Source organism: Globicephala melas, chromosome 11 (assembly GCF_963455315.2).
Source record: "Globicephala melas chromosome 11, mGloMel1.2, whole genome shotgun sequence".
In the NCBI taxonomy this organism is placed as follows: Eukaryota; Metazoa; Chordata; class Mammalia; order Artiodactyla; family Delphinidae; genus Globicephala; species Globicephala melas.
This window is the reverse complement of record NC_083324.2, coordinates 81,584,817-81,654,806: the sequence shown is the minus strand read 5'-3', so window position 1 is coordinate 81,654,806 and position 69,990 is coordinate 81,584,817. Positions and strand designations below refer to the sequence as shown.

The 69,990-nt window shown below is 41.3% G+C and overlaps 4 protein-coding genes, 12 non-coding genes and 1 pseudogene across 21 annotated transcripts in view; 13 read left to right on the top strand and 4 right to left on the bottom strand.

Annotated features, from left to right (window-relative positions):
* The window catches only part of BTN1A1 (butyrophilin subfamily 1 member A1), a 6,340-nt gene extending 6,284 nt beyond the window's left edge, over nt 1-56 (top strand). For both annotated transcript variants that reach the window (XM_070046799.1, XM_060307807.2), the window contains one exon: nt 1-56. This exon is cut by the window's left edge and continues 1,721 nt beyond it. The gene's annotated coding sequence lies outside the window, so the exon portion shown is untranslated.
* Nucleotides 57-2,782: 2,726 nt separating this feature from the next.
* On the top strand, nt 2,783-2,865 carry TRNAL-CAG (transfer RNA leucine (anticodon CAG)). The gene has a single exon. It is a non-coding gene; the product is annotated as a tRNA-Leu (tRNA).
* Nucleotides 2,866-7,989: 5,124 nt separating this feature from the next.
* Nucleotides 7,990-8,063, bottom strand: TRNAT-AGU (transfer RNA threonine (anticodon AGU)). Its single transcript has one exon. It is a non-coding gene; the product is annotated as a tRNA-Thr (tRNA).
* A 4,608-nt stretch (nt 8,064-12,671) lies between these two features.
* Nucleotides 12,672-12,744, top strand: TRNAR-ACG (transfer RNA arginine (anticodon ACG)). Its single transcript has one exon. It is a non-coding gene; the product is annotated as a tRNA-Arg (tRNA).
* A 628-nt stretch (nt 12,745-13,372) lies between these two features.
* Nucleotides 13,373-13,445, top strand: TRNAV-CAC (transfer RNA valine (anticodon CAC)). Its single transcript has one exon. It is a non-coding gene; the product is annotated as a tRNA-Val (tRNA).
* Nucleotides 13,395-22,898, top strand: HMGN4 (high mobility group nucleosomal binding domain 4). 2 transcript variants are annotated; one of them, XM_060308230.2, is made up of 3 exons: nt 13,395-13,839; nt 19,809-19,901; nt 20,435-22,898. In XM_060308230.2, the coding sequence occupies exon 3, from the start codon at nt 20,513-20,515 to the stop codon at nt 20,783-20,785; it is 273 nt and encodes a 90-aa protein (XP_060164213.1). In that variant the 5' UTR covers nt 13,395-13,839; nt 19,809-19,901; nt 20,435-20,512; the 3' UTR covers nt 20,786-22,898. The 2 variants fall into 2 exon arrangements, with proteins under 2 accessions (XP_060164213.1, XP_060164214.1); XM_060308231.2 differs by lacking the exon at nt 19,809-19,901 and having other exon boundaries at nt 13,396-13,839.
* A 7,553-nt stretch (nt 22,899-30,451) lies between these two features.
* TRNAK-UUU (transfer RNA lysine (anticodon UUU)) lies at nt 30,452-30,524 on the bottom strand. The gene has a single exon. It is a non-coding gene; the product is annotated as a tRNA-Lys (tRNA).
* An 835-nt stretch (nt 30,525-31,359) lies between these two features.
* On the top strand, nt 31,360-31,431 carry TRNAA-CGC (transfer RNA alanine (anticodon CGC)). Its single transcript has one exon. It is a non-coding gene; the product is annotated as a tRNA-Ala (tRNA).
* A 475-nt stretch (nt 31,432-31,906) lies between these two features.
* On the top strand, nt 31,907-31,980 carry TRNAI-AAU (transfer RNA isoleucine (anticodon AAU)). The gene has a single exon. It is a non-coding gene; the product is annotated as a tRNA-Ile (tRNA).
* A 1,129-nt stretch (nt 31,981-33,109) lies between these two features.
* TRNAP-AGG (transfer RNA proline (anticodon AGG)) lies at nt 33,110-33,181 on the top strand. Its single transcript has one exon. It is a non-coding gene; the product is annotated as a tRNA-Pro (tRNA).
* Nucleotides 33,182-34,524: 1,343 nt separating this feature from the next.
* On the top strand, nt 34,525-34,597 carry TRNAK-CUU (transfer RNA lysine (anticodon CUU)). Its single transcript has one exon. It is a non-coding gene; the product is annotated as a tRNA-Lys (tRNA).
* Nucleotides 34,598-40,305: 5,708 nt separating this feature from the next.
* On the top strand, nt 40,306-40,400 carry TRNAY-GUA (transfer RNA tyrosine (anticodon GUA)). Its single transcript has 2 exons — nt 40,306-40,342; nt 40,365-40,400. It is a non-coding gene; the product is annotated as a tRNA-Tyr (tRNA).
* A 1,412-nt stretch (nt 40,401-41,812) lies between these two features.
* Nucleotides 41,813-41,885, bottom strand: TRNAA-AGC (transfer RNA alanine (anticodon AGC)). Its single transcript has one exon. It is a non-coding gene; the product is annotated as a tRNA-Ala (tRNA).
* Nucleotides 41,886-45,213: 3,328 nt separating this feature from the next.
* Nucleotides 45,214-45,301, top strand: TRNAY-GUA (transfer RNA tyrosine (anticodon GUA)). Its single transcript is given in 2 exon segments — nt 45,214-45,250; nt 45,266-45,301. It is a non-coding gene; the product is annotated as a tRNA-Tyr (tRNA).
* A 1,621-nt stretch (nt 45,302-46,922) lies between these two features.
* Nucleotides 46,923-51,348, top strand: ABT1 (activator of basal transcription 1). Its single transcript, XM_030849676.3, has 3 exons — nt 46,923-47,210; nt 47,895-48,100; nt 48,257-51,348. The coding sequence occupies exons 1-3, from the start codon at nt 46,970-46,972 to the stop codon at nt 48,635-48,637; spliced, it is 828 nt and encodes a 275-aa protein (XP_030705536.1). The 5' UTR covers nt 46,923-46,969; the 3' UTR covers nt 48,638-51,348.
* A 9,414-nt stretch (nt 51,349-60,762) lies between these two features.
* ZNF322 (zinc finger protein 322) overlaps nt 60,763-69,990 on the bottom strand; it is a 15,387-nt gene continuing 6,159 nt past the window's right edge. For all 4 annotated transcript variants that reach the window (XM_030849666.3, XM_030849670.3, XM_030849669.3 and 1 more), the window contains one exon: nt 60,763-65,562. In XM_030849666.3, coding sequence (XP_030705526.1) covers nt 64,172-65,380 — 1,209 coding nt within the window. In that variant the 5' untranslated portion in view covers nt 65,381-65,562 and the 3' untranslated portion in view covers nt 60,763-64,171. The remainder of the gene's footprint in view (nt 65,563-69,990) is intronic.
* LOC115848754 (casein kinase II subunit alpha pseudogene) overlaps nt 68,805-69,990 on the top strand; it is a 1,191-nt pseudogene continuing 5 nt past the window's right edge.

Below are 69,990 nucleotides of genomic sequence, written 5' to 3'. Positions count from 1 at the left end.
TCTGTATTTGCATTTCCCTATATAAGTGTGTCTTGTCTTCCCAATAGACTGCATATTTACCCAGGCTCCAACCTTCCATTTCCACTGGGTTTTCCAGTTTCCAGGATAGATGTCGCCCATGGTCTTAACCTAATAAATAAGTCTGTCTGATTGCTGAAAACAGCATCTGCACCTTCCTTTCTTTATCCCAACAAGTGGAACTGAAACAAAAACAGAGGAAAGAAACCTGCGTGGGAATGCAGTGAGCCAAAGCAGTGTGGTTCTGTTTATCCAAGACCCATCCCCAGACCTGATGGCAGTGGGCTCACCAGGGAGGGGGCTATTGTCCCAGGACTGTCCAGCTATTTACAATAAGGCCACAGTGCCAATGGCCACCCGCCCTTAGCCTCTGGAGGAAATGTTTGGGAAATTTTAGTGGTGGTGCCTCATAATTGGAAAAACAAACAAACTTGGGTGATCTTTAAACCACCGTTCCAGAGGAAAGGCCCTTTGGATTCCTACTCTGAAGGCCCTGATAGTTCAGTGAGATGCCCACTTTTCCCTATTTGCCCCAAGCAAGGATCAGGAATAGTCCCCCTCACAGAGGGTCTGACCTTAATGCAAATCAAGCAGTTTACGGGCTTCCCTGGTGGCGCACTGGTTAAGAGTCCGCCTACCTATGCAAAAAACACAGGTTCGTGCCCCGGTCTGGGAATGATCCCACATCCCACCGAGCGGCTGGGCTCGTGAGCCATGGCCGCTGAGCCTGCGCATCTGAGCCTGTGCTCCACAACAGGAAAGGCTATAACAGTGAGAGGCCCACACACCAGAAAGAAAAAGAAGTATTCATTTGTGTTCAAATTGTACTTTTAGAAAGTAAAAAAGTTCAAAAAACAAAGAAACAAGTTCAAGAAACAAAGTCCGAAGTTCTTTAAAAATACTTGAGAACCTCAAGCAGTTGTTTTGCTAGTTTAATGTACAATGTGTATCCTGAAATGTATATGTAAAATCTCACTCCGAATAGATGGGGCTGCCACAGGAACCCCTCTCTGAGAGTAGAAAGAGAACTCGTCATAGGTTTTAATTACTTCTGCGACTTCTCTCCCCTTCCTATTTCCTCATGATCTTCAAGGAAAATGGTTACCAAACACAGTACTGAGCTGGTAGTAGATTCTTAGGAAACATCTGTGTCCACCCCCCTCCCAGGTTTAGCCTCTTCACATGAGGCACTTATCTGATGAGCCCTGAGGCTTTCTTTCCAGCTGGCACCAGCTACCAGTGCCTGGAAGAAATGAACAGTCTTGGTCGTTCTGGCTTTATTTTCAAACCTTCCAAAAGAGAAGAAAGGTGGCCTTGCTGATGCTTTGCCAAAGCCCGTCTTAATCACCTGAAGCAGAATCGGTGATACTGTGATTTTAGAAGCACCAAAAAGGCGTCTCTTCCACCACTGCAAATAATTGTAGTATTTCCAAGGCCTGAGTTTCTTTTTTAACCAGAAACAAAAACCTCTCACCCCACAGCTAAAGATCAGCCCCAAAACGCAAATGCTACTGAAATGATAGTGATAGACTTCATTTCACACACCAAATGCCAACTCTGGTCATCACATGTTTGAAAGGGCCTGCCTCTCTTTAACAGAGATTCTGTGAGATAGTTGAGCTCAGACATTCAAATTAAGAGAAAAATAACTGTACAACTTCTATCATCCCTTATCAACAACAACTGTTCCGCGCCATCTCTCTGCATATCCCAATTTATCTATCTGTCCCTTCTGCCTCCAGACCCACTCAGGTCTCCTCAAAATTCCTTCTCAAAACCTCTGAGTCCACTCCCAACCACATGCACATTTACTCTCATTTTAAAATTTAAAATGGAAATAGCCTTTTTCCTTGAATACATACGGAAGTTCATTTAAAAAAATAAAAATGATCAAAATCTCATCACTCAAATATAACCGATGTCAAAATTTGGGTTTATCCTCTCCTTAAAAAAAAAAAAAAAAAAAAAAAACTGTATCTCCATGGTTTAGTTCCAAAGACCTAAACTAAATTCTCTTTGAGGAGTGTTCCATACCAATTAGAAACTCTTTGTGGTACAGATCTGGTAGCTTTGCTGGACATAAACAGAGATTTAGGAAAGCCATAAGAATTAATGGAAGATAAAGCGATACAGTTGTAGAAAGTGAAAGGCAGAACAGGTCTCAGTTTGAGGCCTCCTTTTGAGAACAGTATAACATCCATACAGAAAAGTCCACAAATCCTCAGTGTACAGCTGGATAACTCGGAACAAGAAGCAAGACACCCGGACACCCTTACACCGGTCCCCAGGGTAACCCCAGCGGGGAGATTTACAGCAGAAAGGACAGGAGGGAGGAATGAGCGAGCGCCCGAGAGGGCTGGGCCTCGGCGAGCAACAAACTGAATAAATAGCCTAAAACCTCCTGGGAGCAGGTGTCAATTTAAGTAAGGCAACTTCAGCAACGTGGGTGCCATTATTTGAACAAGAATTCTGTCGAGAATGGAGAAAAAGTTCCCTTACTCTTGGGTACCCAGGCCCGCGCCGCCACGCCCGCGGCAGCCTGGAATCGAATCCGCTTTCATGCAGAAGACGCCCCCCGGCGGCCCCGGCAACCCGGCACTTATCCTGCGCTTCCACCCACGGTCGGCGTCCGGGTCCGTTCGCAAACCTGTGGTTTCGCTTTTTAACCGAAGAATTTCCACATCCTCAGGGGGAAAAAAAAAAAAGTTAACTAGCGTTGAGGTAGACACGGAAATGAAATCCGAGTGTCACTTGCGAACAGCGAGTCAGGATGGCCGAGCGGTCTAAGGCGCTGCGTTCAGGTCGCAGTCTCCCCTGGAGGCGTGGGTTCGAATCCCACTCCTGACAGTTCGTTTTTCAAACTATTCAACGATTGTATGTGTATCACATTCTTCCATGTTCACCTCGTGGATTCATCCTTTTTTTAAAAAAATAAATTATCCGAAATAAAAAAATTAAAATATTTTAAAAAAAGAATGAAAGCACTCTGTACCCAGAACACAATTTAAGATCTAGTCATTGTAATCTCATCTCCTTTCACTGTCTCTAGTTGTCTGTCCCTCTCTCTCTCCTTCACATTCAAGGAGTCGGATGAATGTTACTCCTCAATTATTTATCACTGATGTCCACAGGGCCCTTCATTTGTTTTATTTATTTATGGATTCCTTTTTAATTGCCTTTCAATTTCATTTTTCGTCTCCCACCCCCATAAGAAATCACTGGAAAGATCATCCTTTTCTTTCTTGCTATATGTTTTTGTAGAACATGTATTTTTGGTTTCGGTACATGCGTTTTTAATTTACATAAATGACACTGTGTCATATATCTCATTCTATTTTTACTTTGTCCCTTTCATGCCACGGTTTTGTGTGTGTGTGCCAGTTTTTCAATCTGTGTTGCTGTGCGTACCTCTAGACCCCATCTAGAACTATTATTTTTAATTATTGCACAGAGGTCTGCAGTGTGTGTCCTCACCCAGGATGACTCCCAGATTAGGTCCAACACCCTCCCACCACAAATAAGGGTGCTATCAATGAACATCTTCCTATGTATTACATTATGAAGCTGTGTAAGATTTTCTGCAGGATTGACTTGCAGGTCATGAGGGTCTGAGAGTTTACAAATTTTGCAGTTCAGAACAGCACCCAGGACCCAGGACCCAGGAAGGGAGATTTAGACACACACGAATTCATGTTTAGTGACATCTCCAGAAACATCCCTCAAATTCAGTTTTCCTGACGTCCAGCCCGCTTATTTTGAGCATTAATACTACAGTTACAAATATTAACCTACAGTGTTTCTATTCTGAACTCAGAACTTGGATAGTGAATATTATTTGTACATAATTTATTGCAAAGCCCCCCAAAATCAAAAACCTCAGGTGACTGGAATTTTCTCCTCTCCATTCCTTTTTTAAAAAAGAAATCTAATCTAATAACAGGTTACAAAGGCAGAAAATAGGGTGAATGTCTTATGATTATTGATATTTAGAATTGTTCTGCCCTCTCTCTCCTCTAAATTCCTCAGAACTCACAGAAAGGTTCATACATACACTAAAAGAAAAGGGAATTGGTATGTCTTAGAAAGATGGTCATTAGCAAGGCTAGAAAAGAACAAACAAATGAAGTTTCCCTTTATTGCCTAGGTGACCACATATTGTCCATTTCTGCCCATTTAGGGTCCCCACGTGGGCCCTGGAAACATGAGAAAGGAGGAAACGGCAAATAGGCACAACTCCTAGGGTAATAGGAGAAACACTCAGAAGTGCCTGGAGGGTCACTAGGTGGGTCCAACGCTATTCAGGCTACCTGGGCTCTGCCACTTACGAGCTATATGACCTTCCAGGCAAATGACTTCGTATCCCTTGCCTTGGTGACTTCCTCTTTAAAATGGAGGAAATAATTGAAACTTACCCCATATGTATGCTGTGAGATTGCATGATTTGGTATATACAAAGAGCTTGGCAAATAATAAAGGCCTGATAAATCCCAGGCATAAATGCCTAACAAATCTTTTTGTTGTTGTAATTGAGCACCCACTGTTTGCCAACGCCTGTGAACAGGACAGGTGCAGCTCCTACCCCAAGGAATAGACATGTCGGCAGCAAAAACAGGTATGGAGCAAGTAGATGAGTGTTGCTACCCAGGAAGAAATGGGAAATAAAGACCCTTTTAGCTGTACATCTCCATAGGAGAATCTCAGCAGCCCAGCTAGAGGTCCCACTTAATCCACAACTTGTAAATTCAGGTTCCATCCATACTGCTTTGGTAATGTATGGTCTTTTCAAAAGAAAACACGAAACACTTGAGACTTATCAACTGTCAAACCAAGTCCAGCTGTGGTTTTCTTGATGCCATAAATCAGCAATTCCCAACCTTTTTGGCACCAGGGACTGGTTTCGTGGAAGACAGTTTTTCCAAGGAGGGGGGCGCGGGATGTTTTCAGGATGATTCGAGTGCATTACCTTTATTATGCACTTTATTTCTATTATTATTACATTGTAATATATAATGAAATAATGATACAACTCACCATAATGCAGAATCAGTGGGAGCCCTGAGCTTGTTTTCACTTGTCAGTCACTGATAGGGTTTTGATATGAGTCTGCAAGCAATTGACTTATTATGGTGTCTGTGCAGTCAGACCTCTCTGCTAATGATGATCTGTATTTGCAGCCGTTCCCCAGCGCTGGCATCACCGCCTCAGCTCCTCCTCAGACCAACAGGCGTTAGATTCTCATAAGGAGTGCCCAACCTAGATCCCTCACTTGTGCAGTTCACAGTAGGGTTCGCGCTCCTATGAGAATCTAATGCCGCTGCTGATCTGACAGGAGGCGGAGCTCAGGCAGTAATGTGAGCGATGGGGAGCGGCTGTAAATACAGATGAAGCTTTACTTGCTCGCCCGCCACTCACCTCTTGCTGTGCAGCCCAGTTCCTAACAGGCCACGACCGGTACTGGTCCGTGGCCCGGGGGTTGGGGACCCCTGCCACAAATTATGAGGATGCCTATGGGCCTATGGTCATCTCCAGGCAAAGAAGAATTTCAAGATCTGTACACCCATTCTCTAGTTGCTTCCGCTTACCTGAACTGAGCGTCCTCTTTCTCACCTCTAGGCACACACTGTTCCCTTTGCTTGGAGCACCTCTTCCACTTCTCTCTCCAGCCCACTCTCTTGCCTCGATCTTGCCTACATCTCCTCCATGCTCAGTTTGGGTGTCACTTCTTCCATGACGTCTTCCCCACCTCCTTCTATCTCCATCCAGTCTGAGTTAAGTATCAAAGCATGGCCTACAGTACCCTCCACTCCCAATGGTGTTATATCCCACTCTACTGTAATTGCTATTGAACTGTTTGACTCATCCTCCCACCAGCCTCTTTAGAACGGAACTCATGAGCCACGTGAGATTAGCATGGTGCCTGCCACGTGATAGGCACTGGGTGGATAAACAAGCATTTGACTGTAAACCATTTCCACTTGTACACATAAATCATTTTCACGATTGATACATGGAGAGTTCAGAAGATTTTTAGGTTTTTGGGAGAGATGATTAGATTCCTCACCTGGAATATTCTATAACTTCAGTAGCCAGCAACACTACCTCACTGGTACGGATCAGGCAATCTATTGAGGGCCACTTGGCTGGAAGCATCCTTGTAAAGGTATTCCTAGAGCCTGATGGAGTAGAAGGGTAAAGGTTAAGGCAGGTTTGGTGACAGGATGAAGGATTGGTCTAGTGTTGACATCTATACTGGGACGCAGCTGGCCTCACCATTTGAGGGAGGTGTGTAATCCGGGCCTGGGAAAAAGACTTTTTTGAGCAGAAGATAGGAGAATGTGAAAAAGAGGGTCTGTCTTTTGATGAAATAAAATTTATATTTTAAGGCAGGGCAAGAAAAATTAAACATAATATTCTCTCTCTGTGTTTGTTTGGACCTCCTCCCTCATGTGCAGTGTGCATTTGCCTTACACGTTAAACAGAGCACTTCAAAGATGGGAGTGACTGCTCCACCATAAAGATCATATTTTCCCCCTTTCTGCTGATGCTAGCGATGTAACTTCTTAAAAGAATAGCGTTCTTTACCAAATTTGTAGGGGGTCATGGTGACTTGCTGCTCCCTTTGTACGTGCTTACATGGACTATGTATAGCCTTGGTGAACTTTATGTAAAATGTCAGCAAACACATCCGTACCTTTTGATGTACTATCCTTTGTCTCGAAAATGTATATGACTGTGCATTCGACTTCGAACAGGTGGAACATTTCTCAGAGCTTTCTGAGAATCTGTTTCCTGGTTATAATCCTCAGTTTAGCTCAAATAAAATCCGCTTTTTTTTTCTTCTCAGCTTGATTATTAATTGAATTTTCATTGGTACTCTCCACTGCTGTGTGATGCCTATAAAGAAAAGTGGGGAATCAAGCTTCATAGTGAGTAGAGAAAGTCTCCATAAAAGAAGAATTGTTTCCTGAACTATTCTTCAAAGTGTTGGGACATTGTGTTTCTGCAGACAGAACAGGAGATCACATTTCAACCCTTGACCATCTACATAAAATAATGTGCTCTGAAGGTAAAAGCCAGGTTGGTGGGACTTTCTGGGCCAGGTGGAGGGGAGCTTGGTCTTGGGAGATGAGTAAGAGGGTAACAGTTACAGTGAACTTCATTTCCCTGGTCTTGAGTTTCTATGTAAAGGGGCCCAGTAATGATTAAAACTCCAGACTTCTCTTCCACCTCTCATGTTTCCTTCCTCTCTCTTACAGAGAGTTTGGAAGAAGGCACCTCAGCCCTTCCTGGACTGCTCCTTCAAGTCAGCCTGCATGCTAATAGCTTCAGGTCTGTGTGTTCTAGTGGGCTATCCACTCCGTGGATATGCAATCAAAAGGATGCTTCTCCCTCACAGCTTCTTTTCTGAAATCACGGGGACAAATATTTTTCTCTTTGATTTTCCTTTCCAAAAAACTCTGACCACAAGACCACCTTTTAAAATACTTATTTACAACTTGCATTGTATAGTTGGATTTTAGTGGCTGCTATGAATTGAGATGCTGCAACCTTCTCAACAACGCATTTATCAGTCATTCCAGAGGCTGATCCTGCTAAAAAAATAATGCCTGTAGATTATGAAAGTGCATCCATTTGGGATTTCCCCAGGAAAAATAATAGAATGACCAGAGATTATGATGTTGCTTATAGTTTAAATCTGGCGACTTTGCCTTCTGCTTTCCCTGGTTCCCTTTTTGCTTGCTGAAAAAACACTACATAAAAATGCAAGAACGTCAAGAAAGATAGAAATTCTTCTGAAAGAAAAACAAATTCATCTTTGTTTCTTCTTTTTCTTTTTTGTAAACGATAAAACTGTCCCCACCCTCAGACTCATATAACACAGTTCCGTGAAACTCCGTAGGGAAAATTTACCCTTAAGATTGATTACATTTTAATCCCCCATACCCTTTTCCAAGGCAGGAAAACCACAAAAGGCCCCGCTGGGATTCGAACCCAGGATCTCCTGTTTACTAGACAGGCGCTTTAACCAGCTAAGCCACGGAGCCAACACGTCCCCGTCGTTGCAAATAGACATAGAAAAGGAATGATCTTAGCTTTTGTTCTGAACATCTGTTTCTTCGTTATTGAGGTTCACGAGCCCCCCAAGATGGTCTCTCAGACACTAAAGATGAACCTCTGCTTCGCCCCCAAAGACCTAAGAGACCGCGCAGCCATAGGAAACCTGAGACCCTCCGCGCGGGGGTGGGGTGAGGGAAACTCTGGCGCGAGCCTGAACCCTCAGGCGGCGCCAGAGGAGTCTTCCCGGAACTGCCAGGAAGGGCAAGAGTTCAGCAGCTGCAGCTTCCTTGGGTGAATTATGACCTGGGGCCCCTGGAGGAGAGGAAATTGGCCACATTTGGACCAGAACACTTCCAACATCAAGAACTGGTCCCTGCAGGAAGTAAGCTATGTGTTCTTTATTTCACGGATTTTAATTAAAATTCCAGCTCTTCCTTACCCCCATTTGTTTCCGTAAAATTGGGTTCCACCGCCTGCTTCTTGCTTAACTAAGTTGCATCTTTAAAAAATTCAAGACTTCATCATTAAAACCTTGTTTGGAAAGAGATAAAGGAGCAGTCTCCTCTCCTCTGAAGCTAGAGGAAGAGAGACGCTTTCTTGTCCGAAAACTTGTCCAAAGGATCTGCTTGACAAGCTGTCAAATTGAAAGCATTCACAAAAATTTCTATATTTTCATGGGGACTTGTGTATTTGTAACTGCTCCAAATTCATCCTCTTCTCTGTGAAATAGATCCGTCCTTAGGCAAAGGGCTTTAGTGGAATTCGGAAGAGTTTACAAGTTGTTGCCATAGCTGTGAAAGTAACTTCCCAAATGAAACCCGTAATTATGATTGGCTGCTTGCTTGAAATCTGTTGCCGTTCTGAAAATGTTGAAATTAACATTTCAGTATTTCTGAGCTGTATCAATATTGAAGGATTTCTCTGTCTCACTTTAAACCAGCCATTGGCACTAACCTCTGCCTACAAACATGATTTGGGGGAGAGGTTAAAAAGCCCATGACTCTGCTAGATTTCTTTTTCATAAAACGATTGAAAGTCTATGAACTCAACACACAGTCTGATTCACTCCATGAAATAAGCACCGATTTCTTTAATAGTATAAGATTAACCATTGTATTATTAATGTGCTTGGAGCCAAGATAATCATAAACAGCAGAGTCACACCTAACGTGACTTTGACCAAACTGTGGTAGACATTCAGAAAGACAACAGAGCCAACAATATTTGGTCTGGGTTTTTCCTTAGACTGGCAGCTGTCAAAATTTGCACAGAAATTCTGGGAAGTCAAAGGAGTTTTTTAACAAGCCAGAGACAAGTCTTGGGAGAAAAATTAAGACTCAGAGCAATCACTTCCAGAAATCTGGGTGTGACCTGCAAAGACCATGGAAAGGCCCCTCACAATGGCTCTGTTCCACACAACTGAAATTGGAGAAGGTGCAGATCGTGGTGTCATAGACTGCTGACAGTGGAAATGGCTGGCAGTGCTACTATTTTCCAAATGCTTGGGAGAGAAACTGGAAGAATAGTGCACTGTGATCCAGAGGAGGAGGAGAGTCCACCGCAGTAATGGCTGGTTTTACATGTCAACTTGGCTAGTCTATAGAGCCCAGTTATTCAATTAAACATTAATCTAGATGTTGCTGTGAAGGTATTTTTGTGTGGTTAACTTCTACAATTAGTTGCCTATAAGTAAAAGAGATTATCCTCAGTAATGTGGGTGGGCCTTATCCAACAAGTTAAAGACTTTAAGAGCAAAATGGAGGTTTTCCTAAGAAAGAAGAAATTCTGTCTCAAGACTGTAGCATCAGCTCCTGCCTGAGATTTTCTAGACTGCCAGCCTACACTACAGATTTCAGACTTCCCAGGCCCCACAATCACGTAAGCCAACTTCTAGAAATACATGTATATTTTCCTACTGGTTCTGTTTTTTCTGGACTCTGTTTCTCTTTCTCTGACTGGAACAACTACTGAAGAAAAGACTGGAAGCTGGAAACTGGAACTCTCAGAAAAGAAGTCCCAGTAGAAAGATATCTAAAAACAAAATGAAAGCATGCCTCAGCTCATGTCAGAGCATGAGCAGAGAAATTTGAAGCAGCCAAAAGAAGCTTTCAAAACCTTCAAGGCAAAACAAAAACAAAAAAAAACCCTTCAAAACAAAGGGAGGTCTTTGCAGACATGAGGAGAGCAGATGTGAGCATGGCCTCCAGCTAGCTGGGTTGAAACCCATTTTAGAGGTGCAAGATGGGACCTGTGACTTCCAGGGATGCCCTGGAATCTGGCCTTCCCATCCTGGGTATGTGATGAGGATAAAATAGAATCAAGAGGTACCTCAGTTTGCTTCTGTTGAGCTGCACCCCACAGGCCTGCAAGCCCTGTACTTGCCCCACCTCAAGACCGGAAGAAAGAGCTCAGAGTCAGCTACAGAGACATCAGTGGTTTAATGGATGGGGGATCTTACACATCTGAAGCCAGGTCCTGGAGTGACACCCCACCGTGTTCGGTACTTGGCAGTAGCCTTCGCTCCCAGGGGAAGAGGGAGGTTACCAGTTATATGGGGAATTGACATCGGGTTGGCTCATCGGTTACCAGGGAAACCAGCTGAGGAGCATACCCCTCACCACCCCTTTGATAAGCTATCTTGGTGGAGATGTTCTGATCTAAAGATTAGAACAATCAGTAGCTGGGGCCCCGGGTGAGTATGTAGGCATTTACTGATTTGGCTCTACAATTAAGAGGGAAGGTCAGTCATGTAAGTAGGGTGTAGGTGAAGCAGGCACTGGTAGAGCAAGGGATGTACAGAGAGCAGAGAACAGCCAGCTTGAGTTGCCTAATCATACAGCTTCATTTCTGAAAATTCAGGCGCAATTGTTCATGTTTCCAAACTCCTCTTTAGAACAGAAATCTCTTTTTCTTCTGATGGGGAGGGGATAGTCTGTAAGCTCGGATGGGAAAATAAATTTTTATTTTGACTAACTTCTTACTGAAATTTTGTATTTTCTTCCGTTATGAATGTAGGCAACAAAGCACAGTATATTTCAGTCCTTTTGACTTTATCACTATTGGCAATCACAAATATTTTCACAGAAAATTACAATAGTTGCAAATTTCTTAAAATATTATTTATGCTCATTACTGCTTTGAAATTATAGTATTTATTAGAACTCCTGCTGGATATTATCATTTGGTGCATTAATAAAGGAGCATAAATATTATAAATTTTTAATAGTTTGATAACATATTTCAATATAATTGTTTTCCCCTTGAAATCTTATGTATTTATCTTTTTAATTTATATTTAAAAGTATTATTCTGTGATGGAGTCCATAACCACCAAAGTTCCTAGGGGTACATAATACCAAATCTGGTCAGAAGGCCCCTATTTACTATCTAGGGAGAAATCCCTAACTAGATCTACCTTAATGTTTATGCAGAAACAGGAACATGTACATTTTTCTTAAGGGATGTTGCAAACTTATGAACTGAAAACAAAGATTTTCTAAACACAATGTGTACATTCTCAATGTCAGGCAGTTTTACTCTGTTTAGTAGCCCTCAACTTAGTTCTTTTTTGGGGGCGTGAAGTAGAAATGAATAGCTTTATTGCTTTGCCAGGCAAAGGGGGCCACAGAGGGCTAATGCTCTCAAAACTGTGTGTCCCCAGCCCTCAACTTATTTACGATGCTCACCAGGCATGGAGATAATGATTCCTTCTCAGAAATATAAACAGGCTGAAAGGCACACATAAGAGATGCTTCCTGAGAAAGCAAACAAATGCTCCTTTTAAAGGTGTCAAATTCTGAAATGTATGTCCTGAGGTAGGAGCAGCATGCGGTGAGGGTGCTTAGCATAGAGCCTTGCTTAAGTAAATATTGGAAATAAAATGTTTTCAACGACCCAAGGAGAGACAAGAAAGAATGTCAGATATATTGTCACCCTACAACGGCTTCCAATTTCCTACACAGTAACAGCCAAAGCCCATACAAGGGTGTACAAGGCCAGAGGTCATCTCCCGGAGGTCTCCTAGCCCTTTCCACTCAGCACTGGCCTCTTCGACATTGCTGGAACATCCCATGCACGCTCCCACCTCCATGCCTTTGCCCTGGAGATTTCCCCAGTTCCAGGTCGCTCTTTTCCCTGATACCCGTATTTATTGCTCATAACCTTTCCTGCTGGGCTTTTCCATTCTCTTTCCCGTTGGTCTTTTTTCCTCTAAGTGCTTATCACCATTATTTTATTTATTTAGTGCTTTATTATCGTCTTCGCTACGTCCATGCAATCTTCTTGAGAGCAAGGATCACCTCTGTTTTCTTCACAGCTGTATTTCCGGTGCCATATTGGTTGAATGAATGAATGCATGAACGAAGAGATGGTACTGGGGCAGAGAATGCCAGGGTCTGTACAGACAGACTGAGAAAGCAGCACAGACGCTAGGGCCCGTGCAGGCGAACTGGCCGCCTGGGGAGGCCACGCGCTGCAGTCTGAGTTAGCCAGGAGGACGGGGCTTTCAGGGCCAGGCGCAGACCCCACAAGGTGGACCAGTTGCCGCCGCCTGGTTTCTGATGAAGGCATGCCCGCCTGCTAGCTGCTCAAGTGCAGGGCCAGTGGCGCAATGGATAACGCGTCTGACTACGGATCAGAAGATTCCAGGTTCGACTCCTGGCTGGCTCGGAGTACACATCACCGTTTTACTTCTTTCCTCTGCCGACCACTGAGGAACCCAACGGAGTTAGAAAATCCATTACAAGGTGAAGTTTGCCTGGAAGTCTCAGGAGTGAGAAGGCCCCGCTTTTGACCACAGCCAGGGTCAACATTCCTTTGCAGAGCAAATTCCGCGTCCGGCCATGCGGTGGCACTAGCCAAAGCCAGACTGAGAAATGTGCGTGGGCCCCGTGTCACGCCCAGCCCCACCAGCTCATTCCTGCTGGAGGATGGGTTTGAGGTAACCTGGTAAGCAATGAGGAAGAAATTAAGATCCAGAAGTTCAGATTGAGAAGTAATAGTGAAGGAATTGAAGTCTCTTTTGTTCTCCCCCATCCGGTCATTTCCAGAATAAATTATTAAGAATTTCGCTTCAGATCTGTACGCTGCAGGGGCTTGGTTTGCGCATCTAATTGGCCTCTTTGATTTGGGAGAGTGGTACAAGACGCACGCGCATATTAACCACGCACATTTGCTGGGACGAAGCGGCGGGGGAGGCGGGGCGGGGGGGAGGAAGTGAGGAAGTGGGAGGGAGGGAGGGAGGGAGGGGCGTGCTCTGTCGGGAGAACTATCAGCAGGGGTGAGCGGTTTCCACCGAGTTTCCGTAGTGTAGTGGTTATCACGTTCGCCTCACACGCGAAAGGTCCCCGGTTCGAAACCGGGCGGAAACAGCGTTGTTGTTCTTTTTCCCCCCCTACCTGTGTGGATTTCCTTTAAAACTCCATTTATTTAAAAACTCTTCACGCCTCCTTTTCTTGTCTCTCTTGCCCCAGGCTGTGGTGCTGAAGCGACGCTGCTCAAGGTGGGTCCGGAGCCCGCGGCCCCGGGGGCGGACACAAGCATCGCGAGGGGGAGAACCGGGCTGTCCCCGGCTCTGCAAGGCGGCCCGACGCCCGCAGCCCCGGAAGCGCATCCTCGCCTTGCCTTCCTGTTCCCGGCAGCGCCCGGCTCCGGGCGTCTCTTCGCTGGCCCACTGTCCGCGCCGGCCCTGCCCCAGCCGAGAGCACCTGCGCGGCAGGCCCGCAGCTGGCAGCCTCGCGCCCCTCACACGGCCGCGAGACTCGGGTGAGTACCTTGGGGGCCTTAGCGTGCGTCTCCGGGAAATGGGGGTAGTCCCGCCGCCCTCCATAGATTTGGGACCCTCCTGCAATCTGGCCCTCGTCGTGATTAGGTGACCTCGGGCCCCCGACATTTCCCCCTTGCTTTCCACTCTCCAGAACAGCTGCAGTGGCTCTCCTGGGCTTCGAGTGTGAATCTCTGGGAAAAGCGGAAGCCGGGAGGTGAAGATCGCAGGCCCTTCTGGGATAAGTCCCCACAGAGACTGAAGAGCAGAAAAAAGGGAGGCGAGGAGGGGATTTGAAAGCTTTGGGCCAGCAGGGCCGTGGCCTGGAAGAGGTCGTGGCGGGTGGGCTGGGCTGCCCTGGCCTGGGTTCTTTCTCGCCTCCCCTCCCCAGCTTACGAGGTGCCCCCTCCCGAGGGGACCCCGAAGGGCCGAGTCTTCCTCCGCTTTGGCCTTCTGCTCTTCATGTCAAAAAAAAAAAAAATCCCAAAGTTAAGAAATGGGGCAACTGTGGATTTTGCATATTGCCTTGAAGCTTGAGAAAGGTCACTGGCAGCACTTGTTTAAAATCAGGACTTGTGCCCTGGTGTCTGGCCTCTTACCGCTGTTTCTGACATGGCCTGCTTCCATGTTAATTGGATCTATCAAATGCTTTTCTGGGAAAGAACTCTTGATATAACACCAAACAGCCTCAGGTATATTCTCAGGATCTTCTTCTTAGATGTATTATTATTATTATTACTGTTTCTAAGAGATAGCCAAGGCCTAGTGTCTCAGATCGCATCGCTCCAGATTCCCTCAAATGACTGACAGGAATGTGATGTTTTTATGGCCATAAGACAAGAATAAACTGTTTACTCTTCCTCCCTCCCTCCCTTCCTTTTTTTTTTTTTTTTTACAGGAAACTTGTATAGGCATCCCTTCCCCAGCCCTATTATTCCTCCATTTTCATACCTTCTCTGAAACACCAATGCTTTTATCATCTTGTAGTTTCCCTTGTTAGCAAGACAATAAGTTTGGCAGGTGCTCAGTGCAAATTTGTCTAATACATTTTCATTTAAAATTCCCTCTATAGGGAGACGCAAGAGGGAGGAGATATGGAGACATATGTATATGTCTAGCTGATTCACTTTGTTATAAAGCAGAAACTAACACACCATTGTAAAGCAATTATACTCCAATAAAGATGTTAAAAATTTTTTAAAAAATAATAAAATTCCCTCTATACCACTCAGAAATACAGGTGAGTTAATGTGGTGCCCTGCGAGGAGCAAGGGTCTTGGGCCTAGGAGGTGATGGGGATTTGTCCTCTCCATCTTTCTATGATGCCAAGGGGCAGGAATACTTAAGCTGGGAAGCTGAGTGTGCCCCACGCCAACCTGTTGCAGATGGGTGACTGTTTGAAGCTTATGGCTCTCTCCTTCTCTTTAAACCAGGTGTGTTCTGGCAAGATGAAGCAGCAGCCCTACCATTTTAGACACTCTGCCCTTTCTCACCTTCTCCCACTATCCCTCCCTTCCTCCCCCAGTCTCCCTCATTTAATGGAAGCTCCGGGCTGCTCACCTTGTCTGATATTTCCTTTGAAAGGTGGAGAACAAATAGGCCCTGGGGAGTGGCTGACGCTGTGTGACCTCTTGCTCCTGTATAGCGCTGCACCTTGAATAGGGTCTTTTATTTGTTTGGTTTTTTTTACTATATCCTCTATTCTCTCCTTCCTAAGCTTGATGTTGTAATCTTCTTCCAAGTCTTCTCTCCAGCCCCAAGGCTAACTATCTTGCCATAAATAAGAGGCAGAGAGAAGAGGGTGGCCTTCTGGCTTTGGGGTGGGATTGAGACTAGACCCCAAGTTAGAACAAACTCCTTGGAACCCAGCTCAGTAACGGTCAAGGGAGCGAAAGGACGTTGCTAAAATGTGCCTCTGCTGGGGATGGCGTGGGAGTGTGTATTGGATGAGGTGGGATTTGGTCCTTGGATACTGGAGAGAGACTCATGATGAAAGAGAAAAAAAAAAACATGGAAAAAATATTCTGAGAGCTGGGCAAAACATCAAAATTAATCTAATCCGAGATGCATCATAGGTCATTGAGATCTTTATACTCTTTCCTTCTGTATTAGTTTGCTAGGACTGCCATAACAAAATGTCACAGACTGAATATCATAAATAACAGAAATTTATATTCTCACAGTCCTGGAGGCTGGAAGTCCAAGATCAAGGTGGTGGCAGGTTTGGTTTTCTTGCTGTATCCTTACATGGTCCTCTCTCTCTTTGTATTGTCTGTGTCCTAATCTCCAGTATGACATTAGTCATATTGGATTAAGACCTACCCATAAGACCTCATTTTACATTAATCACCTCTTTAAAGGCCCCATCTCCCAGTACAGTCACAGTCTGAGGTACTGAGGGTTAGGACTTAAACTTATGAATTTGTGGGGGGGGCGGGCACGGACACAAATTCAGCCCATTTCTGGGAACAGAGATTGGTGTGTTTTGTATATTATTGAAACAGTTTGGGGAATTCCCAGAAGTTAACTTTGCAGAAGATTTTAGCATACCTGCATCTCCTCATCTTACTAATCATTTGCATATTTTTATTGCAGAAGAAATACATCGTTTGCTTTTTATTTCTCTATTAGTCTTTTTTTTTAGGCTATTTCTGTCAGTACATTTAAGTATATAGGTCTTTTTCTAAAATTAAAAAAATTCAAGTCTTCATAGGTAAGAAAAGGACTCTAAGAAATGGATGTTCCCTCTCCCCTTGAGGCTGTTAAGAGGGATACCTTTCCACATCCTAAAACCAGCAAGTTCATTAAATGAAGAGTTAAACTGAGACTTTCACAAGAATTTCAGTCCAGTTCTTTACAATATGAAGACATGTTATTCAAAAATTGCACTAACTTGTTCTGTTGTCTGTTAATATAATTTTGCCCTGGAAAGTGTTATTTTAACAAAAGGGAATTGTTAGATTCCTACAACTTTTAAAATTGTTGCCATGTCTTGGGAAAATAACCTCAGTATCTGTCTTGATAATTTCTTGCCTCATTGATAAATCTCTGTATTCCCAAAAGTTATATTACTTAAAAGATTTATCTGCCACTCCTGAAACTAAAATAATATTGCACATCAACTATATTTCAATTTAAAAAACTATAAAATTTTTAAAGTAAAAAAAAGTCTTTAAAAAAAAGATTTATCTGCCAGTTAATAATTTTTCTTTTTATTCACATGCATGATGGAATATTTGTAATCCTATGACTTATATATTTTATTACCTAACATTATTTTTTCTTTTTTTAATTCTTAAAATGTATTTATTTGTTTTTAGTTAGTAGACTTTATTTTTTTAGAACAGTTTCAGGTTTACAGAAAAATTGAGCAGAAAGTACAGAGTTCTCATATATTTCTCCTCCCTCTACCTCATTTTCTCCATTATTAACTACTTGCATTGGTGTGGTAGTTTTGTTACAATAGATGAGCCAATATTTATACATTATTATTAACAAATTATTATTGTCAACTGATTCTTATTATTATTTACATTAGGGTTCCATGCTCTGTATACAGTTCTATGGGTTTTGTCCAGTGCGTAATGTCATGTATCCACCATTACAGTCAGTAGCATACAGAATAATTTCATTGCCCTAAAAATCTTCCCTGTTCTCCATCTCAAATAATTTCTTTTAAATTAACACCACTGTGTGGTGAGAGCCTCTCCCTCCCTGACCTCCTTGGCCTTCATGAAAATGAAATAACCTTTTATCCCACCAGCCCTTTTTCATTATTTGTGCATCTGTCTCCTATATTTGTAAGGTCAGCCACCTGTTCTCCTGATAAGCTTCCTAAATGTGAGTTTCAAGGAACTAATCTATATTCATATACTCAGATCCAGAATCCAGCTAGTGGCCTCTTTTCCTTGAGTTTATCTTTATTGTCACCTGCTGTGTTTGGGCCTTTGACACGTGCCGATCGTGGTTCCCCTGCTTGGGATAGACTGCAAGGGATCCAACATGAAGACTGAGCCTAGGAAACAGACTGTGAGCATTCCCAGGACAGGACATGGGCTAAGAAACACAATTTTGGAGTGAGATGGAAGGAGAATGGTATGGAGTGTCCATTGTTTAGGGAGGTGTGTCGTAGAACAGAAGCTCTCACTTTGGTTTCCTCTCTCATTCTCTGGTAACAAAAAGACATTTAAGAATATATGCAGAGTATTTAGGGTGACCTTATTTATTGTCCAAGTTGGCACACTTTTGAGAGTAAAAGGGAGCATTATTAATAATATACTAGGGCAACAGGCGCAAAACAAGTCACCCAATATTAGACCAAATGATTTTCATGCCGTAAAAAATCTCTCAATATTGCTTTCTTCATGGTAAGAACAGCTGTCTTTTCCTCCCTGTTCCTTTCTGGGCACACCATTACCATACCCAGAGTTGACCTTTGTGATCTCTGGCATCCTTCTCAATTATTTTCTTTGCACATTTTTTTCTTCATTGTGTTCGATTTTGGATAAAACAACAACAACAACAACACAACACTTTTGTTCTTTAAGAATTGTCCAAACATTTCTTTAGTGGTGCATTTGGGAGAAAGTAAACTAGGCATAAATTCATGTGATGTCTAGGGAAAGATGTCCTTGGGAGCGAGCAGGTTGGGTCTGGCTGGGTCAGCAGAATTGCAGGGTGTCTCTGTGGCAACCGGGACTTTTGGACCCACCAGTAATTTAGAATATTTAGAGGCAAGGCAAGAGCACAGTAAGGGAAGAGAAGGGCCCAGCTAATTCCTTATTAGCTTTTCAGTGAACTGCTGTTCAACGTGAGATTAGAACTGTTTCTCCTCTCAATTTTTAATCTCTGTTCCCAAAGTTCCTTACAAGGTACCAAGGGAAATAATGACTGATTCAAGGCGCACTCCCACTTTGGCTTCTTCCCTCTTCTTTATACTAACTCTCACATCTCCCTCTGTTCCATGAGAAGAAAGGAAAACTGCAAAATTTCCAGAAATTCTAGTCATAGTGGAAAAATGGGGGAAGAATAGATAATGAAAGTAGATAGAAAATAGAAAAATAGATAACGAAATTATCATATAATCAAATTACCAAGTGATAATTTGATGTTTTCGCACCATTTACAGGTGGTTGCCTTTGTTATCCAAAGAACATAAAAATCAAATCTTTAAGTTTGCTCAAAAAAAAAAAAAATCTAAGTTTGCTCAAGGACCATGTTTGCCCATTCTATCTAGATGGTGAGGTCGAGCAAAAACACAAAACAAAACGCTGGAGCAATTTAGAGAAAAGATAATAATTTTTTTTTCTTAAAATAAAACATTGTGGAGTAGGACAGGGCATAGGGTTACAGAATTCCCTAGGAAACATTTTCAGGGGTGGGGCAGAAGGTGTGAGTGGCTAGTTTTGTCCCAGAGCTTTAAAAAAGTCCCACAGTGTTTGAATGCCAGCCATGGACCTGGGTCCTAATTGCCCAAAATCGAACTAAATCACGTCTATTTGTGTGGCCTTGACTCTGTGCTCGGGGCTGCGCACCTTCTTAAAGTGGCTTTTATTCTTGAGCAGACACATAAAATCACTCTCTGTAAAATATAGAGAATAATGGTGTATTACCCCTGTGTTGTTCCCCACCCGCCTCCAGTTTAAGGAAGAGAACTCCCATGCCCTGTCCAACCACCATCCTTTTCTTAACTCCCTGAGGTGACTACTGTCCTGATTTTTAAATTTATCTCTTGCTTTTTTGACTACCTACTTGTAGCCTAAACAAGTCATTTAGTTTTACATTTATAAATGGATCCATACTGTGGATACATACTGTAGATCCATCTTGTAACTCGCTCTTTTTTGCTCAACATTATGTTCTTGAGATTCGTCCATGGTTTTGCATATAGCTGTAATCTATTCATTTCTGCTGCTGCATAGTATTCCCTTGCATAGATATTACCAAAATGTATTTATCTATTCTATTGCAGGACACTGAATGGTTTCCAGGTTTTTGAAATTACAGGGTTGCTAGAAACATTCTTGTAGGGGTCTCCTGTGCACAGCCCCAAGAATTCCTCCAGGTAAACACCTAGAAGTGAAATTGCTTTAAATAATGCCACACACTAATTTACACACATATAAACACACACCCTAGCAGTGTATGTGTTTTAATTGTTCCACATCTGCTGAGCCCTTAATATTGTCAGACAATATAGTTTTCACCAATTTGATGGATGTGAAATGTTATATCCTGTGATTTTTATATTCATTCCCATATTACTAATGAAGTTGACCTTTTTTTTTTTTTTGCTTATTCACCATTCATGCTTTTTCTAAGAAGTACGTATTAACACTTTTGCCCATTGTTTTTAAATTTTCATTTTGTCCTTTTCTCATAGATCTGTAGGAATTCTTTACATATTCTGGACTCTAATCCTTTGTCAGTTATATGTGTTATGAATATCTTTTCCCCAGCTTATAACTTATCTTCTTTTTATGCATCTTTTTGCTATATAAAAATTACTAATTTTAATATAGTCAAATTTGAATTTTAATGTAGTTAAATTTGTCAGACTTTTCCTTTACGGTTTACACTTTTTGTGTCTTGTTAAAGAAATCTTTCTAGGAGCAGTGAGGAAGACAGAAGAACCACTTGGGCTGGTAAAGCCATCTGCCAGGCACTACTGCCACCATGCCCAAGAGAAAGGCAAAAGGAGATGCTAAAGGTGACAAAGCAAAGGTGAAGGATGAGCCACAGAGGAGATCGGCACGGTTGTCTGCTAAACCTGCCCCTCCAAAACCAGAGCCCAGGGCAAAAAAGGCCCCTGCAAAGAAGGGAGAGAAGCTGGCCAAAGGGAGAAAGGGGAAAGCAGAAGGCAACAAAGATGGGAACAACCCTGCAAAAAACCGAGACGCCTCCACAGTCCAGTCACAGAAAGCAGAAGGCACCGGGGATGCCAAGTGAAGTATACATTTTTGATAGCTCTGTACTTCTAGTGACTCTACTGTTTGAAATACTATTTTTTTTAAATCAAATTTTGTAAAAACGTAGATTTTTTTTTTTTAAGTTATGTTGTTAGCACACAAGACGCTTTGTTGTTATCTTTTGTGGAAAGGGCAAAATAACCACTAGTAGAATGTTTCAGAAGCTGGATTGAAATGGGGGAAAACAGAATTTTCTATCGTATTTGAAGATTATTCTTGGTTCCCAGGAGAGATTCTCCGACATTCACACATGACAGCCACTATGGCTCAGAAGCCTTACCGTGTGGGGAAGCAAAACTTCATGTCTTCTCCTTTCCTGATGCCATCAAAAACACATCCTTGACTTCCTGAAACCAAGAGTCATGATGCGGCCTTGGCACCCCTAGAATCAGCTGCGTCAGGTAACAACACTCAGGATTTCTAGTGATGACATCAAGATGGTATTGCTCAAAAGAGCCAGGATTCCTGTTTGTAGTTTGTGGATCATCTAATTAATAGTCCTGGAGTTTTTAATTCCTTTCCTCCATGTCAGAGGTGACCTGTGAAAAGCTCTTATATGCCTCATGTGAAATATTCACCCTTTCTGAAAACCTTTCCTGTTCATTGCAGCAACAGACTTTGCTGACTTTTTGGAGAGGGGAGTTTGAAAGTTGTAAGATGTTACGGATTGTCACCCATGTCCTGCTGGAAGTAACTATTTTTGAAAAGTATCTTATAAAGCTGGATACAAGTTGGCTTCATGGGAGGGGAGGGATCATTTCCTACTCCAAGTCATAAAGATATCCTTTACTGCCTTGTAAAAGTTTTATAGTTTTGCTTTTCACATTTGTCTTTAGTCTTCCCTGAACTGATTTTTGCAAAAATATGAGATAGTAATTCAATATAATATTTTTTCCATATGGTAAGTGGTTGTCCCAACCACTTGGTTGTCCCAACTTTTCTGAAAAGTTCATCCTTTCCCCACTGATCTGTAATAGTGGCTTTTTTCATAAATCAAGTTTCTTTCGCACGGGGCGGGGGTGGGGGGAGCTGGAAGAGGTCTGTTGATGGTTTCGATTCTGACTCACTGGTCAGTTTGTCTAACCTTGTGGCAATACTATACAATCCTGAGTACTACAACTTTAGAAAAAGGTCTTGATATCTCAGGACAAATACCACCTCCACCTTTAACATCACCACCAAACTTTTCTTCGTTCGAGTATCTTGGCTATATTCTTAGCCAACTGCTTTTCCATATAACTTCTAGAATTAGATTGACAAGTTCCAAATCAAACTAACAAAAGGTGGAATTTTTATTGGATTTGTATTAAATTTATAGATTAATTATAATATTGAGTCTTCCAATCCATGAACATGGTATAATTCTCCATTTATTTAGGCTTTCTAAATGTCTTTCAATAAAGTTTTATAATTTTCTCCATAAACGTTTTCTTTTGTTAATATTTCTTAGGGACTGTACACTTTTGGATGCTACTTTATATGGTATGTTTTTAGTTGCTACATTTTCTGTTTTCAGCTAATTTTTATGTTCAACAACCTTGCTAAAACTCATTAATTCTTATGTCTGTGTATTCTTTGGGGCTTTCTACATAGATAACTATATTCTTTTTGTTTTGTTTCTTCACAGTCATTGTACCTTCTTTTCCTTTTTCTAGTTCTAGGCATTGTCTAAGTGCTGGAGGTACAACAGTGAACAAAACAAAGTCTCTGCTTTCACCAAGCTTATACTCTAGTGGGGGAGGGTGCAGAAGATGCACAAATGTATGTGACAGGGTGCTTTAAATAAACAAGTGTAAGTGGGTGCTATTTAGATAGGGTGATTAGAGAAGTCCTCTCTGATGAGATGACATTTGAGCAGAGCTCTTAATGAAGTAAAAGAATAAGCTCTTAATGAAGTAAAGGAATAAGAGACTGACTCTGAGGGGAAAACATTCCAGCAGAGGAAAAAGCAAATGCACAGATGAGGTAAAAATATGTTTGGCAGGGCTTCCCTGGTGGCGCAGTGGTTGAGAGGCCGCCTGCCGATGCAGGGGATACGGGTTCGTGCCCCGGTCTGGGAGGATCCCACGTGCCACGGAGCGGCTGGGCCCATGAGCCGTGGCCGCGGAGCCTGCGCGTCCGGAGCCTGTGCTCCGCAACGGGAGAGGCCGCAACAGTGAGAGGCCTGCGTACCGAAAAAAAAAAAAAAAGTTTGGCATACTGAGGAAGAACAAGGAGGCAGAAGTGGCTGAATTGGCGTGAGGGAGAGTAAGAGTGATAGTTGATATGATTGCAGAGATAGCCAGGGGCCAGAAAATGGAAGATTCTCCACATTGTCACTTTTCTCTGAAAATGATGGGATGCCATTAGAGTTTTGAATAGAGAAACCACACAATCTAAGTTATCAGTGTGTGTGTGTGTGTGTGTGTGTGTGTGTGTGTGTATGGCTGATGCATGGGCAATAGGGTGTAAGGGGGGGAAGAGTTGAAGGAGAAAGACCAGTTAGATGGCTGTCACAACTGAACTGCTGGAAATTCTACTTTGTCCTGTTATGTTTCCATCCTTCCTCTGCTCAACTATTCCCACCCCATTTTAATTGGTAAATTACAAATATTATCTGTGCTTTCTCTTTGCCAAACAACAGAACAGGATCAAAGATAAACATTCCCTGTTGTCAAGAATCCAAAGTCAAATTCAGGAAAGTCAGCACTGTGTGCTTGGTGTTGTGATAATACTGCAGGAGGCCCTGACTCTGATGCCAGAGCATGAAAGGGTATTAGGAAGCACTTTCTGAGGCATAATTGACACCTAAGCAGCAAAATGAAAACAGAAGTTGGTCAAGCAAGGGGTGGGTAAAAGACTTCTAGTAAGAGTAGTAACATTTGCAAAGATGTTAAGAGAATATTGTGCATAGTAGGTGTTCCATAAAGTATTCTTGAATCAAAAAAAGTTTAAATGTGTAACCAAATAAGTTATATTGGGCTTTTTAAAATAATAAGGTATTTCTCATTAAGTGCTTATTTGTTTGCCGAACACTGTTCTGCTCAGTGATTTATAATACATGCATAATTTTATTTCCATGACCCTATGAATTGAATCATATTACTGTTCCTATTTTTATATTTAGTGAAACTGAGACAGAGATTAAATAATTTGCCCTGGGGTCATACAGTGAGAGTAAAATTCAGATTAAGACCCATGTCTAGAACTCCAAGGCCAAGAAGGCTCCTCATTGTTAAAAAGATCATTGGTATAACATCAAAGGTAATCCATCCAAAAATATATATGGTGTTTCTGAGTAAATTAAGGAATTTCCCAAGATACCACTAGGAAACAGTCAAATGTAAGTAATAATATTCTACTAGCTAAACAGTTGTAATTTCCAGTGAAGAAGATTAGTAATGCAAGGAAAATGAATTCCAGGGGAAAAGTGGTCATATGGAATTTAGAATTTTAGTGTATCTCTAGCAACATAAAGCTAGAAGGGATATTATTTCTGTACAAGGATGATAATTTTTTAGACAAATACTTATGAAGTGGACAAGAACAAATTAGGAAATTATAAATTAGCCTTTAATTCTCTCTTGCCCACTCTTCTGATCCATTTGGCATTTACATTCCTATTTGTAAATTCATAAATTAACATTCCTGGTTTATTAATACTCTGAGAATTTGGGTGTCTGACATGAAACAGCCTGAGTGATCCAGAGTTTTCAGTGATCAAATTTCTGACCATCAGAATTGAGGCATTGGTCCCCTGAGAGTTGGAAAGAAGAGGGAGGGAAACATTTTTCGTATCTGCCCTTGTCCCCTCTTCGTTGTAGTCTCAACAGTGGTCACTGTGCTCCTTGGGAAATGTACGTCATACCCTTGCAGACCCTGCGATAGCTTCCACCCGGGGTCATGCAAATAACCTACAAACTGTCAGCAGACGTGGCCAGACGCGCACCCCGACGCCCTGCCCCTGCGGCCGCACGGCGCCGGGACACACTTCCGAGCCCTTCTAGGTCGCCCCGAAGTCCGTGCTGCTAGGAGTCGCCTTGCGCCGGCCCGGCTGGAGGCTGGGACCATGAAGTTCTTTCCCTGGGTTGCTCCTCAGACCCTTCGCAGACCTTGCTCGGGCTTCCGGTCCCGGTCTCCAACCCCGAGTCCCTCTCAGTGAAGTCTGGGCCAAGGTCATTGCCAGCACCCGGCGGTCGCTGCGGGCGCGGGGCTTCTTAACCTTTTCGGTGCCTGGGAGCCCTCTGGTTTCGTGACGAAGCCAATGGAGCCCTTCTCAAATTATATTTTAAAAAGCATTAAAATAGGATAACAAAGAAAACCAATTATACTACAGAAACAGTTATCAATTAAAATAATTTGCGGTATAGTAACACGTGTGCTTCTTCATTAATATATTAAATATTAAACATCAAGACCCGTCTTATAACTACTGTAACTTCGAAACAGTTAAGTATGAGATATTTGTAACATACCTCATATCTCAAATATGGGGTATGAAAATGTAACTTTTCTTAGTGACAAAGCCGCAGGTACTTATCTTCTGACTGTAATTTGTTGCCAACATTCATCCGTGAAGGACATGCTAAATTTCAGTTAGAGGTTAGAGATATTAAAGATGTAATTTCTTTTTCCTATCCAAGTTCACCAGTCCCCAAGTTAAGAAAACCTCCAAAAGTGCTTAACACAGTGCCTGGCACAAAGTCCCCTCTTAACATGTAGATATTAGTAATTTTATTATAACTTTTCTCGCATCTGTTCAAATTTCTTTTAGGTGACCGTGATGAAGTTAATCAAATGAAATCTTGAAGGAGCACAAAGATAAATCGAGTTCAACCCATTAATTCAGTCTTTTTTTTTAAATTATTTTTTATTGAGGTATAACTGACATATAATATTGTATTAGTTTCAGATGTACAACATAATGATTCGATGTTTGTATACATTGTGAAATGATCACTACAATAAATCTAGTTAACATCCATCACCTTACATAGTTACAAAAATTTATTTTTCTTATGACAACTTTTAAGATTTACTTTCTTAGCAACTTTCAAAGATGTAATGCAGCATTATTAACTATATTAACTTCAGTTAATAACATATAACATATATAACTAAATATATGTTATATATGGGTTACATATATATAACATTCTGTTTATATATATATATATATATTCAGTTATTTATATGTGAGTTCTAAAAGAGTGCTGTCTGCACACTCCTGCTGAGGTATAAAGGAAAGGAAAATGTGAATTTGGTGGTTGTAGGGAGTGGGGGGTTGGCAACTCGAAGAGAAAGAGAGGATGACATGTTTTTAAGGATTAATTCCTTGATTTATCCAGCAAATATTTTTAGAGCTTCAATTATGTGCCAAGACTACAAGGCAGGCCCAAGGGCCTTGCCTTCACCAGAGAGCAATGATACTCAGCTCCTGGAGACAGAGAAAAAGCTCTCCCATCTGAAGGAAGTGTAGAAAAAAGCAAAAGTGAACAGCTCCAAAGTTTGACTCCATCGTTTCTAAACCATCCATCCTTGCAAGGAAAGACTCAAAGGCCGCTTTGCCCAAAGGATTTAACTCTAGGCATGACCTTTGATAAGAAGACCTAGAAAGTGCCCATATCCTTCCACAACCCTGCAGCCACAGGTTAAGTTGAGGTAAGATGCAGCATAAGAACAAAGAAGTAGGTTGTGGGGAGAAATAACACCAGAGGCAAAGCAGTTCAGAAAGGTCTTTCTCTTACAAAGGAGTTCAGATTTTATCCTGCTGATCTTGAAAGTTTTAGCCCTGGGGAAAAGCCAGATCAGATTTGCATTTTACAAAAACCTCTGTGTCCTTGGCTTTTGTATGGTTGAATTAGAAGGAGGATATTGGAAGTGGAGGTTTCCCGCCTGTAAAGTATACTGCTTTATTCAGGCCTAAAAAAAGGACTTTCAGGAGGATGAGGCAGAACACATGCCTCCCTTGCTAAAAAAGATAGTTATAAGACAATTGCCATACTCCTCACACGAGATGGCAAGAACTTGAATTTGGGTGGTATGTTGGGAGCCGAAATGGAAAATTTTTCACAAAATTCCCTGCATCCTCCCTCTTAAGTATTTAAAAGGTAGACTTATTTAGGGATTGGATATGAAAGAGTGAGGTAAGGGAGGGAAAGGAGTCTGAGAAGGGACCCTAATTCCTAGCTTTGGCATTTATGTGGACAATTGTAAAACTAACTGAGATAAGGAATATACGAGAGAGAAGAGGAGAGGGGAGAGACTGATGAGTGTAAAGAAATGTGAAAGTTCTGAAATTTACCCAACTTGCGAGCTCAGCTTGTTAAGTTAGCCTGGCACACACAGTTTCATGGATGCTGGTTCAACTCACGAGACTCCTGGGTCAGAGACAATGCACAGTTTATGATTCCAGGAATAACAATAACCAGATTATCAGCATATTTTCTCTGATTCCCCGCCTCCAATTTCCAGAGGGCAACACATGACATCTGTTCATTCAGTGGATTGTGTTACAGGACGGAAACCCTAAACCTGGGGATCCCAATTCTTTAATAATGAGCAGTAAACATGCCTGCCTGTTGCTCTGGAGAGAAACATTATCTCTGTCTTCCAACGGTGTTTGCTATATAAGCATCCTTGAAAACATAACCCAGAACAAAGGACAGTCAGTGCCCCACTAGCAATACATGCAGAAATGTGAGCGATCCATGATGAATTATCTCCTAACAATGAGTTGTTTTCACTAGCTGAGTTTTGTTTTTTAAACAAAGTCTTCCACGACTAGATGAGTTGGGTGGAGGGTACATGAGATTTCAAAAGTGAAAAAGAGTGAGGCCAGTTTACCTTAACAGACCAGAAGCTCCAAAGAACCTCCACAGAACTGTTGATATCTAATTAGTTATTTGTATGCTTTTTCTGTTTTTTTTTTAATATATATATATTTTAATAAACAGTAGAAAAGAAGTGTGGTTGACAGTGTAGCTTGGGAATCTGAAGGTTTATCTAAAGTCACCTGCCTAATAAAAGGGTAAATGACCCATGGAATCTTCTAGTAGCTTTTCCCTCTAGGCACTACCTCAAGGTACCTAGGCTTCTTGAATGGAGGATGCAGGTTTTGATTGGTAAAGCAAATTATTAGAATTAGTTGAGTTTTTTTTAATTTGTTTTTAAATGGAGGTATAGTTGACTTACAATAGTATGTAAGTTTCAGGTGTACAACATAGTGATTCATAATTTTTAAAGATGATACTCCATTTATAGTTATTATAAAACATTGGTTATATTCCCTGTGCTGTACAATATATCCTTGTAGCTCATTTATTTTATACGTAGTAGTTTGCACCTCTTAATCCCCTACCCAGAACTCATTGATTTTAAGTGTTTGAAGATATCCAGGCTAATGGGGACAGGTTTAGAGATCGAGAGAATAGTGTAGGATGGGGATATAATTTATCTGTTAATTTAATCCAGTGCCATTTTAAACTACCTACTATATAAGCTGCTTGACTCCTGGAATTGGAGTAACATTCTTGGCAAGTTTTGTCAGTCAGCCAATCGCATCCAGGTTGCACACAGATAACAATCAGTTGTTGTTGGCGCACAGATAACAGTCAGCTCAGGAAGGCTGGTGTTTCAGCCCACTAAGATCCAAGCTGCAAAATGTAAAAGCTCAAATGATTGTCTTCTCTTTCTATCTCAAACCTCCCCCAAAGGCTGCGAATAGAATCTTTTGACTCTCAGCTAAGTATACATACTGACATATAGGTAAGTCCTTCGTCTTCTCAAGAAGTGTAGCAGCTCAACATTTATGATCTTACTGCTTGGCACACTCTCTGAGACCAGGTCGGAATCATCTGGAATTATTCAATTTTGTGATCACCCCCCCTCACTGCTTATTTTAAAAATGTTGTGAGAAAGAGGAAAGTTTAATTAAAGTTCGAGGAAGTTTCTTTTCTTTTCAAAAAGCTCGGAGCATTGTAAAAAACAAAACGAAACAAACACTTGTGGGGTCACAGCCCCAATGGGCTTCCTTACAGACAGAAAAATCTTTCATCTACAGGTGTGTGGCCTTCTCAAAGTTATAAGGTGACAAACGCTGAAAGAAAAGATTTCTTGTGTGACTCTAACAGCAATAATAACAATGATCACATTGGGTTACTTCTTCTGCAGTATTTTCTTGCTGCAAAATGCTACACTACCTGAGGATTGGCCTCGAGGCTGTCACGTTATGAGGCTCATATGCTGCCTACCATGCCAACAAGGCAAATGACAGGAGTGTTCTGTTATTCTTTCCTAGAGGTTTTAAAACTTGTTTGATAATTTTTAATAGCAAAGTAAAATCTTATTTGTCTGTTATCTGCTGGATCCATTGGGATGAAATTTCTGCTTTGGGGAGTTACCAAACGAGGTCTCAATCAAGGGCTGCTAAGTTATGCTGCTTTAGTAATTCCTAGCAGGGCAGAGATGGTGTTGGTGCCCCTGTGCTCAGGTGACTTGAGGCTTTGGGTCCTCTAGAAGAGTGAACTTGGATTTAGAGGAAAAGGTGGTATAGGCAGGTTACTCAGCATGTAATGGGGAAGAATAATTTACTTTAACCTTTGTATTTTATTGCTTTTGCTACAAGTTAGTCACTAAAGGGATGTTGCCTATAAGCTTAGCTTATACATTATGGCTCATCTCTGAGAACCCTTCCTCCCATGTAATGAGCGTTAAGCTAAAATACCTTTGTTTAGCTCACAGGAAACCTCCTGACCAGGCCCACCTGTGAATGGCTGCAGGAAGGAAGAAATTAACGCATCCTAGAACCAGGACTTTGCTCCCTCCCCTTTTAGTGTAAAAGAAGCCTGAATTCTAACTCAGGGAGATGGTCCTTTGGGACACTAGTCCACCATCTTCTCCTTCTGCTGGCTTTCTGAATAATGTCGCTATTCCTTGCCCCAGCAACTCGTTTCTCAATTTATTGGCCTGTGATTCTGCTAGCGGTCTGAGCTTGGACTCGGCAACAAGCACAGCACCCATTGTTCTGTACTATGTGTTACGTTTCATCTTTATGATCACCCTACAGCCCAGTGTTTCTCAGTGAGGGAGATATAAAATGAATTTAAGCATGGGTATCACCCAGCATTTTTGAGAATAACATGGAATCTGAAATAGAATGCAACGCATGTGGTAAGTGGTAATTCAGGCAACTTTTGTTCCTGTTACACATGTGTGTGTGGGTCCAGATGTAAACTAAACTACAAACTGGTCATGGCCAGTGGAAAGCACTGCCCCTAGGCCACGAATTCTGAGTATGGTGCCACCTCCTCTATCCAGTTTACCTGGGCATCCCCAGAGCTGAGCTCTGAGAGGAGCACACCAGTGTAGAGAAGAGCGAGCAGTTCTGCACATTGGCTGCTTTTCAAGAAAGAGTTTGGCCTTTGATAATTTGTTACCATTGTTAATGAAACTTTTACTCGAGCTCTAGATGAAATGTTTTGTGCTGTGGCTTCCGGCTAAAAGGCCCTTCTATTTTCTGAAAAGGTCCTAGGTTGTGATAACTATGCCATGCTCAGGGTCCCCTCTTTTCTTCTTTAGGGAAATCGGCTTGTGATTTGAGTTTACCTTCCTTTCTGTTACTATTCTTTAGAGATGAATATATAGGAATAGGAAAAGAAAACGACAACGCCCAAACAGGGACTTGAACCCTGGACCCTCAGATTAAAAGTCTGATGCTCTGCCAACTGAGCTATCCGGGCTCACACAAGAAAAAAAAAACGCCTTCCACATCAACTATAGTCAATTTATGCATACATTCAGAAGAACGATTTTAGGCATTTCGCCTGTGATTCCGGTTCAGAGCTGGCTATTCAGAAAATGCTTGGCATAGAAACTCAGCCACAGTGAAGGTCTTTAAGGCCGCGATAAAACCATATTACATTAATTATAATGTCTCCCCAAATTGTATCTTTCTCGCTCACTCTAGTTTAGATATATACTATATGTATATAAACACTGTATCTCTATGTAGCATATAGAGATATATTCTATAGTACCATATAGAATTCAGTGCAGTCAAAAACTGCAGGTTGGCCTTTAGTTCCTAGGCTTCCCAGAGAAACAAGTCAAATATTCTACATTTGGGCCCAAACACTTTCAAAAGGAAGCCAATCCAATGCTGATGCTTTTAAGGGATAATTAAATCACCTTTCGGCCGCTCTTTGGATACCTGAATATAGGTCTAGGGACTGAGGGAGCGATTTGATTTCGTGCTGGGTCTCAGCTGTCTTTGGAGAGGGGAAAAAAAGGAAAAAGAAAAAAGGAAAGAAGCTTTTAAAGGAGAGTCCCACTCTCTTTTTTCTCGTCAGATTTCGTTCCGTCTCTAAGTTAAGTGCTTGACAAGGGTCCAATGACTGGAAGGCTTTCTCCACTCGAAATGCCCATGAACGTTGCCCCATTAACCATTTCAAGATTTTGCTGAATAAGCAAAGGAAAATTTAATTTAAGCATTCAGAAAGTCTTAGAGTTGCAGAGGGGGAAAAAAATTCAGATTCAAAGAATTGGGAAGTGCTACAAAGGCGTTTTCTGCAGGATGGGGATGTAGCTCAGTGGTAGAGCGCATGCTTCGCATGTATGAGGCCCCGGGTTCGATCCCCGGCATCTCCAGGTCCTTTTATCTACATAATTAGAAATTGCCCTTTAAAAACATCAATGCTTACTTTGTATCCTCCTCCAATTTTCTCGGTACTCTTTTAGCCACGGCGTATAGAACTGTATACGTAGAGAAGGAAACAGGATACCTTTGAAGTTTTTTAGGATATCTGTAATGAATGAAATTGAAAACGCAGAAAAGCACACCCAATGGACAGATGTCCGAAGAGGAGCAACTTGGAAACTTGCCCAGGATCCATTAGTGAACGGCTAACTGTGGTAACGGGCCTGAAAACACTCAAAGGGGAGGAGGAGGTATTGTTGCTGAGTCATGGTACTGAAAAGTAGGACAAATGTTGGGAAAAGGACGAAGGCTTGTTTGGTGTAGGCGAATCCAGCAGCTCAGATACACAATACTGTTCCTATTATCAAAACATCAAGAACGAGAAAAGTTTCTTGTAAAGGCTTCCAAAGACGTGGAAAAACGGGTGGCCGGTTAGCTCAGTTGGTTAGAGCGTGGTGCTAATAACGCCAAGGTCGCGGGTTCGATCCCCGTACGGGCCACAGTCTCCTTTTAACCACCACTGTGATTTAACCGTGAAATGGTTTTGATTACTTTCCAGCCAAACTGTCCAACGACTGTCCTACGAGACAACCTGCGGTATCTCCACAAGAGACATTTTGTCACAAGTCCAAACCATCCTAGGGAGTCCAGAGCACACGTCTTTGAGCAAGACAGATTGCTCAAAATTTTGTCCAAGAGAAGCAGAAAAGCAGCAAGACACCTTAGGAGTTATTAAGTTCATTAGAAGGAAAAACTGTCACCAGTTTGTTTAGTGGCCAAACACTGCCCTCGAAATAGTCTGAAAACATACTGAGATGCGGGGCAAGTGTGAAAAGGCAGTGTTCATGATCTCCGATTGCTCAGTTGAGGATTTCTATTCGGTTAGATCATCCCTCACATGAAGGGAGGACTCCCATATTGGGAAAAGTGTTTTCTTGTTACTTTGATTTTTTTAGGTAAGAAAGGACTAAGCCCTTTTCCAGAATCTACTTTGCCGTCTGTCACCAACCAGTTGGTCCACGTTGACCCACACCAGCAGACCCTCTGTTTCGTCCACTTCTCGATGTTACGCCTCTTGAATCAGTCTCATTTTCCATCAAAACCGACTTTCTGAACACTAATTATGTATCCCCTTGTTCCTTGTACAACGAATTTTCTTTATTCATTCACGACCTCAGAACTTTATATCCCGTTGAATGAATTTTCACTATTTTCCGTGGAAAATACTGAGATCAAGCCAAGAGGAGTTAGGGAGCTTGTCAAAAATACAGCTTATTGGGCCTCACCCCCAGGGACTTTGACTCAGTAGATTTGAGGAAGACTACAGGTTTCTTTATTTTAAATAAACGCCACCGTTGTTTCTTACAAAGGGTGGATTAGCGATCTCTGAGAAATAAGGCTTTATACAGACCAATCTTCGAAGGATTCTGTTGCGGGGAAATCCAGGAAACTTCTGAGCCAAGTCGATCTGGTTTTAAAACTAGGAAGGGAGGGTAGCAGGGAGACAGAAACAAAGAGAAACAGAGACGGAAAAAAATGTTATATATCCAAGTAGGAAAGAAAAACGGAGAAGTAAATATTTAGGAGAAGTAAATATTTAATCTGTTTAGAAAAATCATTTTTGCAAGTGGCTCGTTGGTCTAGGGGTATGATTCTCGCTTAGGGTGCGAGAGGTCCCGGGTTCAAATCCCGGACGAGCCCAAGTTTTGCGGCCTACACCCGCTATTGAATTTTTTATTAAACTCACTCAAAAGAAATTGGTACATCTGCTGTTAAATTAAACTGCTATATTTTCATGTAGAAATATGTAGGCTGTATATGCACTTGATTCCAATAAGTAACTAGGTAACTCTTCTAGTTAAGAGAGACAAGTACTTTTCAGTTTTGGCTCTTACTCAGTTTTGCATCAGCTCTAAACTGACTCTTGCAAAGGCCAAGGTTTCTGGTTATTCTAGAAAATCGACTCCACGGTTGTGGTCATATGAAATGTATAGGAAACAACATTGTAAAGCAACTATACTCCAATAAAAGTTAATTTAAAAAAATCCAGGTAATAAACATTATATTTTTAAAATTAAAAAAATAGTATAGGAAGACGATGGTCATATCTCAATTCAATGTCACCCATCATTCATTCATCACATCAAAGAAATGGGTTCAAATGGAAAAATCAAATATTGACCTATAGAGTTGGGGTGCTGGAAACCTTTGTACAAGTTATTTCGGCTTTCCTCGTTGCGTATTCTTTCATCATTCAGGAATAGGGGCTCTGCTTCATTATTGAGAAGGGGCACTTTTTCTCTTTTCCCGGAGCATACTGTTGGTACACTCTTTAAACAGATATTTGTTTAGCATCTATTATAATCAATGAGCTTTTGCAGTCTGTGGTAAACAAAATACACAAAAATCACTGGATCCTATATTCCAGTGGTTGTCAAATATTTTATATTAAAACGCAGTTGCAACACCCCTTCCCGCCTCCCTTTTTTGTGTGTGCAAGCCCTGATTGTGGAGAAGGACAACAAATGAACAAGAACTAGCGGCCTGAAAAGGAGGGAGAAAACCGCAGGGAATTCCTTTAGGACCACATTTACACAGCGTGGCAAGAGGGGCCAGAGTTGACAGGTGATAGAAACAGGAGAGGAATGTCTCAGTGGGTTACGGAGAAGGCCCAGTGCAATGTTTTGGTTCGAGGACCTGACCTTTGGGACTGAGCTTGGAGCCACATTGGCAACCAGGCCTGGAGCTATGGGAATGCCAGAGCTGGGCTCACCCTTAGAGCGTTCAGAGATTCCGACTCTTGGATTCCGGAAGGATCTTGTGGTCTATCAAGACATGTGGGTGAGAATGAGGCGAAGAGGGAAGATGTAGTGAAAGCGAATGGAATGCATGCCAATAATTTCAGACAATGCTTACATTCTTTGCGTTTCACGTCATCTTATATAACAAAAACAGTCAAAATATCTAGAATCCTATTAATCCCTGTCAGTCCAGGAAGAATTTTATAGTCTCTTAATTCACTGAAGAAAGTTCGTGTACGGAGTGCCCGGCTAGCTCAGTCGGTAGAGCATGAGACTCTTAATCTCAGGGTCGTGGGTTCGAGCCCCACGTTGGGCGAGTAATCTCTGTACCTTTTGCTCGCAGCTACATTTCTGCACCTTCCTCTAATCTCCAAAACAAAGTGCCTCACCGTTGTCAAACGAGAAATTTTAGAAAGTATTGAATTGCGGAATCCCGGTGACCAGCTGTGGTTTACAGGCTCTGTTGAACTATTCCGGCCAGCTCTATGACTCCGGCAGCGTTAAGCCTCATCGACCCCTGGCGGCAACGCACTTCTCTGGCTTATTAGAGCTTTTGTTTGGGTAACTAGAGATAACATGGTCTCTGGTAGGGCATTTAGGCTCCTGGGATGATTCTGAAGCACTATCCCCACCGAAAAGGGTTTAGGATGCAGGGATGTTGGAAAACGTAGTATGAAGGTGGAGACGATCCAAACAAAGGAAACAGTTTGATGGGCAGAGGCTCAGAAGCAGCAATGTCCATGGAGAGTTTTGAGAATGGTGACAACTTTCTGGCCCAAGCAAGTGTCATTATGTAATAACGGGAGACAGATTTTCTATTACCACTACCTCATACACCCTTTCAGTTCCTGATCAACTACACCTAAACAGCACAATGGACCTCCTTTTAGATAGTGCTGTTTCCAACCTTTCTTCCCTTCCTTCGGCAAGTAAAAGAACCAACCAACCCACAACAGGTTGCAACTGCCTGCAAAATAAAATCTAAAGACTTAAGCCTGGTTTTTATAGTCCAAATTGCATTTCTACCATTCTCTCTTGAATGGGAGTGTGAAGGATATAGTCAAGAATAACTTTAAAGTCAGAATACCAGCTTTATAAATTTATACTAAGAAAAAAAACTAAGTGGCCCAGTGTGTTTTTATTGGCCCTCAAATTTGGGAAGGCAAAATTCATACGAAAGGTTGCCTAGTGTATAATCAGAGCAAAACGAGTTAGATGTTAAAAATATTTATGTTGCTTTGAAAACCTGATAATGCTGTCTACACCCATTGAGACCAAGAGCCCCAGAACTATCAATATTGTATTGAAAGAATGCCCACTTCTGAGCATGCTGGAGACAGGACAACTTACCACTCTCCATCCTCCCCCATCCAAAGCTTCCTTTTTTCTTTACTCAGGAACCTGAATATTGTTAATATATCCCTTGCTCCATGTGATGTTATATTCCGTTTTAAAACTATTCCGTATTTTACCTATTTAGATGAATAGCACCTATGGTTGGGCACATGGAATCACATGTTTTAAACTAGGTAGACTCCCTACAATTTGGAAGTATTGTCAGTATATACACGATGAAACCGAGAATCATGAGTCAACTTAAAATGGATGGACAAGAAACAACTTTCCTAGAAGAGTACACTGAGCCTTGACTGTTTTCCAGGTCTCAAGACATCTTTCAAATTAATTGATGAACGTATTTTTATTAAGCGCCTTTTCCCTGTTGGATACTTAAAATGAAAACATGCATATAACATGGGCCGTGCCTTCAAGAAGGCTATCATTTACTTACTGGGTGAATGTAACTGACTCAAGTGAAAATTAAATTCTCAGTTGTATTTTAACTGTCTAGCATTAGGAAATGAAGGTGCTCGGAGTGACTGTTTTAAAAAATAGGTGATGGTGACAGAAACGGAGTTAAGAAATTACCAGCGTTTATCCAGTAAAATCAAGGGAACAGAGGCCCTGTATCGGACTCATATGAATATTCTACTTACTAGAGAGAACAATCATAGAAGATTTACAGACTCCATGTTGTGGGTATTAAGCCCTAAGTCTTATTGTAAAGCCTGGACTCTTGATCACCCAGCAGCATCAACTTAATGTTTCGGTTTCCTGGTATGATGAAAACTATAAAGGGATGTCCTAGATAGAGGAACAAGTATTGCTGGTGTTAATAAGCCACATGTCCTGTTGTCAATTAACTTAATGGATTTCTTGTTTATAAACATTTTTTGAGTTGCTTGGAACAGACTGCTTTTTCCCATTCTTATGGCCCTTTGGCTATATTGTTAAAATTGAGTTGACATACTTAAAAATTGCATTTCTGAACTCAAGGCCTGTGCCAACATCTCCAAGGCCAAGGCCATCCTGAGCTTGGTCCTGAGCACAAGCTAACCTAACTCCTTAGACATAACACTTCAACTGCAAAGGAGTCCTTGACTAAAGGTGGTTAAAAAGGGCACAGGTTGGGGGCTGGTATCTTAGTCTGCTTGGGCTACCAGAACAAAATACCACAGACTGGGTGGCTTAAACTGAAAAATTTTTATTTTCTTGCAGTTCTAGAGGCTGAAGAATCCATGATTAAGGCACTAACTGATTCAATTTCTGGTGAGAGCTCTCTTCTTGGCTTGTAGAGGGCTGCATTCTTGCCACGTCCTCAGTGGAAGAAAGAGGGAGTGAGCTTCCAGATGTCTTTTCTTTTAAGAACACCAATCCAACCTTAATTACTTCCTTATTCCAAATACTGCCACACTGTGGGGTGGGTGTTAAGGTTTCAACATATATGTTTGGGGGGGACAATATTCAGTCTACAGTAGGGGGGACAAAAAAAGCAAATCACACTATGACATTTTGGAATTCAGGAATTTGACACACAGTAACCTCTCACATATTTGTTGAAAGAATAACTTTAGTTGCATTGCCTTTAGGATACTTAATCTTTTATATAGATAACATTGTTTAATAAATCTTATCAAATTAACTAAAAAAAAACGTAGTGGCTTTTCCTTAGGACAGATAATCTGAAAGCAGAGTCCACAGACTCTCTATTCATAACTAGAGCTTGACTGATACTGGCCTGAGCCAGATATGAAAGAAAAGCCAGAGGTCAGTAATTTGGAGGCTGCCTACAAGAACATGTTAGCCTACAGTTAGGTCTGAACTTGGGAGGACAGTCTCTGGAAGAAAAGCAAAGGCAGACACAACTACAATTTTGTGAATACAAAGGTCTGTTCAGAGAAGGTTATCAACAGCAAATTGTATAGTCAGGTGTGCTTCAGGAAGTCTTGGTAGTTGAGAAGAGTAAACAAGAGACAGAAGTCAGGGCCTTAATCCTGTTCCAGAGCGGACTTGGAAAGCTGGGGTCATAGGTAAAGGGAAAAGGAAGTATTCTACACAAGAGTATTATCTGCACCAGCAGCCCAAGGTGACAATAGCTCAGGCATTCCAGAAACAAGCCAGTATTATTTTTTGAACATGAAATAAAAATATATGTATGCCAGAACATATTTTCATAATCATCTGGATTCCAGAGTTCAGAGTCCTAGGACTTTTTCTAAAAGATAAATGTTTACATCAGCAGAATACACTTTTATTATATAGTATGGTCTAAACTACCAACAAGAGAGGTCCCACTAACTTAACTACCAAGCGTTTTGAGTCAGAGCCTTCAAAGCTGAAAATCTTTACCTCCATGATTGACTCAAACTTACTGTTTGAGCTTTTCAATTTGACACCTTTTGGGGACAGAGTTTATCTGATTTGCCTCTGTGTGTTCCCAGCACTTAGCATGGTGACTGGAATAGTCAGTGCTCAATGCATATTTGTGAATATTAAAGGTCACTGTTGTGTATACGTTACCGAGCTCAAGTTCGCATGACAGGTCAATAAATTGAGAGACAAGTTTTGGGGGCACGGAATAGTGACTTTATTCGGAAAGCCAGGCGTCAGATAACATGGTGATCTAGCGTCCCGGAGAACCATCTTATCAGGGGCTGGACGCTAGTTTCTTTTATAGAACAGAGAGAGGGAGGGGAATGAGGAAGTAAAGTAAAAAGGCTTTAAGTCTTACAAAAGACCTCCCGGTTTTGGCCCATCCTCGGGGAGGGGATGCGTTAATTTCTGCTTTTCTGCAGCCATTCACAGGTGGGCAGGGGCAGAGTGTTTCCCTGTGGGCTTAACAAAGGCACTTTAATTTAACATTCAGGCAGAGAGGCAGGGTTCCCGGAGGCAGGCCATTATGTATGCCTAGAGCTATAGACCGAACAAAAGCAAAGGTCCGGCAGACCGAGAAGATGGAAGACAAACGTCCTCAAGAACCATCTTGCCTGGCTTTGGATGCTAGTTTCTTTTATGGAAAAAAGAGGGGGAGGTGAGGAGATAAAGTAAAAAAGGCGATAAGTTGTTGCAAATATTTCCTGGTTCTGGCCAGACTCGGGAGGGGATATGTTAATTTCTTCTTTCCTGCAGCCATTCACAGGGAGGCTAGGTCAGGATGTTTCCCTGGGAGCTAAGCAAAGGTATTTTTAGCTTAACCCCTCAGGCATGGGAGGCAGGGTTCATTGAGACGGGCCATTATGTATACTTTAAGCCTTAGGCAACGTCCCTCTAGTGATTAATTTATAGCAAAACTAATAGAATGCAAAGGTTAAAGAAAAAAAACCATATCCAGTATAGAGTCATATTTGTTCTTCCCTATTGTGGGATTCGAAATTCATCTCCCACCTGCATCTAAGAATACCGAGGAAGGCGAAAAAGAAAGGAACACCAAAACTTTCCTGCTTCTTATATTTTCACAGTTATATTTTATTGTGTAAATATATGGAAAAGAAGGCTAGATATATATGGAAGAACCAGACGTGATTCTTGACCTACGAGAATTCAAGTTATTCACATACACACACACTCCTCAGAATCCCTCAAATCTGCTTGTTCTTTTCTCAAGGCTCCTTAAGGCCTGTCTAGCTTTCTGTCTGTCCGAATCTTCTATAATGTGGAGTGGGAGAAAAGGAAGGAAGGAATGGATCCTTTTTGTAAAAGCGTATTTTTACAAAATGGATAGTACTAAATACATTTATGAAATAGGATAACTTATTCAGTCAATTGGGGTTGGGGAGGAGATAAAATTTTATATTTAATTTATTCAGACTAGCCCCCTCAAAACAGATGTTTCATGAAGACTTGAGGAGCTAAATGGCTAAATTAAGTGATTAGCAACTTGCTTTTAATTCCAATTCAGAAAAAAAAAAAAATCTTGAGCCATAGAGGAGTGAACACTGGTCTCAATGTTCCACTTGCACAAGGGGGAATCGTTTGTCCTATGTGTATGGCTCCACTGTATGACAATGTAATGATTTTTAGTGGAACGTGAAGAACAAAGATTCCTGATGTCTGTTGCCACCTCAAGTGGATTTCACTTACATGAGAGTAATAGCCATTCTGAGCTTCAGACTGTCACAGAAAATTAGACTAGGCTCACACTTTGTAAAATTAGTGTTTGAATGACATTACTTTCTACCTTGTTAAGCTAATTTAAAAAATATTTTAGCTTCCCATCGACAGGTTTTTTCTGAGTTTAGAATTAGTGTGTTCGTCCGGTTTATCTACAGGGACTAAATGTCAATTAAGAACGTCTTAGTATGGTTTTGAAGAGTTTAACCCTGTGCTTGTTTTCTTCCTCCTCCTTCTGTTAATTATCTGTTAAAATTGCAGATTAAAGTACTTCAAATTCTATCTAAGATTGGTTATTTAAATTCATTCATCACAGTAAAAGACACTCATTGCTAAATTTTTGTCAGTTCCTCATACCTCATTATTTTATTTTCTTCTTGCAAACCAGTGGGTGCTAGCGTTTTCTCCTTGGTCCAGGGCAGTGGTCCTGTGAAGGAGTGCTGGGTTACAAAAAAACGTGGAGGCCACTAGAGCAGACCTAATCAACAGCACTAGTGAGTAAAACAATAAGCACCAATGGCTCTCCAACCTCGTGCAGAGATGGCATGCTCTGCGGGGAAAACGGTTACTGTGATTCCTTCGATAGCTCAGTTGGTAGAGCGGAGGACTGTAGCGAGTATATTCCTTAACCAGGCATCCTTAGGTCGCTGGTTCGAATCCGGCTCGAAGGAGTTCACGTTTTGCGTCTGCTTTTTTCACCCTCACCCTTAAAAAGGTTTATCTCAGCTATATATATCCTTGCTGTGCATCTTTTTAAGAGTAATCTCAGTGTGCAACGAATCTAATTTGTTTAATTATTATTCTCCGTAATAATTACTAATACGCGATCAAACTTCAGGCTCATAGTTCATAAAGGGCCCGTGCCGCAAAAAAGTCCCGAGCCCCAACCAGGCGGATCAGAGGTGGGCCCTCTAAGCAAGGGATCCGGTGACAAGTCTCCGCCACCCTACCCGGCATCCCAAGACTAGGGGAGGGGCGGCCTGCTAGGAACATAGCTGACCAAAGGTTAGTAACTGGTTGGGCACGGGCGCCCTCTCGTGGTATTAGAGTGCTGAGTCTCTCCGAAGGTTTTTTTTGTTTGTTTTTTTTCCCAGGTGGACGCTCAACTACTGGCAGTCGCCCACAGACCCTGGGGCACTACTCCCACTTCTCCGTTTAATTATGTAAAAGTGGTTCTCAACCCTGGCGCAGAAAAGTGGGTGGCTGTCAGAATCACCTGGGACTATTTTACAAAGCGCCTTTAGTTGCGGCACTTTGAAGGTGGGACCCAGGCATTGGTAGTTTTAACAGCTCCCAGGTAATTTTAATGTGTTTTAAGGTTTGAGAACCACTGCAGAAGAGAAAAATTTTAGAATTAAAAATAATAGACAAGGGGAAAATTGATAGAATTTTCTACCCACTTTGGTCTAAACTGGTAGCTCCCTTGCTCTTCGAAAGCGACTCGAGGGCAAAAGAGTAAACAAGAAAAATTGTCCAATTTTCAAAGAGAACATGGGCCTTGGTTGCAAATTTTATTAGATAGTCCTGGACTGAGCGTCTCATCAACGCACCATAGATTCCAACCCAAACAAGTTCTCCACTGCAATTTCCCTCCCATAATTGGACCATATTCTGCAATATTCCAGTATCAATTGGCAGTAGCGGCCCCACCACCCCGTAGAAACAGCCAGATGACTCCAAAAGAGGACGAGTGAATGTAAAAAAACCAAATCTCAAACATACCTACATATTTTTGGCTCTTCAAAATTTCATTAAGAAATAGAAATTATTTGTTCCAGTTGTAAGAACTTGAGGTGGCCCTCAATAGGTCATACATGTGGGAAATAGATTCTGAGGATAAAAATGTAATATTAATGCATAAATAATTGAAGTGTAGATTTGTAAATCCACCTGGCAGAGACCGATATTCAAATCTTTGAAAGGCGAGAGAAATCTCAAAGAATCCAACCTTCCCTATCCTGTCACTGGAGAGAAGGGAGAGGCTATCAATTAGGAATTGGGCCCTTATGTGGTAACGTTGGAGCAAGGTGTTTATTTACAGAAGCATGGAAATAAAGGCCAAAGAGTAGGCGGAACATAAAGCTGGAGAATGCGGGCATCGATCCCGCTACCTCTCGCATGCTAAGCGAGCGCTCTACCACTTGAGCTAATTCCCCTCACTACTAGACACTTCTGCCTCCCATACTTTAATATCCGAATGTAATTCAGAACTCGTGGCCACCTTGGTACCTAGTTGGCGTTAGACAATAGGACAAAGTACGGGTTATCAAACAGCCCCTGGGGCGCCACCTATAATCTGTTCTACGGTACTGGATCCTGTTGAGAGAAGACTGCAGAGTGCAGGTGGACCAGGGCGTGGAATCCATAGAAACACCTGTCTTCGAAATTGGGCAAGAGTTTAACACTGGAATCATATCTACGGAAACCGGGGACCGGAAGGAAATTGTAGGTACATCCAGGAGGGCGAATCAAGTTTCTCAGGCAATGAGACTAGGCTTTTGGCCATCCCAATAGTTCCTGCCAATCCCCGCACTCCTAAATTTTCCACCAATTGATTCTGCTAGTACCAAAAACAGATTCTCCAGAGTTCCTACGAATGTCCCCTAATCTGCTTTCTGTCTGGCTTTTTTTATAGATAAAAATCACCGTCGGTGGACACAAGGTCACGAAGGGGTGTGCGTCCCAGTTATTTTCTCCCTTCATTCTGGCTTCGTAGTCCCGATTTCGATCAAGGGTGTACAAGTTATTTTTCTAAGGTAAACACTAATGGAAGTGAATATAATCATGGCTGCATGCTTAGATCTGGATTCCTTGCAAAAAACCGAAAGTAGTAGTTGCCTCTCTTTCTTCTGGGCCTGTGGAGTACTAGGTACCAGGTACTGTGCTTAGGTGCTCGGTACTTCACAGAGCTAGTTCTTCAGAGGAGAACTCTTGAGCATTGCCGGAGACCCATCACTTGCAGGAAAGCCATGTGAAGACCCTTCCCGTCAACTGGTTCTTTGTCTGAAATTCCATCATTAGAAACATTTTTTCTTTTTGGTTTAATGTTATTTTCTAGTCTCAATGAAATTGGGAAAAAGTGATGAAATGGAGATGAAACATTTTACTTAAGAAAGTGACTCTATGTCCCTATGCTGTGCAGGCACGCTGCGCAGGCCTTTCCAGGACCCTTTTAATGCCCTTAATGCTTGCTCTTCTCTTTTCTTTTTCATTGCAGTCAGGGCTGACAAATAAAGTGAATAACTTTCTGTGGGAAGAAATCCTCCACCTTCCTGCACCCCCTCCAATTGAGACAAAAGAGTTCAAAGCTCAGATGTTCTAAGTGGGTGTGTAGAAACCCACCATTCATCTCAAAACTTGGCTCAAGGTCAGCCTTGCCTTGATTCTCTCCACCATCTGGGTATTCTCTCCTCACTTCTCCTTGGACAGAATTTACCCAGCTACAGAAGTCAATTTGGCCTCCACTCATTTTTTTTCTCCATTTATTTTCCATGATTCTATTAGGGGTGCAAGTGTGGAACTGGAGTGAAAGAAAGTGGACTAATTCCATAGCTCAGATCCATGGATTAAGCTTTGGGATGACTGACTGTGAACTGAGAGCAACTGGGGGCTTTCAACCATGAGCTGGGAGTTCTAGTTTCCAATACATTGGATTAGGTATTAAAATTTCAACAGCTTAGCTTGCACAGAGGTAAAATGAAGATCAAAAATAATATCTTAAAATTCACATGGAAGTTTTCCCAGTTGTTAAACTACTGACTCAACTTTAAGCTCACTGTTCTGGACTGCATTGTGTTCTTCCAAAATCCAAATGTGACTGTATTCAAAATTGGAAAGTAATTAAGGTTAATGCAGTCCTTAGGGTGGGGTCCTGCTCCCATAGGATTACTATTCTCATAATGGGAAACACCAGAGAGTTCTCTCAAGTCAGGAAGAGAGCTCTCACTGGGAATTAAAAGGCTGTCATCTTGATCTTAGACATCCCAGCCTCCAGAACTGTGAGAAAATAAATTTCTGTTATTTAAGCCACCTAGTCCGTGGTATTTTGTCACATCAGCCAGGGCAGACTAAGACACTCATCCTTCTTTAATCTGCCTTGTGATAAAGGAGGTAAACCACACGGCTCCGTATTAGGCTTTGCCAAAAAGGAAGCTAGAGGAAGAATGCAAGGTTGGAGGAGGAAGAGGAAAGGTGGACTTGTCTTTTCTGTTTCTTTTTGGAGAGCTTCCTGTTCCTCTAAGTATCATCCCAGGAAGACTTCTGCATCCCAAGAGACGACAATTCTGTAGCATAAACTGAATCCAGCACCATGCTGAAATTTTACACTTGTTGGCATCTCCGCTATTTTCCACCTTGTATTCAAGGCACAGATAGGAGGACACTTGACAATGAAAGAGAAACTCCACGTCCTACAGTCTCTCTTCTCCCGCTGCTAATTCTCTATTAGGTCAGGAACACTGAAAGTTGCTAGATGATATTTTCTTGGTTTGTCATGGAAAGGGATTTAATTACTGAGTTCAATATCGACTACGTCCTCTCAGTGCCCCTAATAGAATGCATTGGCAATTGCCATTTGAAAAAATTTTTTGGAATTCTTTTTAATAATATCATTTTGTAGAAATAATAGTTTTGTATAAATTTGTAGAAATAAGCACAGATATTTTATAGAGAAATACACTTAATCTTTTCCTTAAGCCTATTTCCAAAGAAAGCCTTTTCTCTCCAGATAATTTAGTGTATTCTCCATTTGTGTATATTTCTGCTTTAGGCACAAGTGTAAGGCAATCTCTGTTGAACCTCGATGTTTGATGATTTTCTTTGAAAAAAGAATGTATTTGCATTTAAATTTTAGGGGTTTTTGTTTCACTTTAATTGCTCCACAAAAATTATGCAATATAATATGAACCACCCAAATTATTTATCCAAGTAAGAAAATTCACACACACACACACTCCACATATTTCATCATTAGAGCTATGAATACACACGATTTCCCATTAGATTTTCAGAAAGGAGAATCACAATGATACCAAAATGCACTGGATATGCTCTGTTCACAACTTTGGGATCCTCTTCAACCCAAATGTGTGTGTTTACGTAATTATATCATTTATCGAGCCAACCTAGACACTTTTGAGAGAAAAAGGAGAAAGTAATTATAGGGGACAGCAGGAAATCGGGCGTAATCCAGGGAATTCACCCTAGGTATACAATGCTTAGGGAGGAGGGCATGGGATACCGGTAGGGTTTTTGTTTTGAGATATACACAGAACAATATCCTAACGTCTTAAATGTACAACTCAATGGATCTTACATGTTTATTAAACCCAGGAAACCAACTACCCAGATCATGACATAGAACCCATTCAGTGCCTTAAAAGACTACTTAAATTTGATTATACTTTCAAAAGTGAATATGATCAAAGCGGAAACCATCTGGATAGACATTAGGATTGAGATTCTAAAATAAGGGCCATAAGTGGTCCTTCGATAGCTCAGTTGGTAGAGCGGAGGACTGTAGGTACAACACTTAGATATCCTCAGGTCGCTGGTTCGAATCCGGCTCGAAGGATGAGAATTTTGAAAATTGTAGACCGAAACAAATCAAACATACACATAGAGTGAGTGAACTCCTTCCGGTCCAAAAGAATAAACTGGATAGTAACTCCGCTTCAAGATAATAGCTCCCTCTTCAACCCATTTAGGAAAACCCTTTCATTTATGGCTCACTTCTGATTGAGAGAGGAGGCGCTAAGCTGATGAGACAGCAGGAGTGTCAAGAGTGATGGTCCTATCTGTATTGTATCCAAGGGCACAGGATAATGAATTAAAGCACAACTCTTTATTGTTCAAGGGCATTAATTTTTTAGTATACTCCTATAATCACTACCCATATCAGTTTTAGAATATTTCTAGCACCCTTCATGTTTGCTTCTACTTTTGAAATAAACTTATAGTCAAAACAAAACTACAGGATTGAGTAAAGATTATTTAAAGTATTCTAAGACTCCTTTCTTAAAGACCCTTCGATAGCTCAGTTGGTAGAACGGAGAACTGTAGGTGTTTCATCCTTAGGTCGCTGGTTCGAATCCGGCTCAGAGTATTCCATTTTTGAAAGGTTGTCATTGACACTGCAGGCCTGAACACGATAGAAAAATTGAACAGTGAACAGTTATTTGTGCTCAGATCTTGTAGGAATGAGTGTATAAACACACAAACGATCCTCAGGTACGCCTAAGAGCCTGTCAACAAAGGTTGCTTCAGCGAGACAGAAGGGGAGTCAGAGTGTCCTCTTGTGGTGACCATTTCTTCGGTACCTTTAATTCAAAATAACGAGTACGCCATTGAGGCATATTTTTGGGTGGCCTACCCTGGACCCCAACACTGTGAAAACAAGTCCTGGAGAGAATAAAGCTCGCGGTACAGGCAGTCGCCTAAATCAGGGCCAGGTATACATTTGACAATAGGTATTTGTAACATAAGTATAAATACGAATCCATGTATCAACACAAATGTAAAACAGGCGCCAAATAAGTTTTTAAAAGAAGTAATTGTCAAACATTAAAATTTTTTAGACATTTTATTCACAAAATCAAATTTTAAATTAATATTTTAAACTAAAATTTTTTAACTAAATGAAAAGGTCACAGAAGAAATTTTCAAAAATTAAATCTCAACTAAATTTCCAAAACTTATATTTGCAAAGTTAAATTACATTTTCAAAACTTAAAATATTCAAATCTCTAAGTTAAATTTTGAAAAATAATTAAAATTTCAAACTTAATTTAAAAATTGAAATTTAAGGAACCTTTAGAAGTTGAGCCATCCCCCAACCTTGAGTCTCACCCGAGTCCCTTGGGTAAAATGCTATTTTGACCGCTAGAACACAAAGAAACCTCCCTTCACTCCCAAAATAGTTCTCCAAAATTTCCGGAAGAGCCAGCTTCATCCCGTCCTTTTGCATCTCACCGAGGAGTGCTATAGGGTAAGTTATACTTGGAGCTCTACCTCTCCGGTTCTGCCTCATCAGCTCAACTTCTCTAACGCTTTGAATCTCCCGGCAGACCCGGGACCCACTTCCGCTCTCTCCTCTAGGCCTAGACTCGCGGACACCGCCCAATCTTGTCCTTTCCTTTGTCGTCACCCGGACCGACCCCGCCCCCTCGACACAGGCAGTCGCACAAGGTGTGCGTCAGAGGCGCGGCGCTTTACGGCTGCCCTGCTTTACCTACCCGCAAGCATGGAGGCAGAGAAATCCGAGAAGGGAGCCGCTGAGCTGGAACCTCTGGAAGGGAGTGATCAGAAATCAGAGGCAGAGGAGGAACAGGAGGAATCCGAAGGGGCGGCTGGCGGCAGCAAGAAACGGGTAGTGCCAGGTATTGTGTACCTGGGCCACATACCGCCCCGCTTTAGGCCTTTGCACGTACGGAACCTTCTCAGCGCCTACGGCGAGGTCGGGCGCGTTTTTTTCCAGCCGGAAGGTAAGTGCTCAGGCCTTGGCGGTGAGGGTAGGAGGGTGATGCTCGCTGGCAGTGAGCACGCAATGCATGTCCTGTTGCCTCAGGTTGCCCTGGTCCGAGGCGCTAACGGAGCCGGGGACCCGCGTCCGGCTTCTTTGGTAAATCGGTAGCGCGCATGTCTTTTAGGAGGCGGCGATGGGATGTGGATAGCGCAGTATATACCTCGCTGAGCCTTAGTTCTCGGATAGCTAATTTTTGGATTTTAACTTCGGCTCCACCCGCCCATCTTTCCTGAGCCGAATTTACCAGTTTGTTAAATGGGTACAGCCTGAATTAAAATCTCAGTGGTTTTCCCACAAAACTGAACGTATCTCTTTGTCATCGCGGCCCAGTTCTAGAGAAGGTTTATGATCGGCCGTCCCCAGCTCGCATACAGACAGACACTAATTGGAATTGGGGTTGGGGGCCTGTGCGGGTTTTAAAGAGAGCGTTTAGGGCAGACCTGATAAAGGAGTTAACATTTGAGGAAAGGATTGAGTTAGACAAGGGGAAAAGGGTGGACTTTGCAGTTATCCGCTTCCGGGCAAAGAAGTTGAGGTGGGACTCTGGCCTGAGGGAAGGTTTGGAGAATTCGGCGAATGGGAGGTGCTGTTGAGTGGGTGCTGTATTGGCCTCCTTGACCACTGCTCTGTCTTTGCTTCGCAGACGGGTTCGTGAGGCGCAAGAAGAAGGCAGCGGCAGCCCACGCTGCGGGAGGAAAAAAGCGGTCCAAGTACAGCAAGGACTACACCGAGGGCTGGGTGGAGTTCCGGGACAAGCGAGTAGCCAAGCGTGTGGCGGCCAGTCTTCACAACACGCCCATGGGCTCCCGCAGGCGCAGCCCCTTCCGTTATGACCTGTGGAACCTCAGGGTGAGGGGATCGGCTTGTCTGCCGCACCGCTCAGCCTTCCGTCTTCCCAGCCCCAGCCGGCGCACCCCTGTCACCTCTTGTTGGCCCCGGCCCCCCCATCTCCTCTCCATCCCAGATCTGCCCTCCTCAGATCTTTTCTTGTTTTCCCTTCCGCAGTACCTGCACCGTTTTACCTGGTCCCACCTCAGCGAGCATCTTGCTTTTGAGCGCCAGGTACGCAGGCAGCGCCTGAGGGCTGAGGTTGCCCAGGCCAAGCGTGAGACTGACTTCTATCTTCGAAGCGTGGAGCGCGGACAGCGTTTCCTTGCCGCTGATGGGGACTCTACCCGCCCGAACGTCTCCTGGGCCTTTGCCCAGCGTCCTACTGAACAGGAGCTGAGGGCCCGGAAGGCAGCTCGGCCAGGAGGACGTGAACGGGCTCGCCTGGCCAACGCTCAGGACCAGGCCCGCTCCAACAGAGGGCTTCTTGCCAAGATCTTTGGATCCCCCACCCCCTCAGCGAGCATGGAGGACTCCTCACTGGTTAGGAACTCTTGAGGGGCAGGGAGGCCCCTTCCACCTCCTAGCCCAGCCCAGCGTCCTATCTACCTGATAATGACTACCCAGGCAGACATTTTATTGTGTTTCTCAAACCAGGAGTGAGTGCTCAGACATAAAAGTTTTGAAGGCCTCTCCTTCCCCCTCCAATTCCTGTACATGCCTCGCTGAGGCACTTAATTCTTACTAGCATGATTATGACTACTGCACATGTCTGTTTTGCCTTGTTTGATTCTTGGCGACCTGCCTCCTGCCCACTGGGGCCCTCTAAAAATCCTGCTTTCTGGCCCCAGGAAGAGCCTTTACTTTGAACTAGACTGATAATGGCTAGTCCAGACAGCTGTTTACCCACCACATTACTGGGCATCAGCAACATCCTTTTAATTTAGAAAAGATTAATAAGGACAGGGCTTAATGGGTTAGAGTGGCTTGGGAGCCACCTTCCAAATGTATTTATAGAAAAGAAAAAAAATATATATATTTTATATGCCTTTATAGTTTATGGGGGGTGGGGATGGTCACTGGATAAGTTCCAACTTCTGTCTGTGTCCCATTCACTCACCTTCACTCCATCTCCTGGTCTCAGACCCTCCCACTCCCCCCGAATTCAACCTGGACCCTTTTCTATGTATCTAATCAATTTCTTAGGCCATGTTATTAATAGTTATCTAATGCAGCATTTACTAAGTCGCTGTATGAGGACACAGAGCGGACCCTTGGGCCTCGGACCGGTATTGGCAGCACAGCAGGAGGTAAGCGGTGGGCAAGAGAGCAAAGCTTCATCTGGCTCTGCCCATCACGCGCATTGCCGCTCCCCATCACGCGCATTGCCGCCTGAACCATTCCCGCACCCCACCTGGCCCCTGTCCGTGGGAAAATTGTCTTTCACGGAACCGGTCCCTGATGCCAAAAAGGTTGGGGACCGCTGTTACAGACCACTTAAAAAAAGATAAATGTTTAAGAACTAAATGCACAGAAGTACTACAGGCATCATGGTAGATGTGTATAAGGGGTAGAGTGGGGCCATGGGAAGACACGGGTGACTCCATCTGCATGTGTAGTCGGGGAGGTCTCCTGACTTCAAGAATGAGGAATATGTGGACTCTTATCGTCTATCTGGGCAGAGCCCAGACTCCTCTCTCAATTGTCCTGTTATTCCCGGCTGGAGTATCCGTCCACAAGGAAGGAACGAACTCAAACCGTTTGCCCTGGGGGCCCATCTGTCTCCTGCCTCAGGGTGACTAGACTCAAAATACCAAAAGAGAAAAATCTCTTTTTCTCAAGAAATTGGCCACAAGAGAAAGGGTTAACCTGTATTTGAAACAGCTTCCATGATGAATATTTTCTTTATCTAGAACCACAATAAGTTATAAATGTTAAATATCTGGGACAGTTACTTATTCACTGTCCACTCTGTGTGGTACCCTGGTAAACCAACATACACGATACGGTCAGGACTGGAAAAGGATGAGCAGAGACTTTGCAGTCAGGTGGCATTAATCACACTCAAGCTCCACCACTTACCAACGTGCATGTCCTCTGACAAGTTATTTCTACGTGCTTCATTTTATTTCCTTTACATAGTAGAAATAACTTTTTAAGTTGTGATTATTAAACAAGATATCAATGCAAACCACAGCATCTGGACAGGGCATCTGACTTCTCAAGAAACATAACCTATTATTAGGATTATATCCATAAATTTATCATATGTCAGTATGTAGTGAATTCTGTAACAGATGAAGAGAGTATTTTGAATGTCATTGCCTATATAGTAAAGTAAAATAACTAATATTCTGTTGTTTCCAAGAGATACTAACTTTTGCATTTATGTAATCTTATCTGTACACCAAACTTAGAGACTAAACAGGACTACTACTTATACAATTACATAGATGATGAACTTCCAGTTCAGAATAATTGGTAAATAACTGCATGTAATTTATACATCATGAAGAGATGATTTAATTGTGGATGAGGAAGTAAAAAAATCAAAATTATGATGTATTTCAGTCTGAAAGGGCAGTTCTTGAGATTTCCCTACCCAGAGGAGGATTTAACTGAAGCTTAAGTCCATTAGAAGGACCTAGCAGTTTTTTATTCACCATTGTATATTCTTTTTTTCTTAAAGAGGGCCCCTCAATGTCTCAGAAGTTTCAAGCCCAGCCAGAATTGGCCTATCCTTGCTCTCATCCCTTCATTGGTAGAAGGCCTATGCGATTCTATCATCCAGAGACTGTCTGCATCTCCTGCCTTAATGTTGGGCTGTGGCAAGTGACCCATCATTGCACTGTGGGTATCGTTTGCAAACAGTATCTTTTCTGTTTTCTCCTACTCTCGTCCTCCCTGCTCTGGAGATTCATGTCCACTCTAGACTGCCCTTCCTCCAAATTTTGTGGTGAAATTAGCATCTGTGTGTGTGGTTTGTGGGAGGAGACTATGAGGGCTATAATGTGCTTTGATCTAGTCTACTTGGACACTAGTACTAATTAAGAACACTGATCAAATCCATATTTAGCCTTTTGCTTTTTCTGGAATACACTAGGTTTTAGATCCAGAGCCTTCATGATAATAACGTGATGGTATATTTACTTTTAACCTAATAACACTTCAATTTTACTGTAGTATTTTATGCTGAATAAAATTCAAATGAAATCAACTGTGCAGATTATTTCAATAAAAATACACAAATTAATATGTCTTGATTAAATTAATTCAATCAGTATTCACTCAGTTAATACTTAATAAAACTTTTACCATGTTCAGAAAACTATTTTGGAAACATCAAATAATCAATATCCCTATTTACTAATGATGGCATTAGCTAACCATGAGTTTTACTTTTCAGATATCTATGCAAAATTATTTTCTAAGTAAGTTATTAGAAAAATAGACAAGTTTATAAAACTTGTGTTTTATAAGTGTTACCAAAAATACGGAGTTCTCATCTTAATACAATCAATGAAGATACAAATTTCAAATTCTTGGTTTTTATTAATCAGGGTATTTCAACTATCTCTAGAGTTGTCTGCTATTCTCCCATATTATCTGTTTTAACTTTAATTTTTAAAAAGGCTGTAATTAAAATGCACATTTTAAAATGGAAATTCTCATATCTTGTTCCCCACAGGTATACAGTTTTTAATAATTTGTTTATCTCACCCGCTGGTTACAGCCATAATAATACGCTTTTCCTCATGTCAGACTTGACATGAAAGTCACAAATTTATGTCTTTTACAACAAGTAACAGTTGTTGGCCAGGATGTGGAGAAAAGGGAACTCTCGTGCACTGTCGTTGGGATTGTCAGTTGGTGCAGGCACTATAGATAGCAGTATGGAAGTTCCTCAAAAAATTAAAAATAGAACTGCGATATGATCAGTCATATTCTATTACATTTGATTCTATTGATTTGAATCTAATCCAAAAAGTTATATGACCCCGATGTTCACTGCAGCATTATTTACAGTATCAAAGATATGGAAGCAACTGAAATGTCCATCCACAGATGACTGGATAAAGAAGATGTGGCATACATATGCAATGGAGTGTTAGCCTTAAAAAAAACCCCAAAACCTTGCCATTTGCAACAACATGGATGGATCTTGAGGGTAGTATGCTAAGTGAAATTAACAGTGAAAGACAAACATTGCACGCTTTCACTTACATATAGAATCTAGAAAACAAAACAAATTGAAAACAAACTCACAGATACAGAGAAAAAAAATGGATGGTTGCCAGATGGGAGGACGTGGGGACTGGGTGAAATAGGTGAAGGGGAATGAGGTAAAAACCTCCATTTACAAAATAAATAAGCCACGGGGATACAATATACAGCATAAGGAATATGGACAGTAATATTGTAATAACTCTGTATGTGGACAGATGGTTAGAGACATCTTGGTGATCGTTTCATAATGTATGCAAATGTCAAATCACTATGTAGTACACCTGAAACTAATAATATTGTATATCAACTATATTTCAATAGCCATTTCTTTATTCTGTCTTCTGAAAATATTTATAACCATAGTGTCCCTTAATTCTTTAACTGTACATCTCAATAATCATAAATGCTAATTTTGGTTTCTTCATTCCTTTCTATTCCCAAAGACTCAGTCACACAGTCATACAAATTTGTTATTAAAACTCTCTCATTCATACAAGTGCATCTGTTTTTATACCCAAAATCCACAATCCTAATCCTCATATGTTGATAGTTACTATACAAGCTAATTAACCCTTATTTCTGAAGATCCTTAAGTTTCCAGCTCATCCTTTACATATATATTAGTGGCCATTACTGTACTTCAAAAAACTACAGAAACTTCAACCTAACATTCAGCGTGTTCAAAGATGTAATCAACTTACTAAATAGAGTTTAATTTTCCATAGGAATATTGTACCTCAGTCGGCATATTTCCTATTCTTGATACGTGTTAAGTAACAGTATCGAAACGTTGAAATAAGGCAAAAAGGCAGTTGGCATTGCTTTTCAATATCATACAAAGGCATTGTTTAACAGACTCTCCCAAGAATTATTTAATACAGGGAATGTACCTGTGTTTGTCTATGTGTTTATGTGTGTGTGTGTGTGTGTGTGACTATTCCTGGGAACATGTAGTGTTTCTTCATCCCTTCCAACGATAAGAATTTCTGATCTAAAACTAATCTTTAAAATTTGTTAGAGAGCTTAAAGTAACAGCTGATTAAAACTTCTCTGTATTGTCACACCTGCAAAACTATATCTTGCAGCAACACTAGTGGTCAAAAAACTTGTGGTTCAGTAATTTTCGAGAACATCTTAGTCTTTAGTTATACAAATAGTAATACAAAGGGTTTTATATAGTAATACACCTAAAATCTTAAATTGTGTTAGTTCAATCTTTTGTATTTTACTTTCTTTCGCACAAAAGAAAATCCACATCCAAATGCTTGCAAAATGCTTTCTGCTATATAATCCTGAATTAAGGGCCCACGTGTCATTGATCATTACAAACAATGTATCATTAAACACTATATGGCTATACCTAATTACTTCATGAGAGTACAGAATGAGATTGAGCTTACCTGTATTCCTAGTTCCAAGAGGAGGACCTTCCAAGTATAAATTAAATACATATATACATAAACGGAAAACTGGAGAGAGAAGGAACAGAGAAAAACCTCTGTTGAGGAAGATGACTGAATTAGTTTAAATTTTGAGCAAAAATGACACTTGCAAGGGATAAGAGACAGGAGAAACCACATGGAGAGGACAGATAAAAATCTGGACATGGTCAGGGCATACCAAGTATGAAGAGGTCAATTCCTCTGTGGATGCCAGACTAACTTGTATTTTCTCTTAGTTATAACACAGCATCCTCCTGCAGAACACAGTAAAAAGCCTGCCCCGGGACAGATGGAAAGTACTCATTTCGTGCCGTGATTCTCACAGTGTGATCCCCCAACAAAGTAGCATCAACATCCCCTGGGAACTTGCAGGAAATGCACATTTCCAGGCACCACCTCTGACCTACTGAATCAGAAATATGTTTTAACAAGCCTCCAGGTGATTTGAATGCTGGCTACTGTTTGAGAACCACTGCTGTAGTCCATCTTCCTGCTTTCGAAGAGGACCCTCTCATGGTATTCCATATAGAGAAAAGCTAGTACCTATTGGAAACACAGGGCTACTTCTGAAAATTTCCTCTGCCTCTCCCAGTAACATTGTTAAACTTTCAATAAAGTAAATCCTTTACTTCCCCTCCCGTGGATACAATATTCTCTGCTTGCTTTTTTTTTTTAGTACCATTGAGTTATGTCACTCTCCTTGTCAGAGACCTCCACAGGCTCCAAACTGTCAGAAAATCAAATGACAACTATTTCTTTTGGGGTTCAGGATACTGCACAAGAGGTTACTCCCACCATCTCAAGAGGTTTCTCCTCATTGTTTTTCAACACAAACCCTGAGAATTCTACCCTTTCATCCCCAAATATTTTCTAATATGAGGTCTTGGCTCACGTTAGTTCCCTCATGAAGAAGAAGCTTTGTTCTCCAACTCACCCCAACATTTTTAGTTCATTCCTTCATTCCAGCTCTAGAACAACCACATCACCCTCATGAACTCTATTTCATTTTAATAGATCATATGCTCCCCATTCACTAACTTCAGTCATATGGTCTCTTCTACTGCTCTTGGAGCAGAGTGCTGAACTGGGATTTTGAGATCAGATGGGTCTGTGATTGAATCACTGCTCTACTGCCAACAGTGATATTCTCAAGAATCCTCTTTTAAAAAAATTCTATAGTGAGACCAATATCATCCCTCAGCGTTGTTGCAAAGATAATAAAACTCGGCATAAAGCTTAATCCAAAACATACGAACTCAGAAAATATAAGCTTCAACCATCTTATTACCGTTACCATACTTTTGGTATTTAATCATATTGTATTAGTTTGCTAGACTGCCATAACAAGGTACCAAAAACCAGGAGGACTTAAACAATCAAAACTTCCTGTCTCACAGTTCTGAAAGCCAGAAGTGTCAAATCAAGGTGTCAGCAAGACTGGTTCCTTCTGAGTGCTGCAGGGAAGAATCAGTTCCATGCCTCTCACCTAGCTTCTGGTGGTTGCTGGCAACCTTTGGCATTCCCTGGCTAGTAGAAAATAACCCTGATGTGTCCTTCATCTTCGCATGGCAATCTTGCTGTTTTGTGTCTGTTTCCAAATTTCCTCTTTTTATAAGGACACTTGTCATCTGGATTAACACTTACCCTATTGACCTTATTTTAACTTGATTACCTCTGTAAGGACCAAATCTCCAAATAAGGTCACATTTTGAGGTACTGGGACTTCAACATATAAATTTTGAGGGACATAATTCAATCCATAAAACATATATTAATTCCCATCTTTATTTTTTTCCTATTATTTTTTATCATGACTTATTCTCTAAACTAGAGTATAGGCCACTAAAAGATAATGTCATTTTAAAAAGTACTACTTTAATCAAACAGAACTTTGCTTTACACAGAGTTGAATATGTGCTTCTTAGGGGAAAAAAAGTGTAGATTTAATGAAATAGATCCATGAAGAGATTCTCTGAATGAGTTTTAAAGTTGTGTACATTATAGAACAGTCAAATCATAATGCCTTACATTCACATAATATTCTTTAAAAAGAACCCAAGACCTAGACAAGACTAATATTTCTCAACTTTTAAATATGGGATGAGTTAAGGTAGGCCAAGTTAAGATGAAAATATATCTACTGCTTTGAAAGTATCTAAAACAGTATAGGTTGTCATCTATTTCTGCCTCCTTGAAACCATGAAGGTGCTAGAAATTTTGAAATTTATACTTCTTTTTCCAATCTTACCTTCTGGTGTTTCCCAAGAAGAAACAATAGCACTGACTGAGTAAATAAAAAGGCTTAAATTCCTAGGATTTTTTCCCCTAGTTAAATTTCTTAGTCCACAGGGGTTTAGTCTCTTGCCTTTAATTCCACTGGTGAAGTTATCTTCAATTTTTTCCAAGGTCATCAAGGTAATTGCTTCTGTTCCCAGCATAAGCTTTGTTTTTGATACCAGGTAGTAGAGAATGATCTGTTTCTTCCATCATTAATAACACAGACTGCTTGAAATAGTCACCTAATGTCTGGCTTTAACATCTTCACAATTTCTCCTGCCTCTGCCTGAGTGGTTCTCAAACTTAGATACTTACTAGAATCTTCTGAGGAGATGATTCAAAAATGTTTTCTAGTAGCTGACCTTTCTGGACTCACTGAATCAGAATCTCTTCGGAAGAAACCAGGCATTGCTATGTTAACAATCTTCCCAGTTGAGTCTATTGTGCAGGCTCTCTTCTTCCAAAGTTAACAATGACATCTTGGTCCCTGGATTTCATTGTTCTCTATCCCATGGAAAAACTTGTTCAATAAGCTTTTTTCGTTCACCCTACTTTCTTTGTCAGTTGACACGTTTAGATTAAGCTACTAATAAGCCTCAAACATGCTTGTTCTTCATTAAACAGCTTTCATATAATGCATAGGCTTGCTGCCAGTGATATTTTACTTTACTATGGTTAAGAAAAAGAGAATTATTTGCTAACTCAGAGTCTGAGATGATTGCTGAGTTGATGAGGGGTATTCCCTTCTGTACCACTTTTTTATGATTTTTGGGGGAATATTTCAAATGTTCAATAATGGCCACACATTGTCTTAAAATAGACATCACCAGTCACTACTGGCCTCTTTTTCCTTATGACAGGAGTGATTCAAATATTGGGCCTTCACTCAACAGTCATTACGTTCTTAGTTCTCTCTTTGTATGGCTCCCACTAAAATTTCCTGCCTGACCCTAATTAGAAATCTTTCAAAGCTCAGATTCAAATGCCTGATACTTATCACAGTTGGACAGTTTGGGGATATGTGTTAGTTCTTCTGATGACCGGGAAATGTGGAGTCCTATCATTTCCATGAGAAGGACCCATGGGAGGAGAAGTCCAGTAAACACTCAGAAGCCCCAGTAACACTATGAGTAGGAATAGTTGGAGAGCTCCTCCCTATAAGTGCCAAATGAGGGATAGATGGAGCCTTACCAAAACTCTACCTACCTTATTTCATCTCAGTCCCCAAATCCACTAAGCTACTTTGTAGCTGATTTAGAGTACTGAGCAAGTTGCTGTGTAACTGGGCTTTATGATACCAGATCCAATGGTGCATCAAGGGTCCGTGTTAAATAGAGATGCTCTATGGAGCCTCTGTCAATTCACAGGAAAAGAATACCTGAGAAAAAGCTCCTCACTCTTTACTGGGCTTTGTAGAGACTTAATGCTGCACAATGGGATATAAAGGAGGGCCATGTGACCTGAACTTCCTTTTAGATATTGAGTATTGTCTGACTCACAATCCATAAAATTGTGCAAGCCCAGTAGAGTCCTTCATCCATGGATATCTTCCATAGTCACTTCCGGTCATCAGAGAACAGATACCAGAGAGCCTTCCAAGGAAGTATGAGTTCCATATAAATTCATATTTTGTACAGATATTTATATTCAGATATTTAGATTTGAGTATCTAGAAAGCAATATGAAACACAGTCCAAGTACAGAAAGCACAGTAAACAAAAAACAAGTATGTTCAGTGGATAGCAAGGAAAACTGCCTAACTAGATAAGACATTATGGAATATATGAAAATGTTTTCAGTTATAAGCAATAGAAACCCAACTCAATAAGACGTAATCAAAAAGGATTTCTTTTTTCTCATATAATTGGAAGGCAGTAGCTCACTTCAGCCATGGTTCTTGACCCATCTCTTGGCAATTCTCTCAGCTCTGCTTTCCCCAGAGCCGGATCAACCATGCCTGTGGAATGAGTGGGGAGGAGTTTATATAAGATTTTTCCTTTAGTCTAATTGGGCCAACATAGTTTATGTGGCCACCTTAGACCCATAATGCTAATTAGGATAATGCAAGGTGCTAAATTAGCTTAAACTTGGGCTCACAAACCAAAGGAAATGGTATTTCATGCCTGAAGTTGCCCTCGATTCATCAAACCACACTCCTGCCGCACAACGGATGAGGGTGAAATGTCAGCTCTAGATTAATTTCAGAAAATATATCTAAAAAGGGATCAAATTTTAGGCTCCTTAAAAGCTAGGTTAGAAAACGTACAGTTGATGCTATACATAATGGAAAGTAATCTATTTAAGGTTGCATAAGACAGTGTAAAAGGCAGGTAAACCTACTGAACTGAGTAGGATGGAGAGAAACAGGATAGATAATAGAGATTATTGTAAAAATCAAAACTAATAAGTTTCTGGACTAGAGTGGTTATAATAAGAATGCAAATGAAGCAATAAGGGTGAGAGACATGAAGAAAGTATAACAGGATCTGGTGACAGTGGAGAGAAAAGAAAGAGTCAAAGATGATACCCTGGCTCAGCAAAGGTGGTGCTATCAATCTTAATGGAAAAATTGGGACATGGGTCAGTGGTTGGAAATGGAAATGAGCTGGATTTTACATGGTTTGAGCCTTTAAGAGAAATGACTCAGGATGCTGGAAAATTAAAATTAGCTCTTATGGGAATGAGAATTTGGAGGTTATTTACACCTGAGTAAAAGACATACAATACAGATGAATACATTTTCTAAGAAAAAGCAGGTAATCAGCCCCTATGCTTTATAAGATTAGGAAAAAAGCAGCCAACATAGGCGTCAACAGAAAGAAATGTCAGAAAGACAGGGTGAGTATCAGTACTATACTGTATTGCTAAGGACACAAAAAAGAGGCAGGCAACTGATGGGCGGTGTTGGAGAGCACATCATCCACTTTGGTTCAAAGGTCGCTAATGATCTTTGAGAGAATACCTAGGTAGGAAATTGTGTAAAGCCAGATTATAGCATGATAGGAAATGAACACTTAGAAACGGAGGCAGTATAGATTTTAAGCTGGTGAATTCTGGAAGGGGGGAAATTAAGAGAAACACTAGCCTATTAAGGGCAACCTAAAGTTTAAAAAAAAAAAAGGGAATGAAAGGGCATCTATACATATTTGAAGACATGAGGGAAAATCTCAATGAAGGAAATAAATGAAAAAAACTGGAGATAAATGAGGAAGGTTTCAGAGGTTGTTGAAGAGAATGTGCTTGGCATGTTAAAGGAGTCAGGATGTTTATTCCTTTGGGAGAAGAAAGGCAGGATAAAGAGATTTGTTTTGAAGTGGTCAGGAGGCCTCTACTAGAGATTTTTCTTGTCGGAGTAGATGATCCTATGCAGGGGTGGTGGGGTGGTGGTGGCTGAATAGGGTTGGAGAATGAGGGCTGAGAGTGTGGGCTTATGACATTGACAGAGGAGAGAAGACACGTCGCTGCAGCAGTGACTGTTCCAAACAACTCCCTTATCAGTCCCCTGCTCAGTCAGAAACAACCGATGTGGTTTAAATTGCCTGTTGGTAAATCATGATATGGCCCTACTGCCCCCGAACCAATTGCCCCCATGTCTCCCAGAGCAGTTCCAACTTCCTCTACCTGCAAGACTGAGGCTCCTCATCTAGACGAGATGCTGGATTCAATAGTGAGGAGGTCCACTTAGAATTCCATATAAAAGACTTCTCATTTTCAGATACATTAATGCAAATTTCTGAGCCAGGCAATTAAGACCAAGATTCCTGGATACAAGAGGGTTGCAGAGAATTTGAAGTGGATATAAAAGATAACAGGAGTTACTCCAAGTCTTCTCTTTTCTTCACTAATTACCAATTATTTGATGTTACTACTATCAGTTAGTACTAGTAACTATCAGTACTATCAGTACTAGTAACTATCAGTAACTATCAGTACTAGTAACTATCAGTTACTACTGAGAGTTGGATTCCTATACCCCTATTTTTAAAGTGTCCTGTGCCAGACGGAAAAAGGATTCTCTCTGCAAGGGTTAACTGCCTTCAGCCTCCCTCACTTTAAAGTCCAAATCTCTGCTTGGGTAGTGACACAAGCTAATATTTTGGGCATGAAACAAGAAAGCTTCAGTTGCATACAAGTGCTCCCCAGCCCGTCAGGAAGCAATGTGAAGAACTCTTTCAAGAAACTCTTGTGGCATATATGTGTACTGGGAGGCACCTTTCCCTTCTTCTACCCGAGTGTGGCACCATTTCTCTTCTAATTACTTGTAAGGGATATGACTAGTGTTTTTCCCAGAGGTATTTCTCGCCACAGCCCAGCTAAACATTGGGATGTGGCATCACTTCAAGCGGGGGGGATAAGCATGAAGGCCACAGGCCTTGTTCTAGCCACACCACTTTATGTCAAAAGAAAAAACAAAACTTGAAATTGTACCATTTTCCCTTCCCCTTTTCATCCATTCAAATTGTCTTAACTCTTATTCTTTTCCCACAATGAGAGCCACTTAAAACGCTGGGACCTATTCTGAGGCAGAGCAAATAGATGTAAACTGGGGAAACTTCATAATGGGAGGTAAATCAGTGCCACCATTTTTACACCATCTGCTTTGCCCCACTCCAACAAATGATAAGGTGACAAGAGGTAGAACTGGAGTCATACATGAATTCCACTGGGAATTGAAAATTCAAAATTGTCCTTTATTTTGAGGGTGTAGACAGACAGTTTTGTTGTTTCTGAATTTTAGTCCCAAATACGGTCAGTTTAAGCTATTACTCCTCCCTGTACTCCGTATGTAATGCAATGGGGAGGCTCCAAAAGGATCCAATGTCTACAGCAGAGCAAAGACAATGATTCCTTCCAGGTTTCCATTCATTATTTGCCTTAGCATCAAAAATTCCTGGAATTCTTAAAAAAAAAAAATCTTGGAATTCTAGAGATGGTTCAATGGCTATCATCACCACCAGGCCAAAGGGTCACATGAATATCCACTTTATTCCTTTTCCCCCCAGCTTTACTGAGATATAACTGACAAATAAAATTTTAAGGTATTTAAAGTGTACACTATGACAGTTTGATATACGTATACACTGTGAAAGGATTCCTGAACATCTGCTTTATTCTAACGCAAGTGTAGGGGAAATGCTTTTTCTTAGTACAGTGGAGGCAAAAATGGGAGTTTTCAGAACAATGCTTTTATTTAAGAATTAAGGGAAAACAAAAACATTAAAGCATAGGAATACATTGACTGAATACAAGTGTCTCGTTTGGTCTGAAACCTAGAAAAAGTCACTCTGACTACTTACCTGAGGTAGATTTAGGTTGGCACTGTTTCAAGAGAACCTCCATCCATCCCAGAAGTTACCTTCTAGTTTTGGTTACCGGCTCCCAAGTGGTCCTTTCCAACCTCAGGTTATTCTATATGAGTAATACCAACACCGTTTTCCCCCCATGGTTAAAAGCCCTCAGACCTGTTTCATACCCCCAAAGTTCTCTGTCTGAGGGATGGTCCATTCTTAATTTACTTAAGACTAGAGACAATTACCAGGAAGATTAGTTGAAAGAAGGGGCAAGTCACTGCCCTGCCAAAGATACAAACTCTGTTCCCTTCTCCAAGTTCTCTCTAATGACTAACAAGTAGCCATAAGAACTAATTTTCATCACCACCAAGCCATACACCCAATACTATTTTAAGAATTACAATTGTCAAACATATACTAGTGATAGACATGATTTTCACCAAAGAGAAACAAATACATCTTGTGTGTTTTATCACACCGAGCAACTTTTTATGGTATAAGAGCTATTTATGAAAATTACTAAAATACATCAGATCAAATAAACTTCCAGGACATGTTTTCTAAAAGAAGAAAGAAAAAAACACCGTAGAATCAGATTCCTTATTATCACTATGAGCTATATCCTCTGACCCTAAGATTATCAAGGTCAACAACCAGTCATCAGGATCAAAGCTTAGAGCCATACACAAGGTGGCAGTGCAATAGTTGGCCACCGCCATGAGTCCGAACACCAACGCTCTCTGGAGTTCAGGATTTGCTAAGATAAACCAGAGGACTCAAAACTTATTCACCAAGCCTACAGTCCCAAATACTGTAGAAGTTTTAAGTATTTATATTAAATGTCGTTTAATCGGAGGGAAGAAAAAAAACCTCAGAAGTGTCCACGTACAGATCCCTGGATTAATTAGAGTATTTCTGGAGAATATTAAAGGTAATCATAATTATCCTGTTAAGTTGGAGATAACTGCTTATCCTTAAACCTCTGATGAATCTGCCAACTACTTTTCCCTTCTAGCATTTAGAATCCTACATTACAAGCGAAATATATACCTTATATTGTGGTGACTGCAGTCTTTTCCCTGGGAATAAAAAGTATTCTCTTTCCTTGGCAGAATCGAAGTAAATGAAAGGCATGTCATTATGCGGCTTGATTTGCTATAAACAGCAGGATGATGGAGTGGAAAAAAAACACAAAACACCAGCTTTTGAGTCACGATTCTCAAAATCAAAGTCTAGCTTCTCCATTAATAATGCATCATTATGTGTTTTACTCTGTGCCTACTCAGGCTTAAATCTTTCTTTCAGCTTTAATTATTTTGCAAGGAGCTGAAGAGGATATCTTACCATTGAAAGAAACATGATAAATGAAGTCACAAAAGTATGGGTACTAGCAAAAATCATAACTATTATCCTGGAACGTGCATCTCTGAGTTGAGAAGAAATGAATCTCTAAAGCTGAAACTGCAAATACCAGTAATAATCTGAAAGATTTTAGGGAAAGGAAACTTGTAAGGGTATGCCTCAACTCACAAGTAAAAAGCTGAGTATTCTACCTCGTTATGAGGTTGGCCCTCCAAAGGGGAAGCCTTGGGAAGAGTTTTGATCTATGATAACTACTCCCTAGCTGCTTAGTTCTTTTCACAACCAGCAAAAGGTTCCCATGCTGCTATCAACACACTAGTCCCCATTCCAGCCAAGACTTACAAAATCGACAGAGGCAAAGTAAATGTACTTCTTTCCCCCAACAGTAACACATGCCACACCTTCTATCTCAAGGTTACAGTCCTTTCCTTTATTGGAGTTCCAAACTTTAAAAACTGAAAGTAAAGCAATCATTAAGTGGTTCAGATAAAAGAAAAGCATCTTTACCTGAGTTTCCCATCAGGCCTACTCTGACCTGCCCTAGCTCCTTCCAGAAGAAGTTTCTGGGTATCTAAAAAAAAACAGTTTACATATTGACTCATTAAAAGTCATCTCTACTGTATGAGTCAACTAACTATGAGAACAGTTCTTCTCATACCTATTAAATGTACACAGTCCACAGTTAGATCTCTTACTAGAACAAAATTATCTGCAGAGTAGGTTCTTTGGGGCGCAATAAGGTAGGGATTTCCTGCAAGGCTTTTTTTTAGACTCAAGGTTATTTATAGGGTTTTTCACTTATGTGAGTTCCCCAGTATACCACAAAAACCGATAACTGACAGAAGCTTTTCTCACTCAGAGAATTCATAAGGTCTTTCCTCAGATTTTTTTTTTTTTTGGAGGGGGTGCAAACTCAAGAAGGCTCTCCACCTAATGCTTTTGCCACCTTCAAGGCAAATATAGAAATTTTCACCTGTATGGCTTCTCTGATAGGTAAGAAAGTCATAGTTCTGTTAGAAGCTTTCTTCACACTTGTGGGGGTCTCCTCCCAGTGGGGCGTTCTGACGTCCAATGAAACGTGCACACTCTCTGAAGCACTGTTGACACAGGGTATTAAAAATGCTGTCCACCAATGTGAATTCTCTTGGAATGAGAAGAGGTGACCATTGCTACAAAGCTTTCTCACATTCACCAAATTTGTAAGGTTTCCCATCTGTAAGAATCCTCTTGTGGGTGATCAGATACAAGCTTGGACTAAAGGTTTTCCCAAACTCAGAGCATTTGTAAGGTTTCTCATTGGAGTGGTTGATAAGCTTCTGTAAGGACAGCTCTCTGGGCAAACCATTTCTCAACTTCCTACAATTGCAGATTCTCTGGTCCCCAGTGAAATCTGAGCTCTGAGGAAAGTCTGAGATTTGCTTAGAGTTCTTCATCTTAAGGAGTTCTCTTACATTGCAAATACATTTTTTATGGCATTGTAACTTCTTGTCTGGTCAAGACATTTGTGAGGCTTCTGATGCATGGGGAGGGCTGAGCTCAAGACCTTTTTCACCCACATCACAGATATATGGTTTTTCACCGATGTGGATTGTCTGATGTTGAAGAAGTGCTGAGCTCTGGTGAAAGCTTTTATCACAGACACCGTATTTATAATGCAGCTCCTCTGTCTGAGTTCTCATTTTCTGTTGGGCAACAAAGTCCATGCCCAGGAGGAAGCCACTCTCACATGCAGACCACTGATGTGGTTTCTCTTCCATGTGAATTCTTTGATGCACAATAAGGTCTGAACTACAGTTGAAACTTTTCTCATATTCCAGGCATTTAAAAGTGTGAGTGTGAGTTGCCTGGTGCCTGATTAGGTTGGCGCTCCGAGTAAAACTTCGCATACATTCTAAACATTTATACGGCTTCTCACCTGTGTGGACTCTCTGGTGTACAATAAGGTCTGATTTCTGGCCAAAGCATTTCTCACAGGCACCACACTTATAGGGCTTCTCCCCAGTATGAACTCTTTTATGAACAATGAAGGCTGAACGGTGTCGGTAACTTTTCTCACACTTATTACATTTGTAGGGCCTTTCACCAGTATGAGTTCTCTGGTGGCTAATAAGATCTGATTTCCCACTAAAAGCTTTTTCACACTCCAGACACTTAAATGGTTTCTCACCTGTGTGAGTTCTTCGGTGTCTTATGAGGTTTGTACTTCGGCTGAAGCATTTGTCACACTCACTACATAGATACGGTTTCTCGCCTGTATGGCTTCGCTGGTGGACAAGCAGATCAGAGCTCTGACCAAAATTCTTGCCACAAATGTCACATGTATAGAATTTTTTACCTGCATGTGTTCTCTGGTGTCCTGAAAGGGCTAAGTGGTGCCAGAAGCTCTTCTCACATTTGCTACATTTATAAGGTTTCTCATAATTGTGGATCCTCTGGTGTGAAATAAGATCTGAGCTTTGGATGAAGGTTTTCTCACACATATCACATCTATAAGGTTTCTCCCCTGTATGGGTTCTCTCACACATAATAAGAGCTAAGTTTTCACAGAAGTTTTGCTCACGTTCAAGGCACTGGTATATATGATCATCTATTTGAGTAATCTCATGCACATGAATAAAAATCTTTTTACCCTTCTGAGGGTATACATGATATATTTTCCTTTTTTGAGTTCTCTGATTATACCTCTCTTCTGAAGTGTACATTTTCTATGGCTCTCTCCTAGGGAGTTTTCCACTGGTCTTCCTGACCCATCATTTTCTTCACAGTCATTTTCTCGATGAGAACTTGAAAGATACATCTGTTTTAGGCCTTTCAGTCATGAGCAGCTCCTCTCTGCAAGTTTCCAGCATCATATATACTAATTCTTTACTTGGTATTTCCAACCCTGTGAGACAAAGAAGAAGTATTATTTATATTCCTTTAACTAAGAAAAAATGCTCAAAATTAAAATTGCTGCAGAAAAGGCAGAATTTCTGTATCAAAGTCCACAAGTGCTCTAGGTTTTACAGGGGTTGAAAGCAGTTACTTTTCCTCTTTGCTAGTATAAAACCAATCAGCAACACATACAGGGCAAGTACCAGAAAGAACTGTTTCTTTAATGAACTCAGGTGATCTCAAAACCAGAATTCCTCCTCTTCCCTTGGTTCAAATGAATAATCAAGACGCCTAATAATTAGTACGCCTGCTCATGAAGAAAACAATCCAAAAGGGGCTATGAATATCTGTGCAGTCCTTTCTATAGTAAGGTTTGGAAGAAAATGGTTAATGATCATTAGAATTCCCAGTGCAAAGAGAGAGAAAGTAAGTTTCTATGACTATCATCCTAGCTGTGTGATGTCAGGCAAGTTACTTAATCACTCTGTACATAGTTTCCTCATCTATAAAATCGATTAATGATGGAAATTATCTCACATCATTGAGTTGAATAATAAATTAATCACGATCTATCTCATGGTAAGTACTCTGTGTTAGCTATTATAATAACTATTATTATGGTAAAGGGGCCTAAGAGTCTGCTTTGATATGGCTGTATGAGCACAAACCTTGCTCAAAAAGAAAAATCCCAACTTACTGCTGATAAAAAAAAATAGGATGACTTTGCTTCCCATTTTACTGAGAAAATCTAAGGAAGCCAAAAACCAAAAACATAAAAAAAACACTTCCACATGCTCCCACCACATCAACCAACCTCTTCCAAGGCGGTCATGCACTCTCCGTCTTTCCTTCTGTTACCACGGATAACAAACTTCCCCTGCCCAATCTAAGGACAACCTGTCCATTGGTGTACTGGATTCCACCCCTTTTTGCCACAAAGACATCACTCCTGCAATTCTATCCTCTCTCTCCTGCAATATCAATTTGTTCTTTCCTACTGGATCACACTAATCAGCAAACTAGCTGTTATGTCTCTCCTAAAACCAAAGCACTAACAAGAAACTTCTCTCAACCACCTCACGCTCGAGCTATTGTCTCACTTCTGCTTCTCTTTACAGCAAAATTCCTCAAAAGAAATCAATCTGTTTACTGTCTTTAATTCTTATCTTCCAAGGTTTCTGGAACATACTCCAATCAAATACCCTCACCACTCCACCAAAACTGCTCCTATTAGAACCTAGGAGTCCCTAGGAAATCTGATTCCTAGTTACCACTCTGACACACTTCTCTGCTCTTCTCATGTGTACTGCACGCTAGTCACCTTGGCCTCCTTGCTGTTGTTCAAACAAGCCAGGTCCATTCCCATTTCAAGGTCTTTGTGCTTGTAGTCTCTCCCTGCTAAAGTGCTCTTCCTTTAGATCTTCAAAGCTCCCTCTCTCACCTCACTCAAATCTTTGGTAAACTGTCATAGTCTCAGTAAGGCCTGACTGACCATCCTATTTTAAATTATGACACACCTCCACCCCAGCTGACCCACACATACAACACTCCTTCTCTCCCTTCCTGTTTTATTTTTCTCCATAGAATGTAAGCCCCTAAAGGACAAGGATTTTAGTTCATTTCATTTGCTGCTGTTTCCCTAGCACCTGGGACAGTGCCTGGCACAGAGAAGGTATGTTCACATATAATGAGGTACTATGTAACTGTAAAACAGGATGAAGATAACCTTTATGAATTGATGTGGAGCAATTTCTAGGATAAACCGTAAATTTTAGAAAGCAGTTGTGAATTAAGTAGAAATAAGAAACTACACATGTATCTATTCATTTGGCCAAAAAGAAACTCAGAAAAGAAGAAACTAATGAGTTTGGTTATCATCAAAAGGTAGGTGTAAATGGGATCAAAAGGACAGGAAAATGAAATTGGTACCAAAGGGTGGATGGAAAGAGAGTCATACTTCTGTTAGTATATACATTTTTGTAAAACACACATTTTTACTTTTTAAACTGTTACATTTCACATATTCAACAAATACATAAATAAATAGAAAAGCTGAGGGAGAAAAAAATTAAAATGGAATACAAATAAAAACAAACAAGTCTGTATTTCAAATTAATAACAAAACCACCCAGGAGGGGGAAAATAACTCAAATAACTTTATAATACAGTATTAGGATTATATAAACTCAAACTAAAGATAAAAAGGACTATAAACAATTACTGAACTCTAATTAGTAGGAGTTTTCCTCCAGAGTAGAAAAGGTTCACTACTTAATGTATAGCCTAGGAATGAACAAATAAATAAATATAACGGCACCCAGATGCTTCCCTGTCAGCGAAGGGGGTTACAAACACAGAAAAGGGAAAGGCTAGAATGAACTCTGCATATGTAGTGTTTAACTGGAATTAGAAGTATCAGTATGAGGTCAAGGTTTTTGGTTTTTTTTGCGGTACACAGGCCTCTCACTGTTGTGGTCTCTCCTGTCGGAGCACAGGCTCCGGACGCGCAAGCTCAGTGGCCATGGCTCACGGGCCCAGCCGCTCCGCGGCACGTGGGATCTTCCCAGACCGGGGCACGAACCCGCGTCCCCTGCATCGGCAGGCGGACTCTCAACCACTGCGCCACCAGGAGAGCCCGAGGTCAAGGTTTTTAAGTATACACAGAAAAAATAGAAATGTGTGTATGTGTGAAAGTGTGTACTTTTTTTTTTACTAATGTCTGGCTGTGAGGTCACAAACGATGAAATCCCAGTAGTAATAAGCACACCAAGCACTTAGAGCATGGTTTCTAAACACCATTTCCCACTGAAAGGAATCAAGGCTCACTGGAGAAATGGCTAATTCCAGGGCTTAGAAAGTACAAGATGAACCTGGAACACCTTGTTTGTGTCAGAAAATAAGGAAGTGCTCAAAAAGTGGTGACAATATGCCAAGAGGACCCAGGAGCCAGGCTGAAGGGGCTGCCACTATACAAATCAGGAACAAACAACATCAAAATAAATAATGATAGTGATAAATTAGTAACACAATAAGAATCCATGAATCCATACTCATTTAAAAAGTGAATAAATAGTCCGCCGCCGCCATATTGTCTGTGTGAAGAGAGGGGAGAGCGTCCGCCGCCACTGCAGCTTCCACCACAGTTTGAAGAAAACAGTTCTGAAACAAGCTCTTACCCCCACTTGCCTCTCAACACAGTGACTGCCATCTCTCCAAACGTCAAGTCCAGCTTTGTCCGCCAACCTGTCTGACATGTCGGGACCCGTGCCAAACAGGGCCAGAGTTTACACAGATGTTAATACGCACAGAGCCCAAAAGTACTGGGATTACAAGTCACATGTGGTGGAATGGGGAAATCAAGATGACTACCAGCTGGTTAGAAAACTAGGCCGAGGTAAATACAGTGAAGTATTTGAAGCCATCAACATCACAAATAATGAAAAAGTTGTTGTTAAAATTCTCAAGCCAGTAAAGAAGAAGAAAATCAAGCATGAAATAAAGATTTTGGAGAATTTGCAAGGTGGTCCCAACATCATCACACTGGCAGACATTGTAAAAGACCCCGTGTCACGAACTCCTGCCTTGGTTTTTGAACACGTAAACAACACAGACTTCAAGCAATTGTACCAGACGTCAACAGACTATGATATTCGATTTTACATGTATGAGATTCTGAAGGCCCTGGATTATTGTCACAGCATGGGGATTATGCACAGAGATGTAAAGCCCCATAATGTCATCATTAATCATGAGCACAGAAGCTACGGCTAATAGACTGGGGTTTGGCTGAGTTTTACCATCCTGGCCAAGAACATAACGTCCGAGTTGCTTCCCAATATTTTAAAGGTCCTGAGCTACTTGTAGACTATCAGATGTATGATTATAGTTTGGATATGTGGAGCTTGGGTTGTATGCTGCCAAGTGTGATCTTCCGGAAGGAGCCATTTTTCCATGAACATGACAATTATGATCAGTTGGTGAGGACAGCCAAGGTTCTGGGGACAGAGATTTATATGACTATATTGACAAATACAACATTCAATTAGATCCACGTTTTAACGATATCTTGGGCAGACATTCCCGTAAGCGATGGGAATGCTTTGTCCACAGTGAAAACCAGTACCTTGTCAGTCCTGAGGCCTTGGATTTCCTGGACAAGCTGCTGCGGTACGACCAACAGTCATGGCTCACCACAAGAGAGGCCGTGGAGCACCCCTATTTCTACACTGTTGTGAAGGACCAGACTCGAATGGGCTCATCTAGCATGCCAGGGGGCAGTATGCCTGTCAGCAGCACCAATATGATGTCAGGGATTTCTTCAGTGCCAACCCCTTCAGCCCTTAGACCTCAGGCAGGCTCACCAGTGACTGCTGCTGCCAACCCCCTCGGGATGCCTGTTCCAGCTGCCGCTGGCGCTCAGCAGTAATGGCCCTTCTGT

Bases quoted from the DNA above. Each gene is read 5' to 3' on its own strand.
- HMGN4 (XM_060308230.2), top strand. From the start codon at position 20,513: ATGCCCAAGAGAAAGGCAAAAGGAGATGCTAAAGGTGACAAAGCAAAG.
- ABT1 (XM_030849676.3), top strand. From the start codon at position 46,970: ATGGAGGCAGAGAAATCCGAGAAGGGAGCCGCTGAGCTGGAACCTCTG. The intron at 47,211-47,894 runs GTAAGTGCTCAG...TTTGCTTCGCAG, and splicing joins CGTTTTTTTCCAGCCGGAAG to ACGGGTTCGTGAGGCGCAAG. The intron at 48,101-48,256 runs GTGAGGGGATCG...TCCCTTCCGCAG, and splicing joins ATGACCTGTGGAACCTCAGG to TACCTGCACCGTTTTACCTG.